General features: G+C 30.5%; 8 protein-coding genes and 1 long non-coding RNA gene across 17 annotated transcripts in view; 6 read left to right on the top strand and 3 right to left on the bottom strand.

The window, feature by feature from the left end:
* The window catches only part of LOC8277471 (phospholipase A1-Ibeta2, chloroplastic), a 1,736-nt gene extending 517 nt beyond the window's left edge, over positions 1-1,219 (bottom strand). The window contains exon 1 of the mRNA XM_002532303.4: positions 1-1,219. This exon is cut by the window's left edge and continues 517 nt beyond it. Coding sequence (XP_002532349.2) covers positions 1-1,086 — 1,086 coding nt within the window. The 5' untranslated portion in view covers positions 1,087-1,219.
* A 23,606-nt stretch (positions 1,220-24,825) lies between these two features.
* Positions 24,826-26,434, bottom strand: LOC8277461 (60S ribosomal protein L27). The gene is made up of 2 exons (XM_048373547.1): positions 26,423-26,434; positions 24,826-25,446 (listed from the first exon to the last, which is right to left on the bottom strand). The coding sequence occupies exons 1-2, from the start codon at positions 26,432-26,434 to the stop codon at positions 25,003-25,005; spliced, it is 456 nt and encodes a 151-aa protein (XP_048229504.1). The 3' UTR covers positions 24,826-25,002.
* A 364-nt stretch (positions 26,435-26,798) lies between these two features.
* On the top strand, positions 26,799-29,007 carry LOC125370069. 2 transcript variants are annotated; one of them, XR_007215748.1, is made up of 3 exons: positions 26,803-27,443; positions 27,725-27,822; positions 28,798-29,007. It is a non-coding gene; the product is annotated as an uncharacterized LOC125370069 (long non-coding RNA). The 2 variants fall into 2 exon arrangements; XR_007215749.1 differs by lacking the exon at positions 27,725-27,822 and having other exon boundaries at positions 26,799-27,443.
* Positions 29,008-30,028: 1,021 nt separating this feature from the next.
* On the bottom strand, positions 30,029-31,477 carry LOC8277459 (gibberellin 2-beta-dioxygenase 4). Its single transcript, XM_048373546.1, has 3 exons — positions 31,032-31,477; positions 30,409-30,736; positions 30,029-30,289 (listed from the first exon to the last, which is right to left on the bottom strand). The coding sequence occupies exons 1-3, from the start codon at positions 31,475-31,477 to the stop codon at positions 30,029-30,031; spliced, it is 1,035 nt and encodes a 344-aa protein (XP_048229503.1).
* Positions 31,478-32,374: 897 nt separating this feature from the next.
* LOC8277460 (polycomb group protein EMBRYONIC FLOWER 2) lies at positions 32,375-41,231 on the top strand. Its single transcript, XM_015727325.3, has 15 exons — positions 32,375-32,566; positions 32,728-32,872; positions 33,005-33,060; positions 33,340-33,404; positions 34,840-34,892; positions 35,160-35,213; positions 35,291-35,350; positions 35,799-35,845; positions 35,950-36,083; positions 36,392-36,662; positions 37,885-37,933; positions 39,123-39,206; positions 40,071-40,150; positions 40,306-40,395; positions 40,820-41,231. Exons 2-15 carry the CDS (start codon positions 32,747-32,749, stop codon positions 40,956-40,958), a joined length of 1,308 nt encoding a protein of 435 aa, XP_015582811.2. The 5' UTR covers positions 32,375-32,566; positions 32,728-32,746; the 3' UTR covers positions 40,959-41,231.
* A 932-nt stretch (positions 41,232-42,163) lies between these two features.
* On the top strand, positions 42,164-45,045 carry LOC107262298. 2 transcript variants are annotated; one of them, XM_015727316.3, is made up of 6 exons: positions 42,164-42,288; positions 42,989-43,113; positions 43,248-43,386; positions 43,470-43,592; positions 43,680-43,770; positions 44,494-45,045. In XM_015727316.3, the coding sequence occupies exons 2-6, from the start codon at positions 43,037-43,039 to the stop codon at positions 44,661-44,663; spliced, it is 600 nt and encodes a 199-aa protein (XP_015582802.1). In that variant the 5' UTR covers positions 42,164-42,288; positions 42,989-43,036; the 3' UTR covers positions 44,664-45,045. The 2 variants fall into 2 exon arrangements, with proteins under 2 accessions (XP_015582802.1, XP_015582803.1); XM_015727317.3 differs by having other exon boundaries at positions 42,255-42,403.
* Positions 45,046-49,733: 4,688 nt separating this feature from the next.
* LOC8277463 lies at positions 49,734-52,938 on the top strand. 2 transcript variants are annotated; one of them, XM_015727320.3, is made up of 8 exons: positions 49,734-49,922; positions 50,042-50,078; positions 50,181-50,402; positions 50,921-50,956; positions 51,092-51,354; positions 51,532-51,568; positions 51,667-51,923; positions 52,047-52,938. In XM_015727320.3, exons 1-8 carry the CDS (start codon positions 49,896-49,898, stop codon positions 52,701-52,703), a joined length of 1,536 nt encoding a protein of 511 aa, XP_015582806.1. In that variant the 5' UTR covers positions 49,734-49,895; the 3' UTR covers positions 52,704-52,938. The 2 variants fall into 2 exon arrangements, with proteins under 2 accessions (XP_015582806.1, XP_015582807.1); XM_015727321.3 differs by having other exon boundaries at positions 49,734-49,926.
* A 346-nt stretch (positions 52,939-53,284) lies between these two features.
* On the top strand, positions 53,285-61,212 carry LOC8277464 (probable enoyl-CoA hydratase 2, mitochondrial). Of its 6 annotated transcripts, none has more exons than XR_007215925.1 (9): positions 53,285-53,681; positions 53,767-53,936; positions 54,826-54,924; positions 55,293-55,383; positions 55,520-55,571; positions 55,863-55,966; positions 56,050-56,126; positions 56,526-56,611; positions 56,739-56,967. XR_007215925.1 is itself a non-coding variant. In XM_025159663.2 (8 exons), the coding sequence occupies exons 1-8, from the start codon at positions 53,450-53,452 to the stop codon at positions 56,742-56,744; spliced, it is 831 nt and encodes a 276-aa protein (XP_025015431.1). In that variant the 5' UTR covers positions 53,285-53,449; the 3' UTR covers positions 56,745-56,967. The 6 variants fall into 6 exon arrangements, 3 of the variants coding, with proteins under 3 accessions (XP_025015431.1, XP_015582808.1, XP_002532355.1); XR_001536180.3 differs by having other exon boundaries at positions 53,286-53,681; positions 56,729-56,967; XR_001536179.3 differs by lacking the exon at positions 56,526-56,611 and adding an exon at positions 60,624-61,212 and having other exon boundaries at positions 53,293-53,681; positions 56,729-57,049.
* A 1,555-nt stretch (positions 61,213-62,767) lies between these two features.
* On the top strand, positions 62,768-64,491 carry LOC8277465 (AP2/ERF and B3 domain-containing transcription factor At1g51120). The gene has a single exon (XM_002532310.3). It carries the CDS (start codon positions 63,514-63,516, stop codon positions 64,489-64,491), a length of 978 nt encoding a protein of 325 aa, XP_002532356.1. The 5' UTR covers positions 62,768-63,513.
* The last annotated feature ends 6,963 nt before the right edge of the window (positions 64,492-71,454 follow it).

Raw genomic sequence — 71,454 nt, 5'->3', positions numbered from 1 at the left:
ATCTCCTACTAACAGCGCTAGTGCTGCACCTAAACTGTGCCCTGTTATTGTAATGCTTAGTGCCTCCCCTTTGTACACTTCCATTAATCTTTTGATCTCTTCTACTGCTGATTCTGCCAGGCTTGCCACATGCGCTCCTCTAGTTTTATACAAGCTTAAAAACCCACATTCCACCTTTGGTTGCCCCTGAGTCTGCTCATGGTCTCCGGGCATGCCAACTAAATGGGCTCTCATATTCTCAGCCCACTCCAGACAAGTGGCAGTCCCACGTAACGCGATAACGATATCTCTCCTTCCCATTCGTTGGATTTCCCTTTTATCATCACAGACCGCTACATACCCGACCCAACTAGACCTTTGGGTCATCCACCCGAGATCCGACGCTACATCATCGACCCACTTAGGCAGTCCTACGGAGGTGGTGGCGTAAAGGCTTTTTGTTACCTTATATGACCTGTCAGGCAACGCCACATGCCGAGGCAAGGGAGGTTCCTGAGTTGACATGGCAGGGTTGGAATTGAAAGAATGGTAAGCTGCTTGTACATACTCCCCATATCTCACAACCTCTCGCCGGAGATTCTCATCAAGAGGATCGAGAAGCCCTTCCCAATTATTACTTCCATGATACTCCCGCCACCGGGAGCCGAGATGATTTCTCGGAGAATACTGCTCCGTCATGGATAACAAGCGTTGGAGACGGTTCAAATGTCTCGGTGACATTTCTTCAGCTGCTTTCATTTCAGGCCAAATTCTAGCCAAGTTTAATCCTTCGAGTAAATTCTTACCTCTATTAGCTAATGACCCATTATTGTTATTAGCAAGTTTATCAACTTGTTGAGGTGGGTCAGGTTGGCGTGTAATCTCCGGGGGTTGTTTCTGAAGAAGCTTTTCAAGATTGGAAAGGTGTTTCTTGGTTGATTCAGTTGAAGTAACAGACTTCAAAGATTGATGATGAGTGGCGACAGAAGAACAAGAAGCTGTTGATTTTGTTAGTGGATTCAATGGAGATCTTTGGCATCTAAAACTGCCAATTCTTGCCTGAAGAAGGTGGAGATTCTGTGCCGGAAGAGTTGCACCGATCTGCATGGATTTTTATATTATCAAGAATGAAGAAAAGTTAGAGAGAAAGGTCAATGAGAGGAAGAGTTTAAAAGTACCCAAAATGTTAAGCAGCTGCCAGCTGAAACCAGGTGATTTAAGAACAGATCAAGGAGGGGTATATATAGGAGTGGCATTCCCAAAATGCCCTTCATTCACCTTATGTTGTTAGTAAATGTAAAATTGAAGAATATGGGTTTGAAGGTTATGAATGGAAAAAGGAGGACTTCCGTGTATGATAGCCGCGTGTAATAACAGAAATCGTGTTTTTTTCCAAAAAAAAAATAAAAATAAAAACAGAAATCGTGTTTCTTTTTCCTGTTTTATTTTTTTAGATTTTCTTTTCGTGGTCAAGTGTTTTTATTTTTATTTTGTTTAAACATTTGTTTTTTTATTCGTTTTAATTAATAAAGTGGCTTCATAAAAGTCTGCTAAGGAGTTGTGAAAACGCTGTAGTTGTCGCTTTCTTCTATAAATTTTAATAGATATAATCGGAGTCAAAAGGACGACTTTGCCCTTTATATTTCCTAGAATTATCATATGTATATTTCTTGACTACTAGTAATGTTATTATATAAAATAATTATAAAATTTTATTTAAATATAAAATATCTAAAATATATTACCTATCTAACTGAGTATAATATGTAGAGAGCAGTTAAATAGTTTTTTCTTTCTTTTTAAATTTTGAATATTTTGATGAGATTTGTTAGTCGATTGAGTAGAGCCCTTCAAAATCTGACATTGACTTTTTGTACTGAATTGGACGGAAAATTTTATAATTTATGTTTCTTAACTGTACATTTTCTTTTCTTTTGACAAATAATAATATGATATTGATGTAGGAATATAAGAGGACAAGGTGTGAAATGTAATTTCTTTGATTGATTCTCGTAACTACCTTCTTACTGAGACATTATAAGTACTATCGGTTCATTTTATTACAGTCATTAAATAAAATCAAGTGACTCTCAAGTACAAGCTAGTTGGCATGAAAGACAATCCGATCCAGCCTCTTGACCAAATAAATGGGAAGATTTCTTCTTCTTCTTTTTTTTTTTTTAGATTAATTGATCTTCAAAAATTATAATTTTGTAATCTCATATATAAACACTTAAGGAAACTATGTGAATAATTCAATAGTTTTCTTTGAATAAGTGAATAATTCAATGGTTAAAATATAAAATACTTCATCTGTGCATTGTTGACTATTTTAATAAGTGGGTTGTACATATTTAAAGTAGTTAAATCCTACAAACATTAAATATTGCATACTTTTAACTTTAGCAGTAATTATAATTACAAAGGCTCATCCAACTATCCTAATAGTCAACCTTAGCAAGAAAGACGTATTAGTTATTACCAAAAACAATTACTACTGCAAGGGAGAAGGCAAATATTTATATATATATATATATACACACACACACACGTATTAAAGTGGGTAGATAGCTCAAAATAAAATTGAATAGCTGTGGATTATTTTAATAAAAAATAATTATTTTTTAAATTTACTATAAAAACTAAATTCATTTAATGGAGATGATGAATTTAAGTTAGATTTAAAAGGTAAATATTTTTATTTTTTTCGCTTAAATACTTTGTCGTTTTAATTTTATATTAACAATAAAGCAAATGCTAGAAAAGAATAGGCATTTTAAAATTTAACAATGCATTAAACTCAAAAAAAAAGAGAAATCTATTTAAAATTAAATTGTGACAAAACATTATTTAATAATAAGCATTTATGATCTGCATAATAAGTATATGCTTGGATAAATACCACTCTTTTTTTTTTTTTTTTTTGAAAAGGGGAAAGATTCACTTTTTGGAAATTTAGTCACGTTTACATAACTTCGAATGAAAAAGCGGAAAAGGAAAAAGGTTTTGGGCGGTGGAGAGGAGAACCAGAAAGGTGATACGAGACATGTAATGATGCTTTATTAGGCTTTTAGCTTAGGTTTGAAAATTATCATAAGAGAAGATCTATTGTATGAATTCTTACATTAGGCAAGCCAGGTTGAAAATCTTGAGAGAAAATAAAATAAAATATTATTTTCATTATGGGTTAACTCTAACTATAGGTTGGTTTAGAATCGAAACCCTACACAAAATGGCCATAAATCAAACCAAAATAAGAGTTTCACTTTTTATTCAAATTCTATTGAATTTATATCAAATAATAATAATATATTTCACCTATTTTTGTTTCAATTTCTATCCATCTAATATAATATATAATATTTTTTTTAAAATTATAAAAATGCTATATACCATATTATGTGTACAAGAATTAAAACAAAAATAAAAATAAATGAATTGTACTGTATTGCCAAAAAATAATCCTTATTAAATTTTCTTTTCTTAAAGGCAAGCCAAAAAATGAGACAATATTATTCGTCTAGTTCTATTTTCAACCTTTTATCATAAAAAGAACCTACCCACTAGAGATTATTACTTGAAATTTTCATATTATTTATTTATATATTTACGTGCAAAAGTAATCTGAAGTCAGACAGAATTAAAACAAAAAATGAATCCGATAAATATAATAGTAACCAATAATCCAGTTTCGATTTGGACCTCTGTTCGAGATGAGGGTCAGTTGTTGTTGTGGTTGGAAATATTTCAACCGGTCTCTATACATACATGTGAACGGTCTCAACTCAACACTTGGACCACATTCCCACCTCGGCAAACTTTTGAACATAACCTAAAAGGCAGGCGAATAATCAAATTCTCATGGAGAATTTTTTTTCTTCTTTCCTTTAGGACAATAATAGTATATATGATTGATGATTTTACCATTTAATTTCATATTTACCAATTAGGATCACAATATTATTAGCTCTTAATGCTAGTTTAGTTGTAAAATTAAAATGGCACCTTAAGTTCTTTGATTCCATTAGGACAAAATCAACTTTAAAACATCATCTTGTAAATTGAACGGTCTCTATAATTATATTCATTAAATTTCTTGGCTCCTCTTTTGGGCAAGCATCGGATAAAATATTCATCATTTTATATTAGTTAGAATTTTTTAATAAAATATTATATACATCTTATTAATATTTTAAGTCTAATTAATATGTACAAAAGAATTTGTATTATCTCGAAATTTAAGCCTAGCTCATATATTATGTAATTATTTTTAAGAATACACACATATATATATATATATATATATATATATATATATATATATATATATATATATATATATATATATATATATATATATATATATATATATAAAGCGCCGGAATAAATGTCAAAAGAATGTCAGCAATGATCTCAACACATAAGGACAGGACCATACCATGCCCATCTTTTGTGGTGTTCATAGCTTAAGCAGACTTACCATTGATTTCAAAAGACTTGCCCATGAATAATATGTATATATGTTTCTATGTTATTTCTAGTGTTGGATATGGTAAAAGGCTGAATTAAATGGTGTATATATCTTATGTGTTGAACATTGAATTGGTATTTCTCAATGAACAGAAATTAACAAGGAGAATTTCAAGTCAAGTAGTTATGTTATATTAATTCTTGAACAGACTATGCTGTTGCGTTGATGCCTTTCCTATGTATATGGTCCTCATATCTTTCTGAAACAATCAATACCATTCAAGGGGTTAGATAATTGTTTATATATATACATACTCACTTGCGTAATATGCTATTTGATTTTAGATACTTTTCAGTTGTACATACTGCATTCCGAATTTTGACTTTTAATTTGTAGAGTTTTCAGTGTTGTTCTTTGATGGGTTCTTTTAGATTGCGTCTTGCGATCCAAGAAAGTGAAGATCCTGGAAGTTTCACGTTGAGCATCTTAACCCATATCCATACAAACCTAACCCTAATCACTTCAATGCACACATATTGCCGTACTTATCATCTATATAATTAAATAATATAAAAAATTATAATTTAAATTCCATAATCACTTAATTTATACTTATTATTTATCCGACCGTATAGTGTACTGAAAGTAGCTAAAAAAAAAACTACATTGTACCATAATTTATATTTTCATTATTTCTATTAGATTAATTATAATATTTAATTTATCTACCATATAATGCCAATACTTTTTGGAATCAATATAATTCTTCCCACCACTTTTTTTGCAACTTGTACATACATACTAGCTATGCATATTTTTATAAGATAACACTTGGTTTATAATTCATCAATTCTTTTGGATGTAATGATGATTCTAATGACGCGCCTAAACTCGATTGTACTTTGAATTAAATAAAGTTTAAAACCATTTCTTGCCTAATCAATTGCTTAAATATATGAAAAATCCATCGGATGAAGGATTTTCTAAATACCAAAAAGTCACCAATAGATTATTGATTAGTGGAAGATTATCTCCCATTGATTAATTAATTTATAACTATCACTTTAGTTACATGAGCTAAATGTGTTGGCGTGTTGTTAACCTTTGAATTATTAAGCATGTTAATTTCTTGAATATAATTATTAATTCACCAATAAAAATAACAATAAGAAAGAGAGCTAAAAATGGGAGCAAAATAAGCAATGGAATCCGAACTGATAAAATTGTTAACCAATTGTGATTTAGTTCATTTCACTTTTCTCCTTCATTTCTCTACTTTTTTATGGCCGCAAAGGTGGATAATTGCCATTTGGGACCCCCAGTTAACAAGAGCTTCAAAATTATGGGTGCTTTAGTGGCTACTTTATATTGATTTTCATCCACTTTCCTCATTGCAGTGCTTCTTATAGTTCTTCCCACAGCTTTAAATTACATTATCTCTTGTAAGAGTACTATTTTAGAAATATATCTAGAAAGAAATATTAGTAGTCAGTTTTTATTTATTTATTTGAGACACCTAGTAGGCTATGAACTGGGTAATATGCGGTATTTTAATGGACATAAACTCATTTAATGTGAAAAAAAATGTCCAAATTTAAGATTTTTCACTCCTAAAAATAAAGATTTTTACCACTTAAATTATAACTTAGATAAATAGTATTATAACTAATGATTTCTTAAATACGTATAAAACATAAATTGAAGTGGCTAAAATGATAACATAATATATTAGAGAAATGTATGTAAATATAAATCTTTATAAAGTTAAGAGATGAGAAATTCTTTTAACTTGTACAGCCCTGCAATGATTTGTTTCCCTTTTTCTTTTTTCTCTTTTGATGGAGTCTATTTAGCGAATTTAACTATCAAAGTAAGTAAGTTTTAGAAAGGTTATCATTAGCCCAGTATCAGTATCAGTATCAGTGTCTTTCACTTGAAAACAAATCATAATAATAAATCCAATTGGCCACATAAAATTGTACCGCCTTCAATTCATGTAGTAGAAAATTTATAATCTTATATTCATTCAACAATTTCGCTTAATTACTATGTAGTGGATTCTGTACGCATACATTTATCATGTCTACAATAGATGAATAAAATATATAATTGATTTATTTAAGAAACCTACGAATGAAGGCACCAAAACATCACATGGAAAAGACATGAAAATGAAATTATTGTACAGGGTTCTTGATAGGTGTCCACTAAGTGGAGCAGACAGAGAGAGATTGCCAAAATCAGAGGATGATCTCATAAAAGGAAGAAGGAAGATATAGTGATGCCCTCCAATAATGGCCAATCACAGAAGAAATCAAGTGGCACTCTTTATGCTTTGCTTGTGTCCTTTTCTACTAACGCATTGACATGGAATCTATACAGACCAAGTGAGTGTATTTGTATGTGTTTGTTATGCTTTTGGCCCCATTCCTCAATAAATATTAAATTAATGCCAGTTCAACATCTCAACCAATCAATGTATTATTAATTTTCAATTAAATATTTTTTTCTTAATTCTAAAATTAATATATTTTATAAATATATTCATTAATAAATTAATTTTTAATTAGATATGATTCTAATTCTATCATATTAATTATATTTTAATATTATATTAATTAATATATTAATTTTCTAATTCATGATTATTTTAATTATAAAAATATATTTTAAATATCATACTCATTGATAATCTAATGTATAATAAATTTTAATTTTTAAAAAACAGCAATATCAATTATATTGAAAATTTTAATTTATATAATATTAAAATTAATTAATAAATTTTTTAAACTAACTTCTATATTATTATACAAATAAAATATTAAAATATTAAAAATAGAAAAAGACATCTAAATATATTTTATTTGCTGTTTTTTTTACAATATCATAAATAAAAATTTAATCTATAACTTGATTTTATAATCAAAATAATTACAGCAATAATGATTTGAATTATTTATAGTTTTAATTAATTTCTAGTTTTAACTAAAATTTAATAAATTTAATGGTGATTTCTTATATCATATGTCATACTCTTTAATTTTGACCAAAATTGATATCCGACTAGAATTTTACAGTATCATGCTTTTATTAAAATCAGCTAAAAAATATACCAAAAATCATATAAATGTAAATATATTAACCTATTAAACTTTATATTTTTGAGTTCCATTTCTATTTGCCAATAACTCTATGTCATATTAGACTTTTAATGCATCCACAAACTCCCATCTTCGTAATTTTGGTAATAACAAAAAAACGTGTGGGTTATGTATCAGCGTAAAACGTGATTTAAGTGGCAACAGTTGTAAAAAGAAAAGTCTAATAATACTCAATTCTAATTTCCCTTTTCTTTATTCTTTATGACATTAGATTTAAGTGTTCTTAACAGTAAATTATTATGTCTTGTCTCCCCACTTTAGTGATTTTCTGTTGCAGACAACCGTTGCTAGCAAAGTGATCAGACTAATCTAATAATGGCAACCTTAAATTTGGAGTAGTGCCTTCAGTGATCCGGAAAATGCCTCAGTATAAGAAGTCAACAACTTCACCTGGAGTTTGTATCTATCAATATATGATTTTACTGTAAAGGATTTCAGATAGTTTTGGTGGCTAATGAAATCATTTGTTATTGAAATTGATTTTGAGAACAGTATTGCGATTATTATTTGCTCTGAATTATGCAAGAGATGGGTTTCCGGAAGTAGATGGCAGAATTAGACTCGAAGACTCAGATTAAGAAGAGATGTTAAGATATATGCTTTTTTTTTTTTTTTAATTGTGAAAATATAACTTTTTTATAGCCTTACTTCAATTTTTTTCACGTATAATACATTTATAAAACTGTTGATTAAACTTAAAATACTAAAAAATATTTTAACAAATAGGTTATATGTTACAATAAATAAGCAATAATTGGGACAAATATTATTCTGAATTTTATTTCTGATTGAGATTTTAGTGGCAGGCATGTGCATATATCGCATGGCCTGCCTCACTTTTTAGGCAAGGGAATATATTTTTCTTAATGAGCCCTTTTTCTTTTTCAATGGCAGAGTGTAGACTGTAAAGTGTTATATGTGTATATATATATATATATATATATATATATACCCCATAGAATGGTGGAATATAGAAGGATATGTATGTCATGAGAGCATGGGACATGGGAATTGATATGTAAAGTTATTCTCCACATCTAAACTGTCACATTATTTACTTTGTTTATCAGGAAAAAAAAAAAAAAAGGAAGGGAAAGGAAGTAGTAAAGAGACTGCTCCCCGCCCGTTTAATAAGAAGGGGAAAATTCATATAATTCTCAAGCATTTTGTTTGTATCTAAACTTATATATTACCTTTAAATTAAAACTTGATACTACCAAATTCTGTTAATATTGATATTTTTGAACATAAATTTCAATTATTTTAAAACTTTTTATATTTTCAGAATTTTCAAATATCATCATTATGAGAAAGAAAGAAAAAAAGAATCGAAAAATGTAAGAGGTAAGAAATTATAATCAATAAAATTTGAAATTATAAACCATAAAAGTATAAGAGGTATAAATATAACAAGAATAATGGGAAACATGTGATCAGATTAACAAAATGAGAGAAATGTTTAACGTGGCAGAAATTTTAATAAAGAAAGAAGAGAAAATGGAAGAATAGGGATTAGGGTCTAAAATATGGGGCCAAGAAATTGAGATAATTATGTACTTTTGTGTGCTTCAAAGGGTGACCACCGACCCTATATACAATTCTTTCATATAATTTTGGAGCAAAAAGCAAGAGACCCAAATCCTCAAGGATCCCCGGCTGTCTTCTTTGGCAGTATTCACAAGTGAAAAACCATTTCAGTATCACACATGTACTTTGAATTGAGTTGGATATCCAAATCCTTTTATCTCTTTCTCTTTTTGTTTTTGTTTTTTTATATTTCTTTTTGAAACAACAGATCATACTTGTCATCGCAAAGTTGGATTGTAGATATGTTGGAAAAGTAGAGTTTTGTTTAATAATAATAAGTCAATTTTTTTACTTTAAAAGATATTATACATTACAGTGTATATGAATAAATTTGAAAAAAAAAAACCCGATTAATACAATTAAATAATAGAGTATATAAATGTAGAAACTAACTTAATAACTTTTATAACGTATTAAACCAAAATAATTCTATGTCTTTATTGATATATCAAATTAAGAAAATTAATAAATTAATGCACCAACTTATTAATAATAAAAAAAGTTGTAATAAAATCATGAAAAATGCAAAAACTCATGAATTTATACGGCGTTCATACATGATAAGAGTATAGCTTAACCAACTTCGACTACCGCATCAGTAAAATTACGATGCAGCTTGAATAGGTACTTTGAATTATAAAAATTAGAAAAATAAATAATCATATATTAGTTTGATTGAAGAAATTTTAGAAAAATCGAATATATGATCTTACATATTTATAAAATGATAAAAAAGTCACTTATATATATATATATATATACACACACATAAATTAGCATTATTAATGATATAAAATTATTGTTACAATCTCATGTAAAAACTTAAGTTTTTGGATGAATTAATATTTTATTATATAGTATTAGTGCTTTTATAATTAAAATATTTAGAATTGATCATTCTATACTTCAAATTTGACGGTCACTCGGATAAGATGCATTTAAAAATATAATTAAAATTATTTTTAGAGTCTTACATAATAATTTAAATTTTTATTGGAATAATTCTTTTATAATAAGATCGAGATTTAGTCTTTTCTTTTTCAATAACGGGCGGATTGAAAATGTTAATATAAGAAGTTGCTTCTAATATGGTAGAAAACAGAAGGAGCTCTTTTGGATTACAATATAAAGTTTAATAAATTTTTAACTATGGGCTATTTTTATAATTTAATATTCTTTCTGCGGTGTAAGAGTAGGAGTATTCAGCTGCTATTTTTAATGTGTGGCAGTGCATGTTTTTCAAGAATTAATGTTTAACATTGAAAATTTTAAAACTTAATTTGTAAATAATTAACTGAGTCAAAATATTTTAAAAATATTATGTCTCTCTTGCCACAAATTATGGCCGATACATTATTTAAAGTAAAGTGACGATTTTATTATAATTTAACGGTCCGATATCTTTCTGTTATAAGTAAAATTCAGTATAATTTATCAACTTTTTAATCATCACCAAAATAGATTTATAATTCTTTTATTATTAATATCAAAATAGACGAATCTGCATGCATTTAATTTAAATTCTTATATTCTTTGAAACAATTAAATTCATATAAAAATATATAAGACACAAACACAATTAATATTACCAATTAAAATGAGCTAAAAAATTAACCTTATGAAACATGTTAAGGTAAATAGTCAATGCTCACCAACCCAAAATTCTTTCAAAGAAAAAAACCATGTAAACACGTACGTAAAATGTGTCCCTCATGAGGGAGTGATATTATGTTGCTTAATGCACTTCCCCTGAGTCAATTATGTAAAGATTTCAACAGATTAGAAATAAGCACGGCTATAACTATTCCTTCCTGGAAATTATCATATTGATCATAAGAAAATCTCAGTATGACTCGTGTCCAAACTGCCTTCAGGACAACACATACATATACATATGTTTGTCTTCTCCACATACAATCTTTGACCAGCAACATTTTAAAGTCATATATGTAGAAAAATATGAACCTGATATAGCAAAATCACAGCTAATAATTTGAGAAAATAAAGATAAAATAAGATAAAATACAATATAGAACACACAGATTTACGTGAAAACCCCCTAAACAAATTAGGGTAGAAACCACGGGCAAGGATAGAAGAATTTTACTATAAGAAAATAATAGGAATTACAAACTCTCTATTTATAAAGGAGAAAACATTAAAATTCTCTCTTTATAATAGGAGAAAAATAATTGCTTAACTCTCTAATATTTTTCTCTTATTTTTGGGATGATAGAATAACAAGGTGAGGCTTCTATTATATAGGCTTGGAAGGTACCTCAACATTGTTAACTTAGCAATGTGGGAGAAATACTCCTTAAAAATTAATAACTTAACAATGTGGGAGAGATACAAATCCCTAAATATCAACAATCTCCCACTTGAAGATTTGATTGAGGATCAGTTAGATCTTCACACCGTTCTTTCTTCCTTGCCTTTCCATGCTGCTTATACTTTTATCAGGCTACTAGAGGATTGACACCAAATAAATTTATCAGTGTTAACTGCCTTCGTCAGAAAATCTGCTAGGTTGTCTTTAGTATGAATTTTTTGCATATCCACAGTGCCCTCTTCCACTTTTTCACGAACGAAGTGATACTGGACACGTATGTGCTTTGACTTTGAATGAAAAGTTGGATTCCTTGCGAGATGCAAGGCACTCTGACTGTCACAGAACAAAGGAATATGATCTTGTTCGTGCCTGAGTTCCTCCATCATCATTTTCAACCATACCGCTTCCTTACTAGCTTGTGTAGCTTCTACATATTCTGCTTCTGTTGTTGATGTCGCCACAACTGACTGCAGTTTTGATACCCACTCACACGCGAAGTGTGAACACATACCCTGTAGTAGATTTACTTTTATCAAGATCACCTGCATAATCTGAGTCAACATATCCTCTGATAATAAAGTCTGATCCTCCATAACACAATGCAACATCTGAGGTTCCTTTAACATATCTTAGGATCCTCTTTATAGCATTCTAATGCTCTCTACCAGGATTTGCCATGTACCGACTTACTACTCCCACTGCATGTGCAATGTCTGGTCGTGTACAAATCATTGCGAACATTAAACTCTCCACTACTGATGCATACGGTACTCGAGACATTTCCATCCTTCCTTCTTCAACGCTAGGACTCATCTTTGGAGGATAATTTGAAACTAACGGGGAAGTGGGGTAGAAATTGACTTACAATCTTGCATATTGAAGCGTCGCAAGACCTTCTTCAAATAATTTTTCTGAGAAAGTCAAATCTTCCTATTGTTTCTGTCTCGGTGAATTTGCATCCCTAGAATCTTGTTTGCTGGTCCCAAGTCCTTCATTTCAAATTTCCTAGCCAACTGTGCCTTTAGTTCTTCAATATGATCTTTGTTGGGGCCTGCTACCAACATGTCATCTACATACAACAGTAAGATAATAAAATCACTTTTACCAAACCTCTTGAAATATGCATAAGGGTCTGCATTAAGTCTGTTGTATCCAAGACTCATGATGAAGGAATCAAATCTCTTATACCAACACCTCGGCGCCTGCTTTAAACCGTATAAAGATTTGTTCAACCTACAAACCAAGTTCCGCTTTCCTTTTTCTTCAAAACCTTATGGCTGGAGCATATAAATTTCTTCCTCAAGCTCTCCATGAAGAAAAGCTGTTTTCACATCTAGCTGCTCTAGATGTAAGTCAAATATAGCACACATCGCCAAGACTAATCGAACAGTTGTTAATCGAACCACAGGGGAAAATATTTCGTTGAAGTCAATCCCCTCCTTCTGAGCATATCCTTTCACCACCATTCTTGCACGAAACCGCTCAACTTGATCATCACTATTTCTTTTGATCTTAAAGACCCATTTGTTGCCAATGGCCTTTCTTCCTTGTGGTAGTGGCACAAGCTCCCAAGTCTTGTTCTTATGTAGAGCTTCCATCTCTTCTTGCATTGCTGCAATCCACTGAGATGCATATGAACTGCTCATTACTTCTTGGAGAATTGATGGCTCCCCTTCCTCAGTTAGAAGACAGTATGCGACATTGCTGCCTATATCATAATCTTTCTGCAAGGTTGGTGTAAATTTTATACGTTTTTCCTTTCAGACTCTTCAAACTCGGCTGGCTCTTCAAACTCGACTGGTTCTTCCTCTTCGTGCTCTGGTGCTGCTTCAGAAGAATCTTCTTCTGTAGACTTTCTTTCCACCTGTATAGTTGTAGTCTCTGAATTTTCTTTTGAAGTGCTATCATCTTCTCCCTTCAATTTATCTTCTAAGAAGATTACATCCCTGCTGATTATAACCTTGTGGGCAGTGGGATCCCACAGGCGATACCCCTTCACACCATCAGCATATTCCAAGAACAAACACTTCCTGGATTTTGGATCCAGCTTCATAGTTTCTTGGGTATTATACATCACATACATAGGACTTCCAAATATATGGAGGTTTGAATAATCAACTGGCTTCCCAGTCCATATCTCCATCGGTGTCTTTTGATCAATTGCTGTAGATAGAGACCGGTTAATCACATAACAAAGTGTGTTAACGCCTCGAAATGCCTTATTTAGGCCTGCAGCTCCCAACAATGCTCTAGTTCTTTCTAACAGAGTTCTGTTCATCCGCTCTGCCACTCCATTTTATTGAGAAGTGTATGCCGTAGTGAACTGCCTCTTGATGCCTTCTTGCTTGCAAAAACTATTAAATTCATTACCTGTGTATTCTCCTCCATTATCTGTCCTCAAACACTTGATCTTATTGCCTGAATCAAGTTCAACCCGCGCTTTGTAAGTTTTGAAAACTGCAAATACATCTCCCTTGCTCTTGATAGGATACACCCAACATCTCCTGGAGTAATCATCGATGAAGGACACAAAGTACTTAGCTCCTCCTAGTGATGAAACTGGTGCTTGCCATACATCAGAGTGAACTAATTCTAGAACATCCTTGCTTCTAGAATTGGATGTATTGAACTGTAGTCGATGCTGCTTGCTTGTTATGCAATGCTCACAAAAGGGTAATGACACATTTGTGAGACCAGAAAGTAGATTTTTCTCAGCAAGAACCTTTATGCCTTGTTCAAACATATGTCCAAGCTTCTGATGCCACACCATTGCAGATCTCTCGCTTGAACTACTTGAAGCAACATATGCTTCTGCTTCATGCACAGTCTCTCCCAAAAACATATACAAATTAGCAGCAATTTTTTCTCCTTTGATAATTACAAGCGCTGTTCGGCTAATATTCATGATTTCTTTCTGAACTTTGATAATGCAATTAAGATCATCCAGCTGTCCCAGAGATAATAAATTCTTCTTCAGACCTTCCACATGTCGCACTCCTTGAATAGTGCGGACTGTACCGTCATGCATCTTCAACCTAATAGTTCCAATGCCTATGATTTTTAAGACATTATCTTCACAACTATACACAGATCCTCCTAAGATAGGTTCATAATGATGGAACCATTCTCTTCGAGAGGTCATGTGATAAGTTGCTCCTGAGTCAAGAAGCCATACATCAGCAAATCTCTTTCTGCTCTCAGTTGATATTGCTGCTTCACAGCACAATACATTTCCATCATCCGAAGTGCATGCCACATTTTCTTGAGGATTGGAATTCTTCAGACTCCAAGAATCCCTCTTCAGGTGACCTTTCTTACCACAATGGTAGCATTTATAATTCTTCTTACTTTTTTATTTTGATCTACCATGATTGTGACTCCCATTTGGACCACGTTCTGTTGATCTCCCTCTCATCACCATCAAGGCTTCCACCTGTTGTGAACCTGCCTGCTTGTCTTCCTTGTTCCTTCGCCGATTTTCTTCTTCAAGAATAGCGGCTGCTATATCATCAAAGACTACAATTTCGGTAACAACATTATTTGTCAAACTGATGATGAGTTAATCATACGAATCAGGTAGACTTTGGAGTAGAAGTTCTACACGTTCTTGTGACTCTATTTTATAGCCCAAAGATGTGAGTTGAGAAAATAGAGTATTCAAGATATTAAGGTGCTCTGTCACTGAAGTAGATTCTGACATTCTTAATGTGTAAAGTTTCCTCTTAAGGAAAATTTTATTGTATAATGACTTGGCTTCGTACAGTCTAGTGAGGTGGTCCCAAATCTCCTTTGCCGTTTTTTTTTTCTTCTATACTGGACAAGATCCCATCTGCAAGTGCCAGATGAAGGTTTACAATAGCATTCCCATCCATCTCGTTCCACTTATTATCATCTGTGAGTGTTGTCGGTCGTTCACTGATAGCCGCAAGACAATTATCTTTTTTCAATACAGCCTTTATCTTTAATTTCCACAGTGAGAAATTACTCCCGTTGAATTTTTCAATCTCAAATTTTGCTGCCATTGCTTCTATCACAAACGGTGCCTTTTAGCTTGTAAAATGAATCGTAGTAATGAACACAACTCACTAGGTAAGTTCCCAGGAAAGACTGAAGGGTCACAAGCGAACCTCTTAAATACCAATCTCCTTAGACAGAACCTTCCCTAAATTGTAAGTATTCTTATTACTCCACAAGCTCTTTTGCACCAAAGAAACCTCAAAAAACCCTCTTCTGATGTGAAAGATCAGACTGAGCTGCAACCACCGAATTTTAAGAAATTTCTTGCCAACCAAGCTCTGATACCAATTGTAGAAAAATATGAACCTGATAGAGCAAAATCACAGCTAATAATTTGAGAAAATAAAGATAAAGTAAGACAAAATACACAATAGAACACACAGATTTACGTGGAAAACCCCTAAACAAATTAGGGTAAAAACCACGAGCAAGGATAGAAGAATTTTACTATAAGAAAATAATAGGAGTTACAAACTCTCTATTTATAAAGGAGAAAAAATTAAAATTCTCTCTTTATAATAGGAGAAAAATAATTGGTTAACTCTCTAATATTTTTCTCTTATTTTTGGGATGATAGAATAACAAGGTGAGGCCTCTATTATATAGGCTTGGAAGGTACCTCAACATTGTTAACTTAGCAATGTGAGAGAAATATTCCTTAAAACTTAATAACTTAACAATGTGGGAGAGATACAAATCCCTAAATATCAACAATATACGTATTCATTGCTCATCTTGTGTTCTACTGCCTTTACCTTCTGGTTTTAATAACTCAAGCTCACTGGACATTCCCATATATATAATATATATTTGAAAAAGATAATAAGTCAAACTAAAAAAAAAAAAAAAGAAAAAAGACAAGAAAAATTATATATTTCTCTTAAACTGCTCCATTTACAGGCAATTGGTCACACATTAGATCAAGGTGAAGGGAATGTTTCAGATATCTTTGTTAAATTTGGTCAACCTCAGCATAAGAAAATGATTCGAATAAAATAATAAACAATACAATCAACTCTTTAATGCTCAGTAGATTAATAATTATTAAATATTAGAAATTATTCAGATTTTTTTAAGACAGTTAATATATTCAGAACAAACCTAGTATATAGATTAATATAAACAATTCAATACATCATTAACAGCTATATATTTTGAAGAAATTCTTAAATACTTGCTGCACCAGTAAAGCTAAAGTTTATTTTATCTGTACATATTCTTATTTTTCTCGAGATATATCCTTTTAATAATTAATTTATTTGTTACTAAATAATAAGATTATTCAATATAGAACCAAATTGTTTCTTTTAGAACTATTTATTAATAAAATTATTAAGTATATAATTACTCAATATGAAATCAAAATTTTAAAAAGTCAAAGATCTTTAACGCTTTAGTACCATAATTGGATTCATTGACCAAAAAGAAATTAATTATACTCTCAACATGAAAATTCAATTCTTTTGTTTTTGCTCTTGTGTGAATGATAAAACTTTATAAGTTATGAGAAGGTGGTTGAAATTGAAGATGCGACCAAAGGATACTAATTAATTAGTATATATCAATGTTCTTCTTCACGATTCAAGAACACAGGTATGTAAAAAAATGACGCAAAGGTTAATTTTAATAATAACAAAGCAGTACAAAATAATTACTACAAATTCAATCAAAATGAAACAAATTATGTACAGTTCTCCCCTGGGCATGGAATAATTTGATTATTTCATTATCAATGAACCAATTAAAGTAAAATATATAAATATGTGGACTATGGAGGGACATTAATATGGATGGCAATGTTTGACAACAGTGTATCAGCATTTTGACTACATATTAATTGTTTAAAACCGTGTGTTTCACTTCAACTTCTTTTTTTTTTTTCTTAAATTAAAGGTCAATATAAAATAGTATTTAACGAGCATATATATGTTTCTTCAGTGCCAAGTTATATAAGTTTGAACATAGGTGAGAAAATAGATGAAACTGAGCACAATTTTTGGTGCACAATCACATCATCCTGACGGTTCTGTCAATTAGTTGTACTACTACTCCACCTTTCTTTCTCCATTAAAAATGCCAATCTATAAAATTGATTCATTTGTTTGACAATTGACATCGTATCCACGACTACTATCTATACAAAGTATCATGTGCCTAAACGTATAACTTATTAACTTTTTTTTAATTTGTATACTCATGGAGTTATAATGTTTTATATAATGTGAATTCTACTTTCACAATCTTTGCTCACATTGTCCAACAGCCTGTAAAATGAGATGGTAAGAGTCTCTTGTAGCTTGATCGATATTTCTGACTTCGAATTTTAAATATGTAACTAGATTAAAATTTTTAAAATAATATTTTGTCATTTATAAATATTTTAAACAACACATTCTAATATAATCTTTGATATATATAAAAAAAAAAATTATATTTTCACACTCATTATATAAGATATAAAGTGCACAAAAGAAATATATATGCAATTTGAACAAAATTAAATCGGCACATTTGATTTAGTTCATTAATAAAATTAAATATGTTGCTGATGTCAGCATACATTCTGCTTATATGATGGTCACTCATTTATGTTATGCTATGTAAGCGTCATATCATGTTAGTAACATCAAATAGGTAATTTTTGAATATACAAAATAAAATATGTGATGGACCCTAAAACTGTTGAAGAATAGGGATCAGATGAGGTAAATATGTGCAAAAATCACTTTTTGATTCTATTCCTTAAAAAGCCTAAAAAATATCCCCCAACCAAAGCCTACGTATGTTTAACAGTAAGATCAACTTGAAAAGAATAATGTAGAATACATCATGGGACTTATTTATTTTATGTATAAACACAATACTGTTGGCGTCACTTGAATTTGTGATCTTGGATCAGGTCAGTAGCCAGTGAGAGAATTATATGTAAATGAGAGAGAGAGAGAGAGAGAGAGCTTAGGATACTATTAACTTTAAAACGACTCCTGAACTTATATTGTAAACCAAGATTAATTCAACTCAAAATTTAAACCTTTGGCCCCATTACTTGTGGTAATTAAAATAAATAAATAGATTTGAGTCCTAATCAACAAGACTACAAGAAATAGGCTCACTTGTTAACTGTAAGATTATTGCATGCCCTTCTAATTCTAATTATAAGATGCACAAATTGCAATTAACTAATTATATAAACACAATATTATGTTTGTAAAATATTCAAATGCGATCCTCGTGACTCGTGAGAAAGGGACTACCGAGTGCGAATCAATCACTTAATCAAAATAACAATAAGCAAAGTCAACGTCTTGTACCCAAGAAAATTGTAAACTAAGAATGCATAAATGCTTTCTTGTATACTTGCATGTGTACCGTATGGTCTTCTTCCTATGTTTCCTAACTCAATCAACGTTTAGTTGAATGAGAAAAAAAAATGTCCATTTATATATTTGAATACCTAAACTTTAATTATTTGATCGCTTCAATACATTAGCTTTTGATGTAACCTGATAGGTACCACCAAAACCATAACTTGATAGATACCAAATTTTTTTATTTTCTGTGATATTTAACCACTTATTGCCATGTGTATTGAATGCTAGGTATTTTAATTAATACTATAATGAAAATAGAATTTAGATATTTGTTAGGTTAAATCGAGAATTAGAAGTGTTTAATATTGTGCTTGGTTGAAATCTATAAAATTTATAGAATTTATTTCAAATCCAAAGTCTACGTGGTTTAAATGAAGTGAAAGTTAATTTAAAATTCTATATATTCAAATTTGTGTGGAACTAATTATAGCTAAACTAAATTCTACCAAAATAAGTAGAATTTTCAAATGAATTCCATATTAATTTGTCAATGTATTCTATAACATTAAAATATCATCTTCAATTTTATCATTTTCATTTTACTTTTTCTCTCATGTATTTTTCTCAAATGAAATGAATTCCTTATTAGATTTCAAACATAGCATAAAAGGTTGTAAAAGTATCTGTCATATATTTATTAAGTTACATTGAAAATTAAGCGATAAAATGATTAAAAGTTAAAATTTAGATGCCTAAGTATGTGTCATGCTAAAAATAATAATAAATCTGCATTAAGAGCCAAAGTTGGTATTCTTTTTGGCTCAATGATATTAGAGTTACTAAATCTTTTTATTACCGTCTAATTATAACATATAATTAAGTTCGAATTCTAATAAAAATCTGAGCACAGACAAATATATCAAAGGAGAAAAGATCTTAATAAATAGTATATACCTTATTAAATTAGTGGCATCAATTATCAGTTAATTATCAAGAAAAAAATAGAAGAAGAAAAGATCTTAATGGTCCAATAATTGAATAAAAATCACGAATGCGTGATAAATGTATTGTATGAAAACATATTAATCTTTTTGTTTAATCTTATGTAGTTTAATTAATGAAACGTTTTTTATAGTCATTACATTCGAGAGGAAATCATTAATTACACTAACCAAATGAAAAAGACATTAGACTCATTATATGATATCATATATTTTATATTATATATGTATGCATGAAAGACGAATGCACTTCACATTTTGATTTTGCTTCGTTGCCTTCTGATATTTGTCGACAAATTTCATCCCTGTTACAAGAAAAAACCGACAAGCAAACCAGAGTTCCTAAGTGACACATTTATGGGAGTTATTAGTTTGGTTTTACAGATTGATAAGTGAATATGATTTAGGCGTAGTCTGACATATTTTTATGAAATTAGCTTTTCTTAATTTTTATTTTCTGATATTGTTTTCTAAAATCACATTAGCTTTTAATATACATATTTAGATTTAATTAAGAGTGTACCAGCATAATTTTTACGGGTGGTAAAATACTCCCTCAAGAGTTTAATACAGCTGCATACTTAAATTTCTGAGATCTTAGTTAAACTATAAAATACTTTTAATATATCATCTGCATGCTCTCGAGTACTCTGATTTTTTTTTCTAAATTACTATTCTTAAAATTCTATTACAAAAAATAAAAAATTAATAGCAGTTTTTAAAGACAAAGAAAAGAATGTACGAATTAGCACTTAATGTATGATACAACAAACCCTACATTAACCAAAGTCCAAAAGTTCAGTAGATCTGGAAAAAATTGTTAAGAGATATAATAAATATATACTAGTCAAGAACCAAAAGTTCAATGCCTGGGGGAAAAATGGTTAACACATGAAGACACGAAGAACAAGGTAGAGACGGTCAATGCTCATAGATTAGGTATTTTTTCTTGGACAAACTAGCTTTTGAAGTTTTGTCTGTTTTTCTAGATTATGGTTTTACGGCTTTATTTTTTATAAGAAACCTTTTTTTTTTAAAAAAGAAAATAGATGATATTAAATCTTATAAGATTTAAATCTTTTTAATTCTTAATCAAGGAATATAGTGTTACCATATATCCCCAATCAAGAGGACTCAAGCTTAAATCAAGTTTTCTATAGATGGGTCTAATTGATAACGAATCAAATATCGCTCAATTAGCAATGTTGATATCTTACTAAATAAATTTTTTAAATTTTTATAAAAATATAGAAAGAGCACCGGATCTAATAATTTAATTCCTTGCACCAATAACTAAGTCAATAAAGACACTTTAATAATAAAATATCTAAAAAACGAATCACCAGATCTAATTTATAAGTTGATCATCATCGTTGGACCATCTATAAAAGACGAGTAAATATCTTTTTATTAAATATTGTGTTTGGATGGATTCTATCAAACTCCACCGAAGAATAAGAATGCTTCAAACTTAAGCATCCGACAAGAGCGATTAAAAAAGAAAAACTGTGGCAAGGCATGGACTATTAAATCAAGAATATCAGTAGTCTTGAGGAACAATCACAGAAATTCATGCAATCTCACGTACACGGTCATCATCGTGGCTCCGGGAAAGCCACTCTCATTCTTGTCCTTTGGAACGAAGGGTCCCTCATTAAGTGCTACCTGTTTAAGTCATCCTCGCAAGATATTCAATGGAATGCTTATGAAGAATTTTATTCTGATCAATCAAATTAAATGTTAGAATTTAAGACTGCCATCAACCCTAGAACTAGTTTTCAATGTTATCCTTATGCTAAAGAGACAGAAGAGAGAAAAAGAGGTACTAATATTAAACCTATAAATTAAAAAATAATTATTACTTCTGGTCTCCATAGACTTTTTGCTTAAATATGAAATCTTAAATGCAAAATATTGTACCTAACTGTAATAGTTCCATTTTTATTTTAAAATTCTGAAGTCATATTTGCAATTAAATAATTTATAATCTATGTGAGTGGATATGAAGAATAAGAAAATAATGGAGAGAAAGAAATGGAGTTGATTTGAAATGAAGTCTACCCAATTTGGGTCTAGGAGTATTGGTAAAGGAATTAATGAAATTCAAATATATGATAATTTACTGTCATTTAAAAAATTTGTTTAATAATTTGTACAAATACAATTTTTAAAAGTCTAAAACTCTAATCTTTTTGTATGACCAGATTTTAGTCTAAAAGCATCATACAAACTTTTAAATCCTGTTCATTTTCTTAAATTCTGTAATTCATTTTCTTATCCTAAAATAACTCAAGAAATATATTATTTCTTTTTAAATTTAATGAGAGAGAAAATAATTCTTAAATATATTTTATTAGTTTTTTATTTTTATTTTTCTATTTTTAAAGAGTCACATTCTTTTTTTTATTTATTTTTTTAATTTATTAATAAAGATTTAATTAGAAAAATAAATTAAAACACATAGATAGATGGAGATACTAACTACTGGGACATTTTTAGCTTTTGAGACCGTATTATTATTTTCTTTTCTAACTTTAATGACTTTTTTTTTTCAAAAAAATAAAAAACTTCAATGACTTGAATAATTTTTCTTCTTCATGTATATGAAATTCTAATTAAATTGGTTATTTTATATATTTATTTAGAGTTTTTTTACTAACATAATCGAGGGAAGGTAAAAAAAAATTAAATTAATAAAAAAGTCTAGATGAACCTTTATTTTTCTTTTTCAGTCTTGTACGGATATTTGTTATTATATATCAGTCTGTTGTTAGGTGTAGTTGAAAATTGAAATTACAGAATTTTCGTTGACAAACCCATTCAAAGGGAATTACAAATCAATGGAGTATTGGGTAGTTAATGTCATCAAGAAAATAATTAATGGCTAACATTTTAACTATATTTACTATTTATTCTCAGAGTCTGGTTTAATATATAAGCCCATGTCTGTGTCTTTTAGTATATTAAAAATTCTTTTGAATTTAAAAAAAAAAAAACTACTATACAGTCAAATGATTAAATTAATAATTTAAAATTATAATTTAATTTTTATAATTTATAATTATAATTTATTATTCTAATTTATTATTAAATATTAAATTTGACCAAATGAATTTTGATTTTAATAAAATAAAATAAAATTTTATTTTTACTACAAGTTAATTTTAATGTCTAATTAAAATAATTAATTAATAATCTTTCATTTTTAATCCTTTATTTTTAGCACAATTTAATAAGAAAAATTTGATCATGTTAAAAATACTTATTTTTTAGAGCTATTTTATTAAATTGTATAAAATTTAATTTTAAATTATTAAATAAAACAAGTAGTTAAAAATTAGTATTTTTGTTAAACAATAAAATAAACTATATTGAAAGTGAAAATCTTATTTATATTAATCTCATTCGAATTTAGATACAAATAAACTATAAGATTATCATGAACCTGATAATCAACTTTTCAATTTCAGATTTTTTTTTTAAAGTTAATCAGCATCAGAATTATTTGGCTAAATTAAGTCTTTAATTTTCTTATCAAATTAAAATAAATTTTTACTTTTAATATAATTTAATCCTAGTTATTAAAGAATAATAGAAATTATATTTTAAACTAGAATATTTTTATATTAATAATCTAAAACTAAATCATCTAAAAATTTAATAATATTGTAAATATTAGTGATTTTAAAACGTCTAAACTTTATTTGGACTGAATTGTTCTAAGAATAAAATCTTTAGAACAAGTAAAATAATTAGTCAATTTTTTTCTTACAAATTAAATGCTAAAGATAAAATGTTACCTTAATTTACTAAATGAATAATTTTAGATGAGCTTGATACTTAATAATAAATTTAAGTATCAACATAGTTTGGTACAGCATGGCCAAGTTGCACCATTATCACCATTCTGCTAGTCCGCTTATAAGCTTGTCTTTTCCCTTAACAAATATAGAACGTTCCTTTTCAGTATTTGATATCTCAATTGCATTCCCAAATTTAGTAATTGGAAGGGGAAGAAACAGATTGAAGAAAAACTAGGCTAGATGGTAAATGTTCATCAAAACACACACCTCAATAAGGAGAGCATCAACATAGGATGAAGCACACAACTCTCATGGAACTATTTAGTTCAAAAGGAAATTTTGCAATCCCGACTCGACAATGTATGGCAGCTAGGAGCTGGCTGGTGAATAGTAATAAAATACTTAACGACCCTGGAACTTTTATATAAATCATTAGCATAAGCGATAAGAATCCTTATTACCAACCCAAACAAATTTGGAACTAAAGCCTAGTTGAGTGTTCCACTCAAAAGAATAACAAAAGGACTTGGTTGAGTATTTTCACTTGCAGTTTTTCGGCCTTAGTTGCTGCTATGTCTTCTGTGTGTTTTGCTGACAATAATTCAGTTTTTTTCTTGTTATTAAGATGAAGTGTGTACCACATTCATCACCATCTATGAATCTTTAACAAGGTATGGTAACTGGAAGAATGAGTTATCATACTAAAGGTAGATTTACACATAACAGTGTTCGAATGCCATGATCAATACTGGATTATAGGGGCGATCACAATGTTAACCAGATAAGCAGTGTAAAACCTATTAGAAAATGCAGTAAGCATAGAAATGTCAAGATCCCAAGACAGCAGAACAAAACTCTACTTCAGCACAAGTAATGACAGATCCCTGTCATGGTTCTTAACTAAACTGAGTAATCACTCACTAAAAATAATCACAAATGATATGGACAATGCAGAAAAGCAAACATGCCACAGTAGTCATCTGAACAAATGCAAATGTAAGAACTGATAAAAGATCTACAATAAAGAATACAGGTAACAATAAGGAATAAGCACAGAAATACGTAACAGGATCAGCACAACTCCCATATTATCACTGCTTAATCCCAAGGGGAATATTTCTAGGAGCAGCAACCAATGATTGCCCATTAATTAATAAAAATTAAGCTTTATAATCCAAATACCAAAACCTATTATTAAATATAAGAAGTATCATAACACAAGTTCAACTTCCAGCATATAAGTTCAACATGACAAGCTACTCTTAATACCAAACTCAAAAAAGCACAAAACAGTCTCTCAAAATCATAACATAACAAAAGCCCAATTTGCCATTTGGTCAAAACCTAAGCTTAGAAAAGAACCACTTATTCTTGCCACTCTTGAATATCTCTTCAAATCTTCTCTTGATTTCTTTAGCAGCAGTAACTTTCATATCTCTAGAAACCAAAGCATCAGGAGTAACAACATCTTTCAAATCAACATCAAGAGTATATCCAGTAGGCATGGAATGGCTATAATCAACTACTTTCATAAATGCTTTCACTTTGGATTTCTTTGTTGTTTTCTTTGCCGAGTCTTTCTTTAATACATTTGGTGGGTACTTTGATATTCCCGCCACAAGACAATGGCCATATGGGCGGTCACGTGGTCCATCGTCGAAAGATCGGACGATCACCGCTTTCCTGCCGGCGTATCGGCCTTGCAGGAGCACTACAGCCTTGTTTGGTTTCAAGAATTTCACGATTTTCTTTTCTTCTTCAAAAGGATGGGCTCTTTGTGGCTACTGCTTAAATTATGGTAGAGAAAGGGGTGCTAGGGTTTTTGTGGGGTTTGATAAGATTAACTTTTTGGACTCGTTAATTAACAAGACTGCCAGTCTGCCACTTCAGGGGTTTAGCTTTTCTGGTGGCCTTAGTCCATTTTTGTTAGATCTCGTCACCAACTACTAATCCATGCATAAATATGAATAAATATATAAGTGTTTTCTGGTTAAAAAAAATGAATATGTAAGTGTTTACATCTCAGTTTCAAAATATGTTTTAATGATAAGTTTGTATATTTATATATAAGAAATTTATAATGTATACTCATTTAGATTTTTTATATTAAATTATCTTAATATACAATAAGATTTAATAGAGGTTTAAGTTACCAATATCTTTCTTCAAAAAAGAAAAGTTAATAATATCTTAGTGTAACGATAATGTGAAATAATATTAAAAATTATAATATAGAGGTTAAGAGAAATAATAGCTTCATGTCCACATTACTACAGCCAAATTTTGACTAAAAAGAAATAAGAATAGATTATTTGCTACTCTTTTAACACATTTCTTTCTTTTACGTTTTCTTTTGAATAAAATAATCATTCCCTACATTCTGCACAAGGAAGAGAAGAAAATGGATTTCATAGGATTAAAGGTAATCTTGGTCAAGGCTCAAGATGATACTTAGAAGTTAGAACTAGATTTCTGCAAGCTGTGGGAATACATTTCAAACGCTATATTTGATATATGACCAGGAAACAGAGATGAAAATACCAAATTTCATTTCTTTTTTCTAATAACCATATAGTTTTGGTCATTTCTGATGCATGTAATTTGCTTGATGAATATCTGAAAAAGAAAGAACAAGTCTGAGACTGCCCTTGACGATCATTTTGAAGATTGCCAATTAGCTGTAAAGCACTTGACGTTAGAAAGCGAAAACAAAGAAAGGAAAAGAAGAGTACTCATTGACAGAGTCCACAACATTACTTTGGAATACATTGTAACAACTCAATGAAAAAAAGGAGTTGACAACATTTAGTTCCAAAAATGGAGATTTTAAATTTAGTGATTTTTTTTTTATAAATTTTCTTTTTCCTTTCCTTTCCCATTAACATAACACACTAACACATTTCTATAAAGAAAAATAATACACTAACATACTAACCGCATAAGATTGTAATATTTATCAAAAGTAATTTAGTAAATTCTGAATTTAGATTTGTGATTTTAAAAGAATAGTCAATTTTATTTATATTCACATGAGTTTTATTTAAAATATTTATTTTTTATTTAATTTGAAATTAACATTACATTAAAAAATAATAATTTATTTATTTTATATATACAAATAAATAAATAATAAAATAAAAATAAAATTAATTGTGGGCGTCATTATATCAACTTTTTTGGAGAAAGGAAGGGAGGAAGGGGGGCTTATTTTGTATTTTTTCATCTATTGCTTAAGAAAACAAAATATAACATAAAAAAAATCCCCTCTCTTCCTTTTTCTCTCTTTCCGACGCTGCCTCCCCTCCCTCCACTCCCTTCCATTTTCGGTCACAATCCCGTCGCCGACCACCAAACTTCCTTTCTTCTTCCCATTTCTCGTCGACACCGTCCTTTTCCCCCTCTCTCTCATTGTTTTCTCACCGCAGCTAGGAGAAGAAGTCGCCTCCCACGCTGCCATCGCCGGTTCGACCTCCTGTCATCACCCTTTCGCCTGTCCGACGCCGGAATCGAGCTCCCCACCGTCGAAAATCCCAAGCCAGCTTCTCCACGCCATTTTTCCTCCGCCGATAGCCTTAGGAGAGTCTTACCGGAGCAGCTCCCTTCTCATTGCAATCTATCAGTTTCCGACAAGGGCTAGGCGGTGATTTTGGTGTACTTAAACTCCACGCAACTCAATCTTCACTTAGGCATCTCTAAATTCGAAATCCGATACGGTTGGCGATACCGGCTTTTGGAACCTGGTGTTTTTTAAGCTAGCGGAATTTTAGATTTTGACTCGGTATAATTTTATTTAGATCTTAAAAATTATCTAAAAATTATTAAAAAATGTTAAGTGTATCAATTGTTAGTTATTGATAATTAATTAAATTATTTAATTAATTAGTAGCTGATTCTAGAAATATTGCATATTAATAATAGAAAGAATTATTATTTTATTGTATAAATTGAAGGTGTGATTAATTAATTAAATATGAGGAAATAATTGTAGGTTGTATCATGAATAATATTATCAGTTTGCCGGACTGTTGATTTTGTATTGTAATTTGGGTTGTGTTGCAGAGTCGGAAAATAATGCAGTTTTGGTGACCCAATTCTCGTTAAATAATTATGAAATATTTGAAGTGTTTCTAGCAGGCTTTGAACCCATTATAGGGAAGGTAAACTTTCATATTTTAGGGAAAGTTCTATCGAATTTTCGGTATCAAAATTCCTTAGGCAGTCTAATCTAAGAGTCTACGCCTAGGGAATGAATATTTCATTAATTTCATCCGAGGCGTAGGGAACAGTTAGTGGAACTTGGCAGAACTGAGAGTTAGAATCATATATTCTACCCTCTATGTCATATATGCATTTCAATATAATTCTTAAATGAATAATTAATATGGTTATTTTAGTAGTATAAGTAATATTAAATCTATTTTTACCTTCATCACTGCTAATATTATTAATATTGATATAATAGTTGTTATTATTATTATTCTTATTATTATTATTGTTTGTGCCACTACTTTTATTTCATCTCAATTATTATTATTATTATTATCACTGTTATTATTATTTAAATATTATTAATATTATAAAATTTTGTGCATCATGTTACTTAATTTTTTATTGATGTTAAATATATATTGTGGTTCGGAATGAGGCAACGATAGAACATGCCACATGATGGGCTCCATTAGGACCATGTGCGTACCAGTGAAAATCAGAATTAGGTAATAAAGGAATATTCATGATGTGCTCTGTTGAGTGCAGCTTTCTGAGCCTATGGAAGTCTAAATTGCCAAAGAAAGGTCCATAGTCGAGCGTTGCTCTCTGAACGCCGACTACATTAGTATTCAAGTGATCAGATTGGACTTAAGAATTTTGGTTGAGCTTTGCTCTCTGAGTGCCACTCTTATTGGATTAAGAGAGCCAAAAGACTGTTAGATTTGGAGATTTAGAGTGTGCTGGAGTGCTCGTCCTGTGTGTTAAATTTGCATGTCTTTTTAAAATTACGATATGATACGCATTTGTTATTTGTGATATTTTATACTATTAAATAATTATTTTATATTTACAGTTATTATAATTCTGAGTATATGATTTTAATTTACTCTCGAGACTGATAGTTTCAATTTTAAATTTTTTAGGTGACAGCTAGATTCTCTACAAACTTCTTTTTGCATCCCGACTTTCTTTCCCCTTTGGACTTGTTGTAATTAAATCTTAACTTTTGTATTTCAAATTATTTAAAATTCTAGACTCTCTGCAGTAGTGTATTTGATACTTTACATTTTATCTTGGTCTGTTAAAGATAATAAAATTTTTTTCTAGTAATCTAGCTTAAGAATTTATTTGGCTGTGTGGTGAATTGTGAAAGAATTATTGATTTATTTAACTAGTGTATATATTCATGCATGCGATTATCTAAATTATTGGCTAATTAGGTTTGCTACGGGTTTCAGAGGATTTAAATCTATTCATTTTCTAGCGCCGATTACGGCCCCACAGATCGGGTCATGACAAAATAATCCAGGTAACGAGAATTTTTGTCAAGTACATAACATGTTGGGGATGCAAGGAAAATATCCAATTAAACCGGTGATGATAAGAAATGTCAATGAAACAAGCAGATTCATGACTTGAAAGGTTGTGCACAGAATAAATAGGGTAAAATTTTATAATGCCTTTGCTACTTTTTTTTTTCTTTTCAACTTTTTATTCCAAATGTCAAACCTATATTTTCTTTTATGTCAGCCCATTGATGAATTGAATAAGAGCAAACATACATTTACCAAGTCCTTAATCATACTATGAACGTATACTTTGATTTGTTTATTCTGTTTATTTCTTGTCAGGTAGGGCTGAATCCATTAACATACGAAGTATTCAAAATCTATGAGACATGTACATGTCATGGATGAGAAACGAGTGGGTTGTTACTACTGGCAATTGGTGATCAAGTCACCAAGAAAATTTTATGTGTTACCATGACCACGAGACTTGCAATTAATAATTATATTACTAGGCCATTTGGTCAAGTTTTAATAGATTTGAAACAATACATGTCTGCAAGTAAGGTCACGGATCTACTAGTTTAATTGTATTGGATAATGTAAAAAAGATTGAAAATAAATATGAATATTCCATTAATAAGTATATCTTGATACAAAAATTAAAAGTAAATATCAAATATAAAAAATTTATTCTTAATAATCATCAATCGCATTAGGAAGTGTCGATATATATCACTACAATTGCATTTCAATAAATAGTTTCACATAGATGTGAGGATGTTATTATATATATATATATATTTATCCGCCTCCAAAGATTATGTATCGTAATTATTCATTGCAACATTATTGAAGTTCCAATTACCTATTGCATCTTAGAAATATGGTATCTGTTGAGTGCTGTTTTACCCACAACTCTCTTTTGAGACAAAAGTTGCTTCCTGAAATCACCCCAAGTGAAAGGCCGATATTTTCTAGGATTAGTATTTAGATCAATGAATTGTGGGAGGGAGTCTATGATGGTACGACTATTGGGGCTAAGGAAGTATGCTGCTGATAGCCTGCTCTTCTCTTTGTTGACAACTGCTCTGTGCACAACACTTTTTAAGTTCCCATTTGTCCATGCCTGAAAAGCATACATCCCGACAAAATTATTCATCTAAAAAACCTAATGGTTGCCATAACTTTAGCAGAATTACTTAAAATATGGACTTATGGTGATTGAAGGAGATAGAAGAAAGTTACTTCAAGGGTGTCACCAAGGTTGATGACAAAGGAATTTAGGACAGGGCAAACTCCAATCCATTGATTGTCATTCTTGAGAACTTGAAGGCCACCCACATCATCTTGCAGCAATATGGTTAAGGTATGGGGGTCTGAGTGGCTCCCTAGTCCAAGACATTTCTCTGGAATGGGGCATGGAGGATATTTGTTAACTCTCAAAATGGTTTCTTCTTTTGCTTCAAAGTTCCTTAAGAAGAAGTCTCGAGGTAGGCCTAATCCATGAGCCAACATCTCCAGTATTATCATCCCTAGTTTATCCAATGCTTGCATGTACTCCATCAAAGCATTGCTGCAAGTACCGAGAAAATCTTTCTTTTTTCTTTTTAAGTATGAATAATATATAATCACAGAATCAATATATATATATATATATATATAGATAAAATTTTCTTTTGGAAAAAGAGAAGTAATCTTATGAATTATAATGAATTTATGTAATACATGTATGATTTTTAATGAGTTAAAAGAATCTAATTTTTTTTTTTTTATATTTTGGATCAGAAATCAAAGATGACAACAATGGCATATAATTACCTAAATGGTTGATATTGATCATCATACACCTTTCTTGCAAATGAAACTACCTGTTCTTGAGATTGAAGCAACTGTATAATCTCAGCCCAGGGTAAATTTTCCCATAATCAGGATTTGAGGCAGAGTAACCTAGAGGAAGGTTGGTTGATCTAGCAGCCTTCATTTTCTGCTCCATTGAAAGAGCGAAAAACTCATTCACATGAACTTTAAATTTCTCTATGGTTTCCAAAGCAATCCCATGGTCGACTAACTTGAAAAATCCCCATTTAGCACTAGCATTTACCATTTCTTGGCAAATATTATCATATTCCTGGTCCTTTCTCTCATCAAAAACTCCTTGGAGACTTATAACAGGAATGTCATCATCTCCATTTGCAAAGCTGTTATGATCAATTGCTGGCCATTCTTCTTCAGACCAAATGAAGTTTCTAACACATAATTTTTGACCCACACAAGAGAGTGACTCAACCAGTTGCTCTTCAAGAATAGATGCCATAATTGAAGTTAATCTCAATGACCAAGCTCTTTGGTAGGTGCAATTTTTTTTATATACATGAACAATGAATTTTTAATTATATGATCAGCTTAGCCTATGTTTACATTGCTTTAATTAATTCAAATTTTATTGTTACGAAGATTCTGATGGATACTAGCTAGGATGCAATTTTGTTCATGTATGGTTGTAAAGATTCATGAATTTTAGATGCTACTGTGGGTTATATAGGTTATGGTGATTGGCCGGCCTGGCCATTGGAATATTATAATCTTAGAAGACAAACTCTTTTTAAGTTCTTCAACTCATAGAGATTATAAATGGAAATTTTTTAACAAATATATTAAGATTCAGTTATATTAACTTTTTTTCTTTAAAACAATAAAACTTTGCATTTATTTTTCGATTATTTTTCAATTATTTTTAGTTGTTCTTCAATTATTTTCGATTATTTTTTAATTCATTTCGGTAGTTTATTTTCAGTTGTTTTACTAAGAAATAATCAAAAAATAAAAATAAATTAAAGCTGTAAATTTAAAAAAAAAATTAAAAATTATTTTTAATAATTTGATACAGTAAGAATAAAAAAAATAAAAAACAGTAAACTTGATATAAAAAAACAAAAAAAAAAAGTTTTTCCATTATAAATCATTGGAATTTGAAGTCATTGTCCTCTTATACAGTGAAGTTATGGGCTCTGATGGGCCAACGGAAAGAAAGTGCCTAACAACATAAAAAGAGTACAGAATCCAGGCCCATTCTGTCATTTCAATAAAAAGAAAAAGTGATTTTCTGAGTCTTCGTAACTGGTAACGGCCGTATTAACTGCCCATGGTTAAAAGAGCCAGTTAGAAACCAATTCACAATTAATTACAAATATAAATAAAAAATAAAAAGGAATGTAAATAACATAATACTAATAAAAAGAGAACTGGTGCTGTCTGGTCTCTGTGTCAGGAGTCTGGTCCCAATCTATAGTTGTCTTAAGTTTTACAATTCGTTTTCAGTTAGCCAACCTAACAACTAGACCTAGCCGTTGGTTCCTCGAAACCTTCAATTCACTCACTTTCCAGCAAAAAGTTTTCAACTTTGGTAAAATTTCTTTCACCCTTTATAATTTATTGTTAAGTTTGATTTGTTTAAGAAAGTTTGGTTTCAATCTTTGAATTGGTACTGTAATTAAGTTAGGTCTTTGGTTTTATGTTTGACTGCATATGATGAAAAAGGAATTTATGAAAAGTGGGAATTTTTAGTTTTGTAGAGGAGGAGGAGATGTGTCATCAGAATAGTTGTGTGCATTTGTCTGTTGAGGAAGCAATTGCAGCTGATGAAAGTCTTCTAATTTATTGCAAGCCCGTTGAACTTTACAATATTCTTCACCGTCGTGCTCAATTCAATGTAATGTCTCTTTTATAATTTTTTCCTTTTCTGGGTCTTATCTATTTGTTTGTTTGTTTTTATTTATCTTGTGTTGATCAGGGTTTAGTTTTATTATCTTTACTTTAAAATCAAATGCTTTTTATGGCGTAGCCTTCATTTCTTCGAAGATGCTTGCGTTATAAAATGAAAGCAAGCCGTAAAAGGAGGTATGAGCTTCCTTCTTATTAACTTTGGCCTTTATACCGTTACTTTTTTTTTTTTTTTTTGCATTAGATTTTATGCCATTGATGATCATTAGTTCTTGTGATGGTGTTGAATAATTAATGTGGTTTAAATATGTCCTTATTCTTGTAAGTTATAAGTTAGAAAACCTTTCTTTACTCATTAAGTTCAGAGGGAGAAGTTTGCAATTATCAGTTTATCATTTCTAGCTCTGTGGCCTAGGCACTAGGGATTGACCTTTCTGGGTGAATATGCTTGATTAGGTTGGCGGCTGGAATTGTGATTTTCAACTACAGAGATTACAACAACAAACTGCAAAAGACTGAAGGTGTTACACTTCTCTTTTCTTTGGGGATGGGGGTGGGGGGTTGGGAGGATGGTATTCTTTGTGCTTCTGGAGAATGCAATTGATGCTCTTGAATGTTACTTCCACAATTTGCAGTAGGAGTTTCTTAAGTTATCCAATTACTTATATGTTTTAACATCTGGAGTGGAATACATGTGACTGCCTTCCTTGAATTTGAATTTGTTATTTTTTCATTTATTATTTTATTAATTTTTTTCCTTTTTTACAGTAAATTTGCAGTAGGAGTTTCTTAAGTTATCCAATTAGTTATATGTTTTAATATCTGGAGTGGAATACATGTGACTGCCTTCCTTGAATTTGAATTTGTTATTTTTTTCATTTATTTTTTTATTAAATTTTTCCTTTTTACAGTAAATTATGCTTGACATGGGATCAGATCGTTATTACAAACTCCTAACTGTTCAGCTACCCCACTTTGAATTCTATAGAATTCTAATGCGCACAACTTAACTTGCATTTCTATTCTAGACTTATTTTATTCCTGATATTGATGTGTGTTACCATGGTGTCATGTCTTATCTTGAAAGATTGGTGCTTAGCATCTTGAATACTATTGCAATTCATAAGGTGATATCGATCCAATCCAATACTTTAAATGAGTTCAATTTACATAGGATGTTAAAGTTATTTGCTGGGAAAGAACTCGTTAACATCTTGTTATAACTTTGCCTTTGAGACTAAAATTAGATCATCACTTAAATGTGCATTGATCTCTTCTTGCCACTTGTCAATTCAATGTTTAATTGTTTCACCCCCTGTTCAAAAGCTCATTGAGTAACTTTTCCATCCAATGACCATTAAAATGAACTAATAATAATCAATCTTTGCACAATCTGTGAAACCACTGGGTATTGAATACTTCCATCAACTGCCTCCCAATTGCTTTTTGCAATTGTGGATGCATGGTATCGATAAGCTTTTCTGTCCTATTGTGCTTTGATGTGATTGTTAGACTTGGATTGAAAAATTGGAATTGACTGGATAGGGATATGAAATGATTGAACCTCACACTGTTATCAGACAAATTGAAGATACTATTATGACTCGAGTTGTTATTCTGTTAGTATAGTGGTCTTGGGAACTAATCTGGATGAGATGAGTGATTTCAAATCAAAATGAGGAATCTGTAAGCAAAGACCTGGGGTTATAATATAACTATCGGCATCTTTTGTCTGTTCAAAATCTCTTTTCGGCACTTAAAAATGAATTTATCTCTTTTAATTTAGCAAATTATCTGAATTTCTGTTGACAAATAGCTCAACTATATTTTAAAACTTTTATTGGACTTTACATTTTCCATGTGCTGCATGTGTTCTTTGTTATCAGTGAACATGGTCCTGTTAAAAATGTTTCTTCTGGAGCTGCTAACCATTGCCTGTACTTTCTTTACTTGCAGTCACTGAAGACTTTCTGTGTCCATTCTGCTCGATGATGTGTATGAGCTTTAAGGTCTGTTTGATAATTGTGCTTAAAATTTTTATTTCCTTATTTCTAACTCATTACCATGAAATATAAGTTATGAGCAATCAATAAGGCACCTGAAATTAGAGTCCTGTAGAAAAATAACAAAATTATAGATTTTTTGGCAACATTATGGATTTATTTAAAACTTAACTTTGTAATCCTGCATAAATTATTGACTATCCCTTTAATGTTGTTAAATGCATTTTACTCACTTATACACTCAGAAAGGAACGCTTTCAATTCTGTTTGCAGGGTTTACGGTACCATTTGTGCTCTTCACATGATCTATTCAACTTCGAGTTCTGGGTTGGTAATAATAGTTCACCACTTTTTTGTGCATTGAATGCTTCAATAAATATTCATCAAGAAACATCTGTTTATAGGTGAATGAAGAGTACCAAGCAGTGAATGTCTCTGTGAAACTCGACAGATTCTTATCTGAGGTATGAACATTATTCATCCTGGATAAGTATTGGCTATTTTTCTTTTCTTTTTCGCTTTAGTGTTGGAAAGTTCATTTTCTTATCGCAAATACATAAAGCAACTCAAATTGAACTGGGAACCTGGCAACTAGTTGTGTCCTTGGAATCTTCGCATAATTGTTTCTTGCTTCCTGAGGGACCCATCAAAATGTGGTTCCAATAATAGAGCCAAACTTATGTAAGCATGAAGAATGAAGAATATGCTACATCTGTATCTAGTTTCTATGCGACAAGGATTATGCAGTTTAATGCATTGCTACCCCCTTGACATCCTTTTTCTTAATGTGTGGGCTGGGGCTATCTGTCCTTCAGTTATCATTTGTTTTCTATGATGAGCATCATACTAGACCTTCAAGTTTGACAGAAGCATGCATAAAATTCTCTTCTAGCTATTTACATCTATGTACAGACTGTTGCAGATGGAGTAGAGCAAAGACAACAAACATTCTTCTTCTGGTAGGTTTTAGATCTCCATGTATAACTTCCATTCTTTTTATCAATATTCATCTTTCTGTTAGCAAAATAGTGGGAACTCAAATGGCTAATAAATTGTATTACAGCTCAAGGCCTGGAAGACGGAAATCAAGAAACCATGATCATAATGAAAAGCAAGTTTGCGTACAATTCTTGGAGTTGGATTCACCAAAACTACCCTTGGAAGGCATAAATGAGGGATTTTTGAGGAAGGATGATGGTAAAATTTCTGTTCTAATACCGAAGTTGTTACTATCATTAATCTTCAAAAATTCCAGCTTTAAGACTAGGTTTTATCTGATATTATTTAATTTTAATTCTATAAAAAGAGATATTTTCTCTATTGCACTGCGCATTTGCTAAAATTACCAGGATGCAGGTATCATCTTTTAGTTCTTTTCATCATAATCTTTCTGTATGGAGGACTGCAATTTGAATTCATAATTTGAAGTGTTATATTTTTTATCGATATTCATGTTATAGATGTTAAATCTTGGATTTATATCTTAGATGTTTTATCTTGTATAGGTGAGAATGCTTCCAAGTCATCTTCTAGTGAGAAAGATTTGCATAATTCAAGGCATGGAGCAGAAAACTATGGTGTCGAGTATCCTAATGTTGAGTTGATAGAACGTGTCGCATCAAGTTCTAATATCTTAGGTGTTTCAATTGCAAAGGCTCAATCTTCTGTGGACTCTGAGTGTGTTAAATCACTATGTGGAAGCGATCATTCTCTGCCAGCTGGGATCCATGTTGCAAAAGCAAGGAAGTTAACAGTGGAACGGTCAGACCCTAGAAAGTATGTTAACAATTGCTTCAATATTCCCTATTTATTTCCCCAGGATTCTAGTGACCCTTGAACTATGAAGCACGGCATGATAGGATGCTGTCATGTTAACACGACTACTTTTAATAAGTTAGGACAGGATACGAGATGAACATGTTATTTAAATATATATTATATCATATTTAAATTATAAGCACATAAAATTATTCTCATGTAAACAATATACTAACAAAAAAATTAATTTATCACATAAATAATTTAACTTTTTTAATAATAACTTTATGTATATATATGAAATAAAATTTTATCTGTGTGTGCCTTATATTTTCTTATAAATTTGTCAAAAGTTAATTATATTTTATAAAATATTATGGGCTAATTACATTAAAGAATTTTATTTTAGGGCCAATTATCAATCGCCTGTAAATTTTGGGGTTAAATTGTTATTTAATCTCATCTTTGAAATTTTCCTGCAGTGTTATGTCCGTGAAAATAACAATAATAAAATATTTTGACATATACGCATGTCGACATGTGTCGTGCGCATATCCGTATTGGAGAAGTGTTTGATACGGAAACTTCACCCTTTCAGAAGTCCCGGTGCCTTCTAGCCCATGAATCTAGAGAAATAAGAAAAAAGAAAAAACCTGACCTCCGAAGTCTTTCGTATTTGAATTAAATGGCTTTTAGGTCTTTTCAGAGTAGAAAACAGCATGTGCTTACTACGATGTCTGCATGCATACATTTCAAGTAGGGAACTTTGTTAAAAAGGTGGTGTCATGGCTCTTCTAACCTCTCAGGGAGAGTTATGCTCCTTTTTTAGGCAGTTCTAAATAGAGCATTAGTTTGAATCGCCGGACATCTCTAAATATGGTAGCCTTAAGCTGATATTGTCTTTATCTTAGCCAATGCAAATCTTGATCCCTTATGCATATAGCCATATATTTTTTTTTGCAAAAGATTTTCTCTTGCGGTGATGCTATGTTATCCTTTTCTTTTGGTTCCTGCCATTATCTTTTCTGGAGAAACCTGTTTTACCCGCACGCCACTCATATATGAACTCCATATATAGCCTTACAGTATTCGCTCTTAGGATGTGTTTTAGTGGTACAAACCACAGTTATATTCTCTGCTTCTCATGAAATTTAAAAAATTATTAGTGAGATTGTTTTATTTTAGTCATGTACACTCTTGGGATGCTAATTGAATTTCTTTTGTAAATTTCATCTTTCAGTCGTGTACTCCTACAGAAACGACAATTTTATCACTCTCATAGAGTTCAGGTGATTAATTACCGATGGTCCTTTTAGTAATTTTGTATTTCTTCATCTATTTTGCTTCAATTGTTTTCCATTGGTTCTCTGCATAATCTTCAGTTCTTGATGCGATTAATTTGAAAATTTATGCTCTTTATAGTAAATGAAAATCTCACTAATAATACAATATGCCAAGATTTTAGGGTATCTTGCCATTATTTTTTCCCTTTAAGCTTGGCCTATATGATTCAGATGGTATGTGGTATTTTCTCAAGTGAATAGAACTGTGATTATTATGATATTTGTATAACTAACATTTCTAACCTGCTTTCTTTTTTTAAGTTGTATTTTTAGGTCTCTAATGTACTGAATGCTATTTCATCACAATTTTTCTTTTACTTGGGAATATAGTTCCTAAGAACCAGTATTTTTGAGATGCTTCATTTAAATAGGCTGACATTTGTCTTGGTTATATGAGGGGCATTGCACCAAGACAAACTAATGCCTGATTTTTGAATGCAAGAGTAAAGATTATTATTTCTGGTTTGATTTTGTTGAAACTCTACGAATGTCTTTTTCCTTTGTTATATTTTGTTCTTTTAATTTCATTCTTATTTGTGGCAAATTGCTTTTGTTTTTAGTTTGTTAAATCAAGCCTGTAGTTTGTCAAGCCTTTTCTTTTTTCCATTAGTATTGATAGCTGAATTTTATATTATTTTATACATAGAATTTAGAGTCTTTTTAATAAATTTATATTTTATTTATAATTTTTATCATTAAATTATAAACCGCAACGTGCGGGATCATAGACTAATTTCAATAAGGACAATCAAACTCTTTTGGAGGATAGGCATGCTCAGGTGTATTAGCAAGAAACTATGCAGAGCTTTATTTTAATGCTCGTAACTTTCATAAATATGGCTCTCAATTCAATAGTGTTCGAAGTCAGGTTGCCCAAAATGAAGATACTCTTGTTGGTAGAGGTGGCAAAGATTTATCCTTGATGATGCATATTTATTGTGTTTCAACATAACACTGTTTCCATTTTAAAATCATAGCTGAACATAGCTCTCATTATTACTTAAATTTTCAATTTTGCTATTTCTGTGAATAGGTCCTTTCTAGATGCTTGCAGAAGTTTTTGCTGTTCCATAAATTGCTGTGTTCTTTTCTTCCTTTTCACTATCCACCAATAATTTTCTTTTTGTTCTTGAAGCCTATGGCTCTGGAACAAGTAATGTCAGATCGAGACAGTGAAGATGAAGTTGATGATGACATTGCAGATTTTGAAGATCGAAGGGTATGTTTGATGGTTTTGCTTATTTTTCCTTGTTACGATTCTTGTTGCAGCAGTAAAACTTGCTTTACTGAATTTCACATTTTATGGAACTTGTTAGTAATTTGAAGACCTGCTTCAACAAGAAATTATTTTGCTTTTTCTATTACTCAATGATATTTTATAACAACTCATGTATTTGTATGTTTGATGCTGGGCAAATCTGTGGCAAAAACTTAAGTTGGGATATCGCTAAGCCCATTTCAGTAAGAAATTGCTGCTACGGTTTCTTGTAAGCTAATATTGACAATTCTAGTTATGGTCCTGTAAGCCAAGAATGATAGTTTCCAGTTATTAAAGAACAAAAATTGAGATATGTGGTCTATTTGCATTGTTTTGATTCAGAAATGGCACTACACCAGAATGCTCAAACTAAAAAATGTACTTTTCACTCCTCAAGTTGGATCTATTTGAATTTAGTTCTAAAGTACTTGGTCCAATGCATGCAAATTAAAAATTGGAGTATTTTCTGTAAGCTGCTATGTTTTTTTTTTCATTTAGATTAATATCTTCATCTACTACAAGACAAAGTTTTAGACTACTTGAAATTTTCTTTAGCTAGATGTGATTTCAGCTCTGACAAAATGTCACAGAACACTCATGAAGAATTGTGGGCAATGGTTTCAGATTCTCTAGCACCCGCTGATAGAATTATTTGCTGGAGTATGGGGAATTCCAGCTCGTTACTAAACACTTTCCTAAATCTGTATTTAGTGTTCATAGATGAGATATTGCTTTAAAAATTATCACATTGTATTTGTTTCTTTTTGCCCTCTCTCTTTCATTTTTCTTATGTTCTGCCATGTTCATGTTCTGATATTCTTGCAGATGCTTGATGACTTTGTGGATGTTAGCAAAGATGAGAAGCAACTTATGCATTTTTGGAACTCATTTGTGAGAAAGCAAAGGTAATTATTCTAGCTGTGCAAACTGATTCTTCTTTTTCTCTGTAAGCTGAGATGTTAACAAAAACTCATCAGCTTCTAAGGAAAGAGATGATGCATGCGATTTTATTAGAGACAAAAAAAATATTAAAATTAGGTTTCTCTTGTCACTGTGGCAGGGTGCTGGCTGATGGTCATGTTCCCTGGGCATGCGAGGCGTTCTCAAAACTTCATGGACAGGAACTGGTTGGATCTCCTGCTCTCTTTTGGTAATGTTCCTGATTGATTTCTACCTTGTATTTTCTGGTCATTGCTTCTTAAGTTTATTCATTTTATTTTCTTAATAATTTCACTTTGACTTGTAAATGGATGCTGCAAGCTATGCTTTACCAGCTATTCTAAAGTTAGACAGGTAGCCATGTTAATTTTTATGACAACATGAGTAGAATTATAACCCTACTGTACAAAACCTAAGCTATTTGAAAAGCTTCTTACTTGAAAACCATATTCGGTGACAGTCACATTAATTGGTAGCTTTTCATGGATGGAAGTTGTAGATCAATTCAGAAGGCTGTGTTTTTCCTAGCATGTTATTGCTTTTAAAGCATGATTACACCTTATTAGCTTCTTGAGTTCGCATTTAGATTTATCATGGATATTTATTCTTGAGACGTAAATTGCCCATGGACTCAGGTGTTGGAGGTTATTCATGATCAAGCTTTGGAACCAGGGTCTTCTTGATGCATGCACAATGAACAACTGTAATTTGATACTCGAAAGAAGTCGGGATGAGGGATCTGATGCTATGAAAACCGAAAAAGGAAATGATTAGTGACATAACATAATAGTCTGGAGTACACAGATGACAGGATAAGTGACATAGTTCTTATGTTCTGCTGTTCTTAACCTATTCTTTTGTTTCCTCAATCCTCACTATTATCATTCAGCCATTACTGGGGAATAGGTAATTTAACATTTTTTTTCCTGTACAATGGAAGGGAATTAGGCTCCCTTTTTGCTGTTGTAATCTCATTCAATACAAGCTCACATACTTTCTCTGTTTAACCTTTATTCAGTTTAAGAAGGATGCCATTTTTGCCTCTGATATGAGCTGCAGTTGTCTAATATAACAACATTTAATATGCTTGGTTAGTTACTTTATGTTTTATAATCTTTACCAAAATCATTATTCTTTTTCACCAGTCACCCCATTTTTCTTTTCTGCCAAAAGGGTTCTTATCAGATGGAAGAAGCCAAATGATATTTGAAATTTTCAGTTTATTAAGAATATAATTAAATTCATTTCACTTGCCAATAAGTTTCATATAATACCCATTCGATATTAATAACATCAAATATCATATAATTGAAAATAGTGATTTTCAAGCAAACTTTATGAAATTTCAGACATGAAAATTATCCATTTATAAATATTATTTATATCATTTATCAATTAAAAGAAGAAAAAGATAAAATAAAAGCTTCAATTTGCACAATTAAAGTTTTCATTAATTACTTTTCTTTTTCTAAGACATAACCTTTTTTTCTTATTACTTTATTGCTACTTCTAAATTACCACTTCCTAGTTTCTACTAAATTAAATTGTGATCAGTACAATTTTTTTTTTTCTAGCTTCTACTAAATTATGATCTTATGGTTTTGGTCAAAGAAAAACTCTCTTTTCAAGACCGATTCTCAATGTACTAAAATAATAATTATACATCTTTGTTTGATTTAAGAAAAAATATTTTCTTCAATATTTTGATAATCATATAATATAATTTTACTATAAAAGAAATTATATAATTAACTCAAACAATATTGCAATTTATCAAATAATTTAATAAGAAAAATTGAGTTAAATGTTTAAATTGGTTTTAAAAAAATATTTTCTTCAATGTTGTTTTAAAATTCAGTTAAATGTTTAAATTTTAAAAATTTTTATTCAAGTGTTATTTTGGTGTATAGACAATTTCTTTTCTTAAAATTGGGTTCTTTTATTTTTGTTTTTTAAATATTACAAAAAGAGAAAAATTGATTTTTAACTGTCGCCATGGAACGACGCCGTAACAGATGTCTTCACCAGACAGATCAAATAGAGAAGAAAAAAAAAAAATGGGGGGTGCTGGTAATGTGACTGGTGTTCCCTCACCTGGCTTGCCGTGAGTATCTTCTTACACAACATTCCTTTTTTACATCTCAACAACTCTAAAGTACTTTCTGTTTCTGCTGCTGTTGGCCATGAAGTTATGGCCTTAAATAAAATGGGGGGTGCTGGTAATGTGACTGGTGTTCGGTTTTCTAAGCTTGTAAATTGTTGTGCAAATTTAGGAAAAGTTTTGTTATGCATATAAGCTGTTTGATTCTTTGCTTCTCTTAGAAATGATATCTTTCTGAAATTTATATTCTATCGTCTAGTATCCGAGAAAATCAGAGGAGAGTCGGACAAGAAAAGAGAAAAAGAAAAAAGAACAGTTCTTTGATAAAATTTATATGTTCTGTTAATAGATTAATTGACTTAATTATGGTTAAATTCCAAATTTTCTTGTTGTCCCAGTTTATTTGCTTCTTAGGATGAGCTTGAACTTGTTCAATTTTTAAAAAAAAAAAATTATGGCTGATTACCAACTAAGCTTTTCTTGTATATTATGTAAGATAAGTATTTGGTTCTTAAAAGTCGTTTGCTTGATCATTTGTTGTTACTAATTTGCCAGCATTTATGTTATTGCTGTTTTATGCTTAATGGAGGTTTTAATAGGCATGGTTTTTTCTTTTTGTTTAGTTGCTTCTCTTCTAGGCATTGTGATGTTGCTATCTGGTAAAGGTGTTTTGTACTGAAATGGATGATGATGGTTTTATCAGGTTGAAAAAGCTGAATCTAAATATTGGGAGTTTTCTTGGGCAGCCACTATGCTTTGTCACTTTTTCATTCTGCTCTATGCTCTCGGATTCATCATAAGTATCTCTACTTGCTGTTATGGGGACATGTCAGTATACTCAAAAGGACATAAGAGCTTTTGGCTTTTGTTTACTTTTAGTTCTTTTCTGCAACGTGAAATTTACCTTTTGATGTATATTCTCTCTTGGAAGTGTGATTGTTTTGTTAATAATGATGTCACAGGGGTGAAAATAAAGTCTTGATTGTTGGGGAGGAACTGTGGAAGGAAACACTTAAATTACAAATGGGTTCTCGGATGTATCAATTGCAAGGGCTGAAATCACGTACTTGGTATGAAGTGAAGATATCATATCCAGCTTCTGTATGTAATTGTGTCATTTGATTGTCAACTCTTGCATGTTTTTGATTGTGAAGTGTTAATTCGGCTCATCTGTTGAGTAACAGATACCTGCTAGCTTTTCTATACAACTGAAGAAGGAGCGTTCAGACTTGGGAATAAACCGAAATAGGAAATTACTTAATACTGAAAAATTGATTTTCAAGACCCATAGTGATGGTAGTAATCAGGTTTGAATTTGTTGCTGAATATGTGGATCCACCTGATTGTGTTTTTGGAGTTCATTAAGAGTTTGATTCGTTTTCACCTTCTAATAGAGTAAATTGTACGTTTTGGTGACTGTGGAGCCTGAGGGGTTTGTTGCAATACGACATGTACCAGAGAGGCAGGACATCATATTTAACATAGGTATGGGATTCACATAACATGTCACGGTGTCAACTTTTGCAATTATTGCCTATTTGGTTTAGCCAACCTGTAATCGAATTTTAGGGTTTTTTATTATGTTTGATTCTTTTATTATTTATTTATTCATATTTCTGAATTTTCACATGCAATCACCTTTTTGCTTGTGAAATCTTTTTTCTTCTTGCATGATATTTGAGGCAAAAATTGTGTTAAAAGTAGCAATATATTTCTTAACGATCTTACCCATAAATATTACACTAGTTTTTCTATCCAATTTTGGCATTTCTCTGCATGGATATTCTAGTTATGATACTTTTGTATTCAAGTAGGTTGTGCTTCAAATTTGATTTAGGGGTCTAAACTTGAAAGTGAAGAATATTATAGTTCCTGATTTCGCTTTCTTCTTTCTGACATGTACCCCTCAGTTGTCTTTATAATTCTTCAATATGACAAATATGAACACTTTGTGATTTTGGAAGAGTTGGTGTGAAATCTCCAGATTATTTCTGAGATAAATTTGTCTTCTTTGATTAGCGAGCCTGTTCCCTCTCTTGTTTTGTTTTATCTCACAAAAATCCAATGAACGTTGCAGGAAGACATTCTTCTTTCCTTCTTTGCTCGTGTTTTGTATTGTCATCTAGATACATTTCATTTTCAATTTTTCCATAGCACCTGTTTCTTCTATTTTATAGTCTAAGATTATTGTCATTTACTTTTTGACAGTTTGCGATGAGTTGTTATTGGGCATCCCACATAAGGCTTGGTGGGTTGCAATCTTGGTGATGCTCTGTCTCGGACTGGCGATCATCATTCCTCGTTTTCTTCCATCATATCTGCTCCTAAGGAATGGAAGCCCCCAGTTACTAAATCAGAATTTTTCCAAAGAATATTGATAAGATGCCTGACAATGGCAGCTTCCTTTTTACTATGGTTCATTTGGCAGTGGACACTGACCTGCACGGGTGTTTGTTCAGTTCTAAAACTTCTACCTTGCGAAAATTGCATCTGCAGTTATTGCTAATGTTCAAAGTTAGTCCCAAAGTTTTACTCAGTGGGCAGACATTTCAGAGGGTGTCAGAATGCGCCTGTTGGTATCCAGCAACACTTGGGAATGACCTCTGGTACCATCTGCTTTGATTTGAAGGACTATCTCATGTATGCTAACGTCTACACAAGTGATACTTTCACTTCTTATGAAGTATTAGTTTTATCTGCAATTGTTTGAATGAATTCTTTTATCTAATTGGTTTACAAAAGTTTCCTGGATGTACAAAATGCATGAGCAAAATCTCTTCCATTCCAATTTCGCAATCCTTCAACTTGTTGGGAAAGCAAAGTTTCCAGCTTATCTTATAGCACATGGACCCGTGGAAAGGATCCTTTCAATGGCAAGAATGTAAGATTTTTGCCATTTAATCTGATCTTCCTATGTCATTGATCTCACTGCCTCAGCAGCATATGCAGATTCAGGAGGATCAACATTCAAATTTTGAAGGGCCAGCTCTGTGAGGTTCTTATCATTCTCGTCAATGTCCAGAACTGAAACTGAAAGGGAGTCGAAGGTTTCCGGAAAGGTCTTTTGTGGCCTGATCATACACGGAAACATGAGAGGATTGAAGTTGACAATGTCTTTTAGAATTTGATTCGGGCGATTAATCACTGAACTTATTGTCATTTTAGAATTTAATTAAGGTTAGTTATTATTATTCAGTTGGTTAAATTATTAAATGAATTATGAATTGTTCGATGTCCTTATAGGCTATTAAATTGTGTAAATGCTAGAAATAATATTGTATTATTATCGGTGTGTTGCGGAAAATTTTATTCGTGCCAAGAATTTTTGAAGTGGTGTTGGGTTGTAAAAATAAATTATTCTAGTCCGAAATTGCAAAAATTGCTTGGAAGCCGTTGAGGCCAATAATTTTATTGGCATAAAATGAAGTCTGGAGTCCCAAGTGAATTTTGAAAATTATATAGAAGTGAATTTTCTGCATGTTCTGAACCCGTTTTATCGGGAAAATTAGTTCAATTTTAAGAAAAATGCTGTCAGATTTTCAGTAAAATTCTTAAAGAAAAATTGTTATATTTCATTTATGTTTAATCACTTTCCGATCTAATCTAATTGATTCAAATTATTATTTCATTTAATTCTTATTTCTATATTAGGTAAAGGTTTCGAGTTAGTTTTAGGTCTTAGTGATCCACCAACTAGTTAGGAGCATTATTCTCCATCACGTTCCAGGTGAATGGATAAACTTATAACATTGTAATTTTTCTTAATATATATATATATATATAATAGAGTTTTAATAGAGTATTGATATGGTATATCTTACTATAATGTATAATGTTAATCTTCAAAAATTTCTAATTTTTATTTTAAAATTAATTTAAATTCTGAAATTTCTTACTTTTTTTATGACAAATATCAACAATATTTCTATTCCCTCTTCAAATAGAAATATTATCAAATAAGAGGGATTGTGAAACTGATAGACCGAAGGATAAGTAATTCGACTCATTCACTTCCAGATCATGAATGTTTGGAATCCATATTATACAAGGGGACATTGCTTTTGCTAATTCGAATTGAAGGGTGATATAAAATCGGTTTATTTCCCTCATCATATCCATAGTTAGCGCATTCATCCTAGTTAGAAACTCCAGCTCTGTATCAAAGTCACGGTCGATATCGTCACTATCATATATATATATATATATATATATATATATATATATATATATGTTCACCTATTTTATATATGTCAAATGCTTATTTTATGATTTTTTTTTAAATAAAAAAAATTCAAATTAGAAAGATGAAAAATATTTTCTATAGCACCTAACAGTAGACAATGATGTTTTAAATTGATTTTATTATTATCGAAGGATTGTAATGTGATTGAGATAATGTACACACTTATTTATGTAGCCTATGTGACTACACCTTAGGTGTCGGGTGTGATTTAAAAAATACTGTTTTTGGGATATCGCTCAGTATACATATACTTTTGGACTTATACTGGATGGTTACCTTTTGAGAATTTTTTCTGAGTGTGTATTATAGAAATTTGCGCTTTGGTATTGTCAAGTTAGACATCCATTGCATCCAAAACTGCTAGGAATCAGTAAGAGATGTTTATGAGTGTGCAAAGTATTTTATTACAATTCTAATTATTTATACTATTATTGTCGTTATTGTTGTCATCATCATAATAACTATTGCTACTAATATTATTGGAATATAATAGCAAGTGGTTTTACGGGTTATCTAGCCGAATTGATATTTGCATTTTCTTTTAAATATTTAGCATGATGTATAACTTTTCATCAGTTTTTCCTTATTATTTATTTATCCTCTCACTGAATTCTTTACTTATTCCTTTATTTTTCTAACATTTTCAAATTTTTTTGCTGCTCACTAATAGGTTTTTTTTTTAGCGTTGTCCTCATTTCCACTTCATCAAAATTCAGCTTTAATGGAGGTTGGACCGATAATCTTAGTTATTATTTTTATTATTCTGAACCACACACTATCTTGTTATTAGCAGATGGGCTTTTTGAATTATTTTGTCACTTTTATTTTTATAACTCAGGCTTACATGTTCCTAGGTTTTGAAATGTTGCGAATTTGATATTTAAGAATGGATATCCTAATGTACTAGTTTATCATTTTATGAGAAATATTCTAAGAATATGTTGATAAGTTATTATAGTATGTAACTATTGCAGTCTCCATAGCCCCCACCTATTAGTGTAACAATCAGATGTTACAAAATAAATGTGTTATAATAATATATATACTAAATATATACCTAATGCATATATTAAAAATACTAAATGTATACTCACATGTTTTGAAATGGATATGAAAAAGTACCTAATATATACCTTCTGTTAGTGGCGATTCTAGAAAATTTAATCAGTGGGGTGTTAAGGAAATTAACATAAACTAAAGACAAATATAATAAATAATAAAGATCAAAAAAATTCTTGTCAATATAAATAAAATAAAAAAGAATTAATAGAAACTAAGAATTAAAAATAAAAAAATTAATAAAGATCCAAGATAAATTTATAAAAATTTGAAAATTAAAAATAATCATAAAATATTAGTGAGGGCAGTAAATAAAAATTTAAAACAAGTTAAAAAAAAGAGTAAAAGTATTAAAATGTGATTCCTTGTCAGTAGGGCGGTGGCTCCCATTGACCTTTAAACAGAATTGCCACCGCCTATTGTATATCAAACATATACTAAAAATATGAAATTGATACAAAAATAAGTTTTAGATACTAGTTATGTATATCAAATTAATATTATAAAAAATGGTTATTAAACATATACTAAATATATACTAGAAAATTAAATTGTATAAATATTATAAAAATATATACCAAATTATTAATAACTTATACCATTTATAAAGAAAGTGTACCTAGCATATATTACCATATTGTTGAAATAATTTTTTAACTTTTAATTTTTTTTTTTAAATTTAACAGTAAATTTTTAATATTTTTCTTAATATTTATGAAAAGATCCCTTTAATGGCAATTTATGCTCTGCACCCGATCCACCTTGCAGGGCCGGAGGCAGGGACATACTCGCAACTTGATCTGTTTTCTTTTTTTAAGATTTGAAATTATTATAAAATAAATTATAAAAATTAATATTATTTAATTTAAATTTATATTTATAAAAATTAATTTTCATTTTTATATTATACGATTACCATAATTATTTTAAATTTAACTAATAATGTAAATATAATATTTTTATGAATAATAATAAATTAAATAATTTTTAATGTCTCTTTTAATTTTCTTAATATACAAATTTAAATTTTATGCGTTAAAAATAGTAAAAATATTAAAATGTGGTAAAATATAGTAATACATATTAAAAATATTTATATCTTATATATATATATATTATAGATAAATAAAATTTAAAAATTAACATAATTAGTAATTTATTTTTTATTTTTCAATTAGTCATACTTTGGAGAATTAAAAATCAATATATTTTTGACAAATGATAAAATAAAACTAATATAATATAATTTTAAGAACTCTTTATATACTAAATTTTTATAAAATTAGTGAATGAAACCAATCTTTTACATATTTTCACAATTTAAATATTTTATCAATATGTAATTGATAATTTCATAATCAAAAGTGTTATTTTTGATAATGGAAATCAATATTTATCATTGATAAGATAATATTTATTATTTATTAGAATGATTTTATATTCAATCAATTTTTAGAAGTTCATTATTTTAGTGAAGGATATTTATTATTTATTATCTACATGTTTATTAATTTATTATTGTCAATTCAGTAATTATAAATTTATATATGTTTTCAAATCACCATGAAATATTTATTTTCAGATGAAAATGATGTTGATTTTTTATGAAAGTTAGATTTTTTTTTTGTGATACATATTAAATTACTTTTGTTATTGATATAAATATTAATCATTTATAAGTATAATATTCATTAGTTTGTTAATAGATATTCATTAATTTATCTAAACGGATATATATAAATTATTTTTACAGTTAGTAAACAAATAAAACGCCAAACTAAAATTATTTTATAAATATTTATACCGTGATACAAATATCATTTTAATAAAATAAAATTAATAAATAATAAAAATCTAGTATATATTTAATAAAATAAGTTAATAAATATTTATTATCAAGAACACAAATTGTAAAAAAAAAAAATGTTGTACTAGCCGGATTACATTACAATGCAGTGTGCAGGCTATAATTTCCCCTTGAAATATGAGGACAACATTCCTAGGCTAGCCCATGATGTAACCTCCTTAAACCAAAAGCCTTGGACCAGTGTTTAAGATTTTATTAAGGATTTTAGCTTTGGCCCAATAATATATCTCCTGCGGGGGGGGGGGGGGGGGGGGGGGGGGGGGCAAGGGGGCAGGAAGGAAAAGGAAAAACAATAGCGCCAAGTCTTGCCGCTAGATTTTGAAAAATAAAATTGAAACAATAGAGATTTACAAAAGAAAACAAGAAAAAAAAAAAAAAAGAGAAATCCTTCTTCCATTCTGGATTAGAAAAAGAGTTTTATCTTCTTCTCTGTGAATTCTGATGGAGTTAAACACCTCTGATCCTGAGGTAAGTATGTAGTCCTTCCTGTAATTCTCAAGCAACTCATTTCACTTTCTGCTTGTTTCCCGAGAAAAAGGAAAAAAGAAAACTTTTTAACCTTTTTTTTTTTGGGATTCCACTTGCAGATGCTTAATTCGTCTTACTCGCTTTCACTTCCGTCAGGTAAGCATGCATTAGTGTTCAGTTAGTTAAGTTTCTAAGATTACTGAAATGGGCGTGTTAGAATTTTATCTAAAACTGCGACTTTTTTTTTGGGTGTTGCAGAACCTCCGGATATAGGAAATTGGTTTCCTAGTTACAAATATGAATCTTTTGTGCTGGATACTTATGATGATGCTTTTGGAGGTTCTGCTTTTAAGGAAAGTGATTGTGATGGAGGTGATGGGTGTGTTGTTGATGGAGAGAAAAATATAAAGAGAGAAGGAAATTTGGGTGAATGTAAAAGAAATGGTAACAGTGATGATAAGCAAGAAGAGCAGGATCTAAGTAGGGTACTTTCTCTCTCCCTTTTCGTTTTAGTTCTCAATCATGAAATTAGCTCAAATCAACACAGTTTTTGGACTCATAACAAGTACTCTTATCATACATAGCTCCAATTAGGATCCTCTTTGTGGTTTTGATAATGAGGGTCGGTATTGAAGATTATCAGCAAATAAATGCACAAAGTATGCCTTTAGTTCTTAATTGCGTTCTATTAATTTATTCTGTTTTATAACAAGCAAAACTCATATAATTGTTTTGCATGAATTCATATCATCCTTGTGGTTTGTAGTACTTGATATGGGGATTAAATAACATCCTTTGTATACTTTGTGGTTTGTAATACTTGTTGTGGGATTCAATATTATGAATGAGATGCACAAAGTTTGCCTTTTTAGTTCTTAGTTGTGTTTTATTAGTTATTTTGTTGCCATTGATTTCTTTCCTCATTGTTTCAACTAATGATAAATAATATGCTAAAAGTTTCTCATATCTCACATATTCTCCTCTCCATCTTTTTACAGATCCAGATTCTGTGCACTCTCTATCACACCTTTCTGGCAAGTACCAATTCTTTGAAATGCTTTCACATGTTATGAAATTTTAGTAACTGTGGTTGGATGCTGATATAATCTAAGAAGGACATAAGATTCTATTTTAGGATGGTATAAAATTTGTTTTGTTTTATCTGCCAGAGCCTCCTCACATCAGAAACTGGTTTTCTAGCTATGTGTATGAGTCTCCTGAGCTGGATACACTTGATGATCTTAAACTATCAGTTACTAAAGAATGTGAATATGAGAAAGGAATGGCTTCCGAGGAAAACAATGGAACAAGGGAATACAATCTTCATGAGTCTAGGAATTCCTGGAATAGCAATGGAGCAGTTGCTGGTGGAGTAGCAATTAAGTGTGCGAATTCAATTGAAGACACGTCTAGCAACAAGACTTCAAGCCAGGTGCTTTTGCTCGATCCATCTTTTTGTACTTAATGCATTCTACACAATCATAGAATGGGTCCATAGCTTTATTCTAGTGAATCATGCTACTGATTTCTTTCATCATTCCATCATTCTCACGATTGAAGAGTTTGCATTTGACGATTTCTTGTATCTTAACACATCCTTGTATTGCAGATTCCTGATTCTTCACATTCATCTCCAATTCTGTTGGGTTAGTAGCACTTGCAAAAACTTTGAGATTTAGGGGATCTCGATCTTCTTCTTTTTATCCTTTCATAACATAATTTGTTTGAATTTTCTTCTTTTCAGAGCCACCAGACATTAGAAACTGGTACTTTAGCTATGTGCATGAATCTCCAGAAACCAATGAATGTGTTGGTAAAGAAACTGAACGTGGGGAAGATGGACTTGTTAATCATCATGAAGCTAAAGGAAGGAACTTGTGCAAATTTGGACAAAGTAGAAATACAGATGAAGTGATTATTGACGAGGAAGTAGGACCAAATGGATTTTTAAAGTTTGACAACTCTATAAGAGATGAGCTGGAAAACCAGTCACTGAATAAGGTATTTTACACTTTCTCATCCTTGTTTTTATTTTAGCACGAGGAAATTTTATATTCTTTTAAGGGCATTATACTTTTGTCCTCCAAAGTCGTTTTTATCCATTCTCAACTCTCCAAATGGCAGGGTAATAAGGCTCCAGGGAGTCCGAGCTCTTCTAATTGGGATAACTTGTGCTGTGAAAGGGGACAGAACCTGGAATATAAAATATGTACCAATCATCACAGTAGTTCAATCAAAGATCCTGAAAAAGAAAACTTGAACCATGAAGATCCTCCATGTAGACAGCAGCAGAAGCAAAATTTCCTCCAAGAAGCTGATGTTGTATCATGTAACGGCGACACGGATTCAAGCAATAACAGTAGGATATCTCCAACAAGGTTGTTTAGTGGGACTGCTCAAAGAGAAGACGTTTTATTAACTGTTGCTGGAGATTCAATGAGAAAACCAACTTGTGGAAGCAATGACAAAGAAAATGTAAGAAAAAAAGTGGAAAATGGTTTTGTGACAACAAAGAAGCACCGAGTGAGACCAAATGATGAGAATTCTTTCCCAAAGCCACAAAAGGTTTTATCAGAATGTTCAAGAAAGAAAAGGGAAACATCATCAGATGGAAATGATGCTATGGAAAGAAAGGTTTTGTGGGAAAGAACCAATTTAGAAGTGGAACATATTGATGCTATTGAAGTCACCGGGAAATGGCGGTGTCCTCAGAAGAGTAAACCGAACACTGGGCCTCCTTTGAAGCAGCTTCGACTGGAACGTTGGGTTCATAGGTCATAGAAGTTTCAATTAAGGAAAAAGAATTCATTCAACTGAGAAAGTTGCTTCAGTGTATTTTCTTTTGGGTGATTAGTACTTAAAGTTCTGATGATTCATTGATTATCCTGTCAAAGAAATGACTGAGGTTTTCTGTGGGCTATGGTCATTCTGTAATGCAGTTTAAGTGCCTAATTTCTGTACAATTTGTTTAGATCACATATATATTAGCAAGGATATCTGCATATGTTCTGACTTTTGAGGTGTTCTTCAGCCATAAAGATCAATGATCTCCGAGTATGAGTTTCTTTATTTTGGACTTGATAAATATTTTCTGCAACCTCAGAACACACGGGAGTTTGTAATTTGATATTTTATAAATTTATTTATTTATTAAAACGTGAACAGTCATTAAATATATAATAGAGCACAATCATTTTTCTAAACTCGCCATAAAATAAAAAATTCAGTTAATGCAGAAGAGACCTATCATTGTCAAGAATAAACATTATTGCTACTTTAGCTATACCACAAATATATCTTATGAGTCTTTGATATATGTCACGTTATAAATTATATCAATTAATATTTAATATTAAAGGAGACAAGTTACAGTTTTTGGTGATGTGTATAAGCTAATTTTTCTTTTTAAAACTTATCCAAAACCCTCTGCGACATAACCAAACCAAACTGCTTACTCCAATTTCTCCATCAGAGTAGACTTAAAGCTTTCAACTTTTTAAAGAAAATCAAATCACACAAACACAAAAATGGTTACAATCCACACCCTTACACGATCTCTGGGTCACTACTGCTCGAAAAAGGCGAAAGTTCACAGCTTTCATCAATTATTCGATTTGGGGAAACTAATTGTTTCTTCTGAGATTTCGAATGGTAAAACTGATAACAGTTCTCACCAATTCCAAACCCGTAGAACCCTAATCTTGGAATCAGTCTCCTCTGAATCAGTGAAGCTTAAAAGACTTCCAGACTCAGATTCTGGTAAGTTACAGTTAAAAGCTTTGCATGTATTTGTTATTAGTATTAGATAAAGGGTAAAAACCCACTTGGGAATTTTGATTAACAGGTATTATGGAGGTGAATTTGGATAGGCCAGGAGCTAAAAATGCTATTGGGAAGGAAATGCTGAGGGGGTTAAGGAATACTTTTGAAACAATTAATAATGACGCCTCCGCTAATGTTGTTATGATTTGCAGCTCTGTTCCTAAAGTGTTCTGTGCAGGAGCTGATTTGAAGGTAATGCATTGGTTTTAATTTCTTAAATTGAATTTTGGTAGGAATTCTGACTGGTTTTCACTACATCACCATTTAAGTAATTTTGCTTGCTGTAGATGGCTTATTTAAGTGTTATGTGATGTAGACTCGTTAAATGTGGTCTCTTGGAGACATTTTTGCACAAAGTGATCACTTTAGTCAGAAAAAGTTTGCAATAGGGAGGTGGAGGATGATAGAGGGTAATTTTCTATGTGTATTTGTACCTTAGTTAAAACGTTTCATTGGGTTGTTAGCTTGTTCTCTTTAGATTACTTCAGCAAGGGAATTAGTTAGATAACATGTTCTCTGTATTTTAGATCAGAAGGATGCATTACGTGTGTGTGTGTGTGTGTATATATATATATATATATATACACATGTTTCTTTTTTAGTCTAGCTGTTTTATCAATCCTATACTTTTCTGATTCTATCATCATGACTGTGTCCCCAAGCTAAGCTTTTAAATGTGGTCTAGTCTTGTGAGTATTCGAGTTTGCTTTGGTCTTCACTTTAGAGTTATAAGGTTTTATTCCAAGTTGAGATGTTAGCAATTGTTGATTTCCTGTAAGTTTCACTTGATTGCTTTAGATTTGATGAAACTGAGGGTCAAAATACTTATATTTTTAATTGCGACTACTCAATTTTGCATCCTTGTGAGCTGAAGGTGATGCATTCAAAAGTGGGGATGAGGCAATCCTCTTCTTCTAGGGCTACATTAATTTTGAGAAATTTACTTATTTTTCTATGTTGAGGCTTCTCATAAATTCTTTTCTGTCAGAGCTTCTATGTTATGTTTGTAAATCCTGATGGCATTTATACTCCTCCCTCTGGGACTGTACTTTTACACACTGATTTATAATATGCTTGACAGCTCTACATTTTACTGGATTGGCAGGAGCGTAAGATAATGACTCCATCTGAAGTGCAGTTTTTTGTCAACTCATTGCGGTCCACATTCTCACTTGTGGAGGTGGGTTTGCAACTCTGAGCTTGCATTCTTAATTTGAATATATATCAAATATACAGCATTTGCAAGTGTTTGAATGCACCTTCCAGTAAATTGATAGCTTTTCTAATAGCTCTATAGTTATAGCCCATCACTTGAATAATGGAATGAATGAGGCTTACATGTTGGAAGAATGGTCTGATTACCCATGGAATGCACATATAGATAAACTGTGTACATATGCAAATTCAGAAACTGGCTTATCTAAATATTGGATCAACTGTGTGCATTTCAGTTTTCAGTTAGGGCTAGCTAGTATTGCTGCATTATCATGTAGTGTTTTTCTATAATGTGCAATTCATTTTGACTTCAATTTTGTGTTCTCGCTAAAGGATCTTTGTATTCCTACTATCGCTGTTATTGAAGGAGCAGCTTTGGGTGGCGGACTTGAAATGGCTTTATCATGTGATCTTCGGATATGTGGTATTTCCAGACTGTTTTACAATAACAAATGCTGCTCTACTCGAACTACTTTGCTGCTTGAGATGCAATGTTGTTTTTTTTTTTTGACAGAAGATGCAATGTTGTTACTAATTGTATTTTGCATCTAATAATTTAGGAGAAGATGCAGTATTGGGCTTGCCAGAAACAGGACTTGCTATAATTCCTGGGTATGTGCTAAATTGTGTTTTATCTCTTCTGCAAGCTATTGGGTCTATATTTAATTGATGGCAATGTCCCTCAACCTTGATCCACACACACACATACATGTATTTCTCCATTTATAGTGGAAGAACTTTTTGCTGATGTTCTAATGCCTACAAATGGCAGAATAGAGAATTGGTAGTACTTAGAATGGACTCATTATCGTTGAGCACTTGATCAGACTCTTTCTTTAATTCCGCTGGAACTTTATCAGTGCATGATCATCTGGCCTCTTACGGAATTCTAGTTCTGAACAGAGCAGGTGGGACTCAAAGACTTCCTAGATTGGTTGGAAAATCTGTGGCAAAGGAGCTTATATTTACTGGTCGGAAGATTGGTGGAAGAGAGGCCATGTCAATGGGTATGTTTACAAAAGAACAGCTTAGCATCTTATTGTTGTTTTCTTAACTCCTAATTTAGCAATGGATGTGTGGAATTCTTCAGGTCTTGTCAATTACTCTGTGCCTGCTGGTGAAGCTCGTTTAAAGGCTCTTGAAGTTGCTCGGGAAATTAATCAGAAGGTACAAAACTATATTCATTGAGGATTTCTTAGATAGAATATTCTGCAGTGAATATTTAGTACCGTACTGCTATTATCACAATTGCGTCATCAAATAAATACAGAATAATCAATTGAATGTACTAAGTTCCGGTTCTATTCAGAGAGCAGAAGGAAACGAAAGAGTTAAGAGAGAGAAAACCACATTTTTGCATGCTGTCTACCTTGCACAAGTTCTTTAACCTTTAACTCACAATTTTTGAATGGTAACCCTAAATTCCTAGGATTTGAGGAATGTTGCAAACCCTGAGGAAAATTGTATCCAAAACTAGGCGCCTTCAATACAGTACTTATTATTAGCAGAATAAGAGGTTGCTATTATTGATAAAATATTATAATGCTCCTGTGTTTTCTGGATCAGCGCTTTATTTGGTTGAAATGATCTTTTGATAAACTCACAAGACTACAGGAATTGTACTAGGGCCATATACATATGTAGCTTTTGGGGTAAGACTTAACCTTGGTGACTTAAATACTGCCTGAAAGCTTTACTTCACTTGTGGAACAAAACAACAATTTTGCACTTTATTTCTGCTCTTTCAAACTAACATGTAATTCTGATAGGGTCCAATAGCAATAAGGATGGCAAAAAAGGCAATTAATGAGGGACTGAAGGTAGATATGGCATCAGCTTTGGAATTGGAAGAAGAGTGTTATGAGCAGCTCATGGACACAAAAGATCGCCTGGAAGGCTTGGCGTCATTTGCTGAAAGGCGGAAACCAAGATATAGGGGGGAGTAAACAGAAAAGAATTGTACTAACAAGCAATTTCTTGACAAAGTTGCAGAAAAGCAGAAGCCAAGGCACACATGGGAATAAAATAATACAGATAAGCAATTTCAAACTTAAGAACTAACATCATTTCCACTCAAGAGGAATCGGCAGGTTAGGCATACTTCAATTTGTATATTATTGCATTACCATTCCTCTTCAATATTAACTCCATTGAATGGAGGTTGGATTGTTATTAGTGGTTTAGTAAGGGATCAATTTCCAAACCTGCAGAAAACATCTGTTCAAGTAGCTGCTCGAGGTATTCAGGCTCAATACAATAACTAAATGCGTGAATTCTACCCCTAAATACATCTAGGAATTAACCATGGAAATAATTAATGTCTAATTATTGCAAATCACACTTAAATGTACTATGATAAACGAATCTTGATCTGGTAGAAACCTGTAAACTGCATTCAGCTGCAATAAAAAAAGGGTTTGTCAAAGTAAGATTAGAAACAGAAAAGAAAAAAACAAGAACTAGTTCATATTTGGCATCTTAAACTAGCAATCTGTTCTTCTACTTCTACTTGTCTGCCCCATCTTGATTGTTCTCTTTCATTTTCCTGAACTGGAAGTGGAAGGATAATGTTAACTTCTGCTCGAGGCATAGGGGAATTCCTGAACTGGAAGTGGAAAGCTAATGTTATCTCTTCCTGCACTAGGCATAGGGCGATTCCTCAACTGGAAGTGGAAGTATAGCGTTAGCTCCTGCTCTGGGCATAGGATGACTTCTTGAAAGTGAAAAAACCCCTTTCTAGGTTGGATCATTTTGATAGACTAAGATTTTCTTTTTTTGGTCAGCTAGCCACAATGTGCCATTGTTTCTTTGGTCTTATCATTCTGTCTTCTTGTAGCAGAAAAGAGATGTTCTTTTTCAAGAAATATATTGCATTTATAATTGTTTTATTCTACTATTCAACATTTTGGTTATTGAAATTTCAACCAACATATGAAAAACTTGAATGTGTTTTAGGTTGGATATGTCCATAAAATAGAATCTAAATATAAAAATGCGATTCTAATTTTTTAAACTATAAAACTGTACGGAAAGTAAAGAGATCTATCTTGAATTCTCTGCTACATTTATTCAGTTCTAAGAGATAATACCAAGACCAAAAATTGATTTAAGTGCTAAACTAAGTAAAACTAAATAATTTCTTTGATAAATATAAAAGTAAAAGAGCTTGTGAATGGAAGAGTTTAATTGATTGAGCTAAAAGTAATTCAAAACACTTAAGGAATTAGATTAAGCTATGAATAATAAAACTAAAGACATATTGTAATAAATTGAAAGTTAAGAATTTAAATTATAAAACTGATGATTTAATTGTATGACATAAATTATTAAAACATAAAGTAAATGAAGAATTAAAAGCTAGAATTTTGTTGTAAATTACATATAATAGAGAATTGACAAACTAAGGATTTAATAAATTAGTTGATTCATTTGCTGGGATTTCTCCACATGTTTTTTTTTTTTTTTTTTTTCTTTTATATTTATAGACCTTTTGAACCTGGTGATTAGGTATCCTGCAACCTTTACATTTTGCTTGCTTTTATATATTTGGGGTAATTACTATTTATTCATTAATTCTGATATATGAGTTGCTTTTTCTGTATCGATTTTATTATATTAAATCTCCATTATGTTTTAAGGAACTAATTACTAACTTATACATCCAAAGTTAATACGTTGGAAGAATTAAATTAAAAAATAAAATTACAACTTAGTTCTTACATTTTTATCAAGTACGAAACTCATTCAAATTGATTTTTCTTTTTTTTTTTTTTATGTTAGAGTGCAATTGGAGTAATAGATAGTTTTACAATAAGTAAATATTAGTATTTAATAAAATTAATTAATTATTATTTTTACTTACTCTAATTTTTAGCGCACTTAAATCCTAAAAATTAAATAGTTTAAAAGTACTTATATTTAGAGTAATGTTATCAAATTAGTATATAATTTAATTTAAATTTTTAAAATAGCATACTTATTTATAGTTGGATATATTAATGTCTTTAGACATAAGAATTAAACTATGCTAAAATTGAAATCGAATTTGATAAGAGAATCAATTTCGGATCATTTTAATACATGATAAGAAATTTAAGGATTAAATTATAATTTTATTTTTCAATTTGGTCCCTTAACTTTATTGATTTTGGATGCAGAGGGTTTATAATTAGTTTTGTAAAAAAATAAAGAAAATTTAGTATATAATAAGACAATTTGTATATTAGAGTAAAAAGTAACTATCATATATATATTTCCTACCTCCTTATTGGTAATTTTTTCTTTTAATCCATAACATATGCTGAAATGTTTCTTTCATTAATTTTTTTCTTCTCCACACTCTCTTCAATTTGTCTGCAACGCGGTTATATTTTACTTTCCAATTTCTTCCTTTAATCAATAAACTAATTACTTCTAACAATCTATTAATATTTTGGTTAGTTATCACATAAACTTGTTTTTGGATCTTATTTTGAGAACAGGTTTTTGAGCTAGACATTAATCTTGTAAAAATTGACTGGAATTAGCCAAGTAGATTTGAGCTTAAAACAAGAAATTGTTTATATCAAGGTAAAATAAAGACAGAATAATAATTATGATCTTCAACGCAATTTAGGAGGTAGACTTGTCTATTAACTTGAAAAGACACCTCAACTAACAAAAAAGAAATCCTTTTCCCCCAAGGTTGGTTTAGTAATAATTTAAGTGGTTACAACACACTCCTCTTAGACAATTTAGGGGGGACTCCATCGAGTCCCTTGTCCCATTTTCAATTATATTTCAAATACCCTTCAGAAGGAAAATATTATTGATAGAAGATCTAAACTTAACTTATGTTGGTGGTTTTTAAGGAGTGATTTCACAATATCCTATAATTTTTATCAAAATCTATTAACTAGCAACTCATTTGAAAGGAGGTCTTAGTGTTAACTTCATAGGACTTGGAAAGAATTTGGACTACTTTGTTGAGAAATATTCATAAATCATAGTAAAGCTTGAGATAGTTCAAGTTGGTCGTCGCAGCACTAATCTCGTGACCTGAATAGTTTTTAGTTTTTATAACGAACAGTCCTCCAAAAATCCAAACTAAATCATTTAGGACGGTGAAAGCACATTTTACCATTGGCTAGCTTACCACCCTCAAAATTCTTATAAATTATTTTTGTTTTAAGAAAGTATTAAAAACAAACATTTCTACCCACCGCAAATTAAAAGACTTCTTAGGCCCTATATTCTATTTGATAGATCAGGAAATTAGCATATTTTTTATATTTTACAATGTGTTGCATAATTTGTAAATAATTCACTTTTTCAGCTATTTTATAGTGGCAGTCCAAAGCTGTTTTTAATGCTATTAATGATATAATTGCTCTTACTTTTAATAACTATTTTTATTAAATAAAGTATATAAGTTACCATTTATAATGTCTTAACATATTATTCACTTCTGGAATATCCAAATTATGTTCACATTTTTACACGTTTAATTCTTTTTATCTCACAGAAATTAAAAAAGAAAATAAATAAGATTTGAACAACGTGTCAACGCTGAAAGTTATAAGAAAATTTAAAAAATCAACAGAAATTTTGATGCTTATGACTATTAAATTTTTTTATTTGGATGAAATAATTTAACATTCAAATATGTTTTTATATCATTGGCAGCTCCCTCCACCGCTGTCGCCGCCGCTCCTTATCTCCATCGACAATGAATGACACTTACCAAACCAGAGATAGCAAACGATAGACACGTTTGAATGCTGCCGACATTGATCCACGTTCGAACGCCACCACTAATCTGTCCATTCCTTCGAGTTCCACTGCCGCTAGTCAATCCGATCCGGACTTGCCCCAACTAGCCTCTATCGCCTCTGCACTTGATTTTCTACAAGCTCATTCAAACACTGTAAAGAAGAAAGCAAGTGAAAATAGTGACAGCGTTGATGCGATTTGGTCTGTGCATAGCAGATGTTGTGTTGAGAAAGCATTTGAGTCTTTTGGAGATAACAGTCTCAATTCTCCGCCTATTGAGATTTCCTTCATGCCTCAAAGAAAACGAGCATGATTTCTTGGATCCATTACAATATCCATTCCCGATTGAATGGCATTACAAACAATACACTAGAAAGACAAATAACATTATGATTCTTATCTTATCAATTGCAGTGTATTTGTTAGTTCTGATTTTATTTTTATTTTCAGTTTGGAATTTTGTTTGAATTGCAAGAAAGTGAAAGAAAAAGAAATTTATTGATTTTGATCTTGTTATTTTATTTAATTAATTTTTTAAATGAATGATGTGTGTTTTAATATTATTGATTTGTATTATAAGTAGATTTTATATATATTAGAAATGAATAGCTTATGTGTTATGTGGAATGACATGGACATGCCATGTCAGATTTCCATCTATCCCTTTAACAAATACTAACGGAAAAAGTTTAATGATATTTCAATTAAAATTTAAAGAATTTTGTGATAGAAATTAAAATTTAGAGACTATTGTGATATATAGAGTAAACTTGAGGGACGGTCAGTGTAAACTAAACAAGATTTTCTTTCTTTTCTATGTCAGGAAGCAAGTGAATTATTCAACATTGATTCAGAAGGAAACAGAAAAAAAAAAAAAAAAGAGAACACTTCGTTGAGTTGATCTGAAACACGGACATGGACGAAATGCAGTAACTGAAACTGAAACTCTTTTGTTACAGAATTGCTATTAACTCACTAGAAATTGAAAGAAGAGTTTCAGAAGATAGTCATGAAAGTCTGTCATATTCAGTAGCAGCTCTATGATCTTGCACCCAGCCGCTGAATGTATATTAAACTTTCCGTGGAGAACATAAATATTAGGTCTAAGGATTAGAAGGAAAGATGAAGACTAGTTATGAATTATAATGGAATTGATAGCTTTTAGTTAACTTGAATTACATCCTTTAATCTTGATCTGTCACTCTCATTATTTGGTTTGCCCTTTCCAACAAAATCAATTGCAAGAACTGTCATAGTTTACAATATACTTTACATGATAAGCTACAAGGTATAGCCTAAGCCTCGGCTGTACTTGCTCTTCTTCAAGTTTAGGTTTTCTTGCCGTGTGGTTTCATTCTAAGTTGCATGAAAACAAATACAGGAAATTCAGGATACCAATTTTTCTGAAAATTAAAAATAGGACTTAATGTATCACAAAGTATAAAAATTATTAGATGAGGGCATGAATATCTATTATCTATAACTATATAAAATTTTATAACATAAACTTTTTTTTGATATGTATGACTATATTTTAAGACATAAGACTTTTATTTTGACATATGTATTTATTTTTTACATATAAAATTCAAATTTACGCAATGACTCTAATATTAAAAATAGTATTTTAATTATATTTTTAATATTATAGTAACTAAAAGACTAATTATTCTAATTTTAAAAAATAATATCTTAAATAATATTTTTAATAAGTTAGTTGTCTAATTACTGATTTCTTAATCTTAAAAAATAGTAATAAAAATTATATTTATAATATTAACTTATATAACACTACAAGTTAATTAATAAATATTTTAAAATAATATTTATATTATTACATTAATAAATTTTAAAGCTAATAAAGTCTTAAAATGTAAAAAAATTAATTTATTATTACTTTTTAAAATATTATAAATAATTATAAAATATCAAAAATATAATAATTTTTATTTATAGAATTAATTTATATTATTATTTATAATCAAAATAATTATAATGGTCATGCAAATGCATAAGTAAATGACTAGTTGTCATTAATACAATTTGAATAAATTTGTAGAACGACGCATTATAAAAAAAAGAGATTTGCTATCTAAAGATAGTAAATTTCGTAACATATATGTAGAAAAGCTATTAAGATGTAAAATGAACAAACAACTAATTAACAAATACGAAAATTTATTTTTCTAAGAAGACAAATAAGAATATTAATATAATAAAAAAAGATAAAAAAATAAAAATAGTTGAGGAACTTCTTTTGAGAAATCCAAATAAATAAATAGAACAAAATGCACAAAAGATTTCTCCAGAGATTTTATAAAGTTTTCAAAAATATTAAGGATAATAAAGTAGTAAAAAAAATCCTTTTTAAAGTTTTAAAAATGTTTTAAAATGTTTTTGAAAAACTTCAGTATTAAAAACGTATGTTGTACGAAAATATTAATTTTCCAGAGGTTTCCGTATAACCTAGGTTTTTTTATTATTTTCCTTTTGAGGTTTAGAGCAGTATTCCTACAGACACCTTCCAGAAATGAACAATCCTCTCATTAATCCATAGATAGAAAAAATAAACCTTTCATTGCATACATTACTTGAAATGCTATAAATCTTATCTTTATAGCTCAGAGTTACCATAACCAAGTCTTCAGTGTGCTGTATGAATTTAATATCTAACCCTACCACCTACGTCCTTTCTGCTTATAAATGGACAATGGCTTAGCATGGTTTCCGCAGTATAACCAGTTCTCATTCTCCTTTGTTTCCTAGTATTGATCTTTTCTCGAGATTTGTACATTCAGATTCGATGGCTAGTCCGAACTCAAAGATGATCGTCAGCTTGAATCAGCAGAATGAGAGTTATAGCAGCTGCGTTAGGGGGTCATCATCAAAATTCAGAGGAGTAATTTTGCTCAGAAGTGGCAAATGGGGCGCGCGGATCGCCTATAAGTACAAGGCTTATTGGCTAGGAACGTATGACATAGAAGAAGAGGCAGCAATCGCTTATGATAGAGCAGCCATTAAACTACAAAGAAGTGATGCTCCTCTTAACTTCCCCATGCCAATTTACACAGTCCAAGAAACCAAATTCCAAGGTCAGTACTCGAATGAAGAGATCCTTGATATGATCAAGGACAAAACTTACTTGTCTAAATATGCAAATTACCTTGCAAATCAATCTTTGGTAAGAGAATTTGCATATGAACAGGGTATAACATATCGAATGCTTTTCCGAAAGGAATTAACACAAACTGATGTTACTCACATCAAAGGCTTTCACATACCTAAAGATCACGCAATAGAGTACTTTCCACCACTTGTTGGTGCAAACTCAGGAATCGGTCATGAAAATGGGAACAATAATAAGTCCATTGACTTAATCTTTTACGACAAACATTGTCGTCCGTGGACTTTTCGATATTCATATTGGAAGAGTACACAAACATATGTGTTTACAAAAGGGTGGAGACATTTTCTAAAGATGAATGACTTGAGAACTAAAGATTCTGTATTTTTCTATAAATGTGAGTATCAGGGGAAGACGGGTGGAAGAGTGTTTTACATGATAGATGTGCTGCGAACTAGTATCCAAAGTTATGCTGTTGGTCGGAATTTAGAGAAGGAAATAGGTCAGATGAAAAGAGTAGAGAATGAAGAAGATGTTGATGAAGTTATGGAAGAAGAGGAGACAAGCAATGGAGTTAAGCTTTTTGGTGTTCATATCAGTAATGGAAAACCAGACCATAAGCGAAAAAGAGCTCATGAATATCAACATCAGCTTTAATTCACTATAGCATTGTTGTTGTCGCTGTTTTCTCCGCATCTGTTTGATTGATTTCATTCGGTCTTTTAAATAATTCTTTCATGTTTTGAGTAATTTCCCTTTTTTGTTGCGACTTACATAGCATGAAATTTTAGTTTTATGTTTCTCATTACATGATTTTTGTTGTGATCGGTCTTATAGCTGTGATATGTTTGGCAGGTACATTTATATTTTTATGAATTTTTTTTTTTAAAGAAAATGTGTGATCGATGTTAGCGTTAGAACATAAACAAAATGTGATTCATAATATAGCGTATAATGTCTTATTTGTTTTTAGTTGATTATTTATTTTATGTTGTTATAGAAAAAAAAATGAATGTTATATTGTATACAATAAGTTGGATAATTACACATTATTAGTCGTTTATCTTTGCGTTGCATGACCATTATTATTATATGATTATAAAATTATAAGTAAAATTTAATATAATTTTAATATTTAATATTTACTCATTATGTTTTAAAAATAATAGCAAATTAGATATTTTTAATTCCTTTTATCTTTTTAATTTTTTAAGATTTTATTAATGTGCTAATAAAAAATTATTCTAAGAATATTTATTAATTAATTCTAAAATTATATAATTTAATTTATAAATTAATACTATCAATATAATTAATATTTTCTTAGAATTAAAAATTATCATACAATTAACATATTAATTTATCAGTAAATATAATATTTAAAATATTATTTTTTATAATTAGAATCATGATCTAATTAGAAAACTAAATTACTAATTAATATAATATTAAAATATAATTAATATACTTTTTTTTAGAATAATTATTATCTAATTAGAAAATTAATTATTATCTAATTAGAAAAGTAATTTATTATTTATATACTATTTTTAGGATTAGAATTAGTGTTTAATTAGGAATGTAATTTATTAATCAATAAATTAATAAAAAAATTATAAAATTATATATAAATTTAAATTTTATGTGTCAATAAGAGGCACACCTGTTAAACAAAAATTTAAGTCTCAGACATATATATATATATATTGGTGTTTGGCTTTTTTATGTGCCTAAAATGAGCAGGTAGTATAAGTTTGGTAGGTACATGTTATTTTCTTATATTCTTATAAAAAAAAATCTTAAAAGAGTTATACGAGATGATAAGAGTCCCTTTCAGCTTAACTAAAGTCTCGAATTTGAATTTTGGATATACAATTGTGTTAAAACTCTTGAGGTAATAATTTGCCACCTATAAAGATTTTGCCCAGCACAATCTAAATTAACTTTAGATATATGTATAATAAAAAAAATAAAAAAATGTGATCAATATTTTTTTTTTATATCAAGTGTGATCAATGTTAATATTAGAACATAAAAATAAAAATGTGATTTATAGTATTTTCTTTATTTTTAGTTTGTAATTCTAGTAGCAACTAAGAGGAGGTGAATTGGTTGAAATCAAAAACCAAAAATAAAAAATCAAGCACAATTAACAACACCAAGAATTTATAATGGTTTAGCCAACACTTGCCTACATCAACTCCTCAAGAATTTTTTTGAGATTTCCACTATCAAATAGAATTATAGACCTAACTCTATTTGTGTTATTTTATAAGGCTAAGAACAAACTCAAGTATTTTTCCAAAGACTTACACTCTAACCCCAAGTGTTTTCCTAAGGTCACACTCTAACCCGCTCTGAGATTTTTAATTTTAATTACAAGAGCTTTTTAATCCCTTATCCAAACACTCAATCTACCCATTTTGAGCTTTGAATATAATAATGAAATACTCAACTACCCAAAGACTCAATCCCAAGCTGAAATCTTTAATTTAAGATGAAAAATATGAAGATTTGAAGGTTTGTTGAGAGTAAATGCACAACAGGGCTCAAAATAAATACTCTTGCTTGACCTAAAATAATTAGAAATGAAGTTTAAATAGTCTTAAGTGAAACAGAGGCGTTATACCCTCATTAAATGCAAATATAACCGTTTTACCAACTATCATAAATGCAACTTCATGGGTGGGAAGAATCCTTCACAGCCGTGAAGCCTCAGCGTGAAAGAAATATTTGAAAAACTAGTACCCGTCATGGCCGTGTACAATTATTTGCGATTGGGGAGGTCTTCTTTCATGACTGAGACTTTTGTTCACAGCTAAGAACTTTGCCTTTCACGGCTGGAAACTTTGGTCGTGAACTCTACTGTGATTTCTTCAAGAATTGAAAAGTTGGAATCTTTCATAGGCATGAATTTTCCTCATGGCCCTGAATTCTCATCTTTACGACTGGAAATACTGGCTATGACTTTTTTTGTGGTTTCTTCAAGTTTCAGGAAGAAAGCATTCTTCACAGGCGTGAATACTTTTTCACAACCATGAATCCTTGTTTTCACGGTTGGGAAGGATGTCATGAATGCTACTGCTATTTTTATTATTTGAGCTGAAAATTCTTCATGGCTAAGAATTTTTTTTCATGGCTAGGAAACTAATGTTTCACGGTCGTGAATAAAAGTTCACGGGCGTGAATCTGTCCTGTTTTAGAAGAAATAATTTTCTTTCCTTGCACATATATACTCAAATATAAAATTAGTCATTCTTAATTGTTTGTAACCATCAAAATAAGATTAATAACCCTCAAGGTTTAATATAGTTGATTAATATTTTTTTATAATCTTATAACTTATAGTGTTTCATTTATTTTTAATTTTCCTTTATTTTTAGTTGATTATTATTATTTTTTATATTCTCATAGCTTAAAGTGTTTCATTTATTTTTAATTAATTATCACCTTTTATTTTTATTCTTATGAGAAAAACATTTGATAGATGTTATGGTGTATATAGATACACATCATTACTTTTTATGTTATTATGAAAGAATTGAAAAGATCGAACGTGATGTAAGAATAGAACCAATCTCCAATATAATTTTAGATTATGGTCTCTTGACAGTTACTTTCTGTTATTTGTGAAAGAGAAAAAATTCATAATATAATTGCCTTGTTTATTGTTTTTGACTTAAATTATTTTATTATCTTCACTTCATTAGTTAAAAATTTTCTTAGCAAAAGTAAAAAGTCTCTTATACAATTTAAATAAAGACAATTAAATTTTTCGAAAACCATCTCATCTACTATGACTTTTCACAAAATTCTTAAATATATCATCAGTTTTTTAAAAATTTGGTTTTATCCATTACCTTTGTGTTCTTTCACAATTATACCCTAACTTAATTAATTGTATGCCAAATGTAACCTGGCATATTCATATATGGCATTATTTATTGTATTATTAATCCTACACCACTAGTCTCTAAACTTGTGTTTAAATCTTTCTTTTTCTTTAGAAAAAGAGAAATGATGGAAAGCCTAGTCTCGACGATATTGTTTTCATCTTAACTAAAATTAATTAATTCAGATAACCATAAGAAAAAACAGAGAGAAAAAAATCATCTTTAAATCACGAAATCTAAGGAAAACAATAGCGTAAAAGCGATAATTGAGCACATGGTGAAAATCACGACCCTTAAAAGGCTCCAAACTCACTGAAGACAATGATGGTTCAAGCTTCACCTGGAAACTAGGTTCATCCCGAGCCACTGAAGCTGACACCGAGCCCGAGCTGTGTGGCCACTCGAGATCCGTTCTGTAAAGAAATCATCTTGATCTCTTTAAAACCATAAAATCAACTATGTTCCCACTAAAATTCGATCATCCATATTATATCAAAATCTCTTGTTTGTGTTTTTTTATTTGATTCTGACAAGTATCTATGTGGTCTTTTAAATGAGCTAGCTCCTTTTATCTTTATCTAGTCAAAGAATTTCTAAACCTAAATTAAATTTTTTTTCTTTTAGTTAAGATTGTCTGAGTATATACATAAATCAATTCTCCATTATCATAAGAAAATAATAATGTAAATGACAAAGAAGAGCATAATAGTAGTTACTAAGGCATGGTTGTTCTTGAGTTATGTAGTGCAAATAAAAACCCATTCTTGATGCTTTAATGAAATTTAAGATCAAAAAAGGCAAAGAAAGAAAAAAAAATAAGAGAGTGACTTGTAAAACAAAGGCAACACTGCAATTGGAGGCATTATGCAACCATAAATGATAGGTGAGGAAGATGAGCAGTGTGTACGTAGGGACTAAGGTTTTTGGGTGTGATGGAAACATCGTTGTTTCCATTGTTTGCCTTATTTTTATTTTAAGAGGAAGCTTTAAACGATGAGTTTAGAGATCGATGATATAGGATTAATAATACAATAAACAACGCATATGCATGCCAAGTCATGTTTGACACACGTCTAATTGAGCTAGAGTATAATTGAGAGCCAAATAGATAAATTTTAAAGGTACACGAAAAATGGATGTTGACAATTTTTTTCAAATTTGATAAAAGATCATGGTAGATAAGATGGTTTTTCCTAAATTTTTATACTTTATTTCATTTCAAATTGATCTTTTGTCAGCACCTATTTTCTGAATCTAGATATCGAGGGAAAGACTGAAAATCTTATGATGAAAGTTATTGATTTCTCGGGTCTTGGGAGATGAATGAAAAGTGAATCCGAGGATAGGGTCGAGGTTAATCCAACTGGAATTATCTTTTTAAAATCAATTTGGACCTAATTATCAGTTTGAGGGTCAAAACAACAGCTTTATAGATTCAGGGATCTCATTACAATTTCTAAAACTTCCTTTACATAGAGCCAATCGGCTCTACATAAAGCTAATTGGATTTTTTGCATTCCGACATCATTTTTTTCGACGATTTACGTCCAAATATAGATTCTAGAAGGTTTCATTAACGATAATCATCATTTTTATTGATAATTATTTAAATTTTAAAAATAAAATTGGATATTTATCGATATATTCCTAAAATCTATCGCCTCCTTTAGGGTTTCCCTTAAAACTCTACCTCTATAAGTAGAAAGAAGTGATTAGGATTTTGGAAAACAATTAAAAACTGAAACTTGGCAGTAAGTGAGATCGATACTTGAGAGACACCGAGAAAGAAAAGATACAGAGAAGAATGAGAGAGAAAAGAAAGGAAAAGACTATCGTTCTTGTATGACAATAGAAGATTCAAGCCACTTAAGAAAGAACAGTTTTAGGAAACAAGCCACTAAAGAAAGAATCATTTTTGGAAAATATTTCTAAATCGACAAAAGGTTTCTCTATGTCAAATCCAACACTGGGTTCCTACCCAGTCTTCGACTCAATTGCATCCTCATCGCTTGAGGCTCGCAAATCCATCATTCACGGTGACAACCTAAGGGTTCCTTCAATCATACATTCACCATCATCATAAAATCGATTCTTTTGTTTCTTTTTGTTTTCTTTTGGTTATTTATTCTTAGAAACATTATTAGAATTTTGATTTATGATCAGTATGATTAAAGTTTTTGGTAAATATGTATGATTGTTGGATTTTGAATTTGATAATAAGAAATCTAATATTTTGCCAATATGGATTTTGGATCTAATTAGAAATATGTCATAGGATATGTTTAGATCTATTTTTTATGATAATTTATGTTAGTTTTTAGTACTTAGGGTTTTTTAGCAATTTAGGATTTTGATCGATTAATAGACTACTGTTCTTCTTATTTTAATATTTTTATTTTTATTTTATTTTATTCTAATTAAACTTTTGGTCTGTTCATGTGAAATTCGGCTCTAGAAATGCAAAAATGTACTAACGAATGATGAAAACCAGTCTGGAAACCCTAGAGCCGATCGGCTCTAAACATCGAGTCGATCGTTTGTTCAAGCCAGATTTTATCTTTTTTATTTTTTGGATAATTTTTTACGTATTTCGGCTTTTGTGTAGTTTTTTAGGTCTTTTTCTATTTGCAATCGTAATTGTAGGTCGGGTTGTAATAATTAGATTTTACTTTTTACTTTATTTTATTTATTTTATTTATTATATGGTTAATTAAATATGTGTTATACGATTTATTAATTAGAATGAGCTATATAGACTTAAGCTTAAAACTGGATCTAATATGAAAATGATAGTCAAATAGGCTAATCAACATTAATTGGGTCTAAAACCCTAAAATCTAAGTAGATTTAGCGAGCTTTAGCATGCTTTAGTTAGGATTAAGGCTTAATTAGAATTAGGATCACTGAGTGGGCCTTATCATAATAAGTAGTCTATTAAATCTAAAGGCTGGAACTCCAAAGTATAACGTATAATTAGGCTAGACTATATGGGCTTTTTATATAATTAACTAGTAAATTAGACTAACAACTCCAATATGTGCTAAGTTGAATAAAAATAAGCTAGACTTAGGTATATTATGTGTGTTATTTGGCATACCTGTGTATAAATTTCTTGCATTTATAAGGAATATTTTGTTAAACAATAATATTAAATATTAATATACTAAAATAAGGAAGTTGGCTTTCAAATCCATCTTTGGATGTTGTAGTGTAAGCTTCCTTATAGAATTTGAGAAACGTCACTCATTATAAAAGTGTTCCGGTGATTACTCGGATGGCGACTCCATCTTCGCGCTAGTCTCAATGACTAGTTAGCGTGTTCCCGATTAGGTTGAAAAGCCTTACAGTGCCACAGTCGCTAAAGACACTTAGGTGCGAGTCTGAAACCACCACTTATACCTTTTATCTTATCCAAATAATGATATTAACTTTTCTGTTATGATGGAGTCTATTATAATTTACATCCAATAATATAATGTCACTGAGCATTATATATTGTTTAAACTTTATTTCTAATAATAACAACACAAATTAATAAATAAAATAAAGATTAATACTTATTTTCTCTCACTTTCTCTTTAACTTTTGCACTTTTCTACCATTCAACCAACCTAAATTCAACAAGAATGTACAATAAAGAAATCAAGACATAAAAAAACACCCAAATTTAACATTATCATCATCTTGCCACTTTTTCTATCATCAATAATAAAATAGAAAACCAAAA

Source organism: Ricinus communis, chromosome 5, assembly GCF_019578655.1.
Source record: "Ricinus communis isolate WT05 ecotype wild-type chromosome 5, ASM1957865v1, whole genome shotgun sequence".
In the NCBI taxonomy this organism is placed as follows: Eukaryota; Viridiplantae; Streptophyta; class Magnoliopsida; order Malpighiales; family Euphorbiaceae; genus Ricinus; species Ricinus communis.
The sequence above is the reverse complement of the archived record's forward strand: the minus strand, read 5'-3'. Positions and strand labels throughout refer to the sequence as shown.

Bases quoted from the DNA above. Each gene is read 5' to 3' on its own strand.
- LOC8277465 (XM_002532310.3), top strand. From the start codon at position 63,514: ATGGCTAGTCCGAACTCAAAGATGATCGTCAGCTTGAATCAGCAGAAT.
- LOC8277460 (XM_015727325.3), top strand. From the start codon at position 32,747: ATGTGTCATCAGAATAGTTGTGTGCATTTGTCTGTTGAGGAAGCAATT. The intron at 32,873-33,004 runs GTAATGTCTCTT...TTTATGGCGTAG, and splicing joins ACCGTCGTGCTCAATTCAAT to CCTTCATTTCTTCGAAGATG. The intron at 33,061-33,339 runs GTATGAGCTTCC...ATGCTTGATTAG, and splicing joins AAAGCAAGCCGTAAAAGGAG to GTTGGCGGCTGGAATTGTGA.
- LOC8277459 (XM_048373546.1), bottom strand. From the start codon at position 31,477: ATGGCATCTATTCTTGAAGAGCAACTGGTTGAGTCACTCTCTTGTGTG. The intron at 30,737-31,031 runs GTAGTTTCATTT...CGGTACTTGCAG, and splicing joins TGCTTCAATCTCAAGAACAG to CAATGCTTTGATGGAGTACA. The intron at 30,290-30,408 runs GTAACTTTCTTC...TATGCTTTTCAG, and splicing joins ACCTTGGTGACACCCTTGAA to GCATGGACAAATGGGAACTT.
- LOC107262298 (XM_015727316.3), top strand. From the start codon at position 43,037: ATGCTTTGTCACTTTTTCATTCTGCTCTATGCTCTCGGATTCATCATA. The intron at 43,387-43,469 runs GTATGTAATTGT...GTTGAGTAACAG, and splicing joins AGATATCATATCCAGCTTCT to ATACCTGCTAGCTTTTCTAT. The intron at 43,771-44,493 runs GTATGGGATTCA...ACTTTTTGACAG, and splicing joins GGACATCATATTTAACATAG to TTTGCGATGAGTTGTTATTG.
- LOC8277463 (XM_015727320.3), top strand. From the start codon at position 49,896: ATGGAGTTAAACACCTCTGATCCTGAG. The intron at 50,957-51,091 runs GCAAGTACCAAT...TTTATCTGCCAG, and splicing joins CTCTCTATCACACCTTTCTG to AGCCTCCTCACATCAGAAAC. The intron at 51,924-52,046 runs GTATTTTACACT...TCCAAATGGCAG, and splicing joins AAAACCAGTCACTGAATAAG to GGTAATAAGGCTCCAGGGAG.
- LOC8277464 (XM_015727322.3), top strand. From the start codon at position 53,450: ATGGTTACAATCCACACCCTTACACGATCTCTGGGTCACTACTGCTCG. The intron at 54,925-55,292 runs GTGGGTTTGCAA...TTCTCGCTAAAG, and splicing joins CCACATTCTCACTTGTGGAG to GATCTTTGTATTCCTACTAT. The intron at 56,127-56,728 runs GTACAAAACTAT...TAATTCTGATAG, and splicing joins CTCGGGAAATTAATCAGAAG to GGTCCAATAGCAATAAGGAT.